This window comes from Mesoplodon bidens (genome assembly GCF_964165515.1).
Source record: "Mesoplodon bidens genome assembly, chromosome: 14".
NCBI classification, from domain to species: domain Eukaryota; kingdom Metazoa; phylum Chordata; class Mammalia; order Artiodactyla; family Ziphiidae; genus Mesoplodon; species Mesoplodon bidens.
In genome coordinates, this window is record NC_138170.1 from 12,954,653 (window position 1) to 13,026,410 (window position 71,758).

Genomic DNA, 71,758 nt, shown 5'->3' on the forward strand with positions numbered 1-71,758 from the left:
GCATTGGAAGCACAGAGTCTTAACCACTGGACCGCCAGGGAAGTCCCCGATGCTCATTTTTTTGCTGTGGCTGGTGCTGCGCTGAATCTCTCAGAGCCTGACCGCGGAGCTGGAGGAGGGTTATTCCTTAAGGCATCTCTGCCTCTCCTCCCGGACTCACCCACCTAACCAGGGTGGCCTCTCTGGGAACCCAAGGAAAGTGCTGGACCAGCTCCCATTGGAGAGGCAGTGCGTCTGCACAGCCGGCCTGACATCTTGGACCCATGGGTCTGGGTTAAGAGCTTGTGTCTCAGAGAAGTGCCTGCTCCTTGAGCAGTGAGATCTGCCCTCTGCCCTCCTTCACCCAGGCGTGTGGAGCCGGGAACCCCCAGCAAGAGAAAGCAGGCTGCTGATGCTCAGGGTGAAGGTGGGACGGTCCTGGGTCACCAAAGGTGGCTGGAGCTGCAGGATGGCTGCTGCTCGCAGGGCTCCAGGCAACTGCAGAGTCACAGGGTGCCAAGAGCACAGGTGGGGGCCCTGAATGCCCAGCCGAGCAGGCTGAGGGACGCAAGGCATTTCCTGCACACGCTAGTCGCTTCTGCTAAACCTTCCAACCTGCCGACGGCAACTCGTCAGCTTGCAGAGGGCACATTACGATTGGGTCCAGACTCTGGGAGACAGTGTCTGCCCATCCTCGCCTCCCTTTCTCCCTCTCCTCCATTCTCTCTCCAGCCTAAGTTGCTGTTGCATCACAGGAGTTGTAGACACCCTTGACTTTGTACTTAACAAAGTCTTGAGGGGCTCTGTTGATGTCTTGCCGCTGGTGATTGGAGCGACAGGACCCTCTGGTGAGCTGCCACTCCAGCTTGGACTTGGCTCTGTGTTGGTCCTGGGCATCTGGCCGGTTCCCGTGTTGACTTGACTAGGATGAGGCAGTCTGCTGGCACATTTCAGGGCGATGGGGTGGCCAACAGCCTAGGATTTGGAGTCAGCCTGGCCTGTGCTCGAATTCTAGCTCTGCCATTTACCTGCCGGGTGACCATGGGCACTCAGGCTCTTTGTCGGTAAAAGGGGGGAATAGTAGAAGCCACGGTACGACATCACTGAGCACGGAAGGAGATCACTGTTGCAGAGCTTAGCTCAGCGCCAGACACACAAGCACCCGGAGTCATCAGCTGTGATGAGGGTTTAGCGCGTTCAGGGGCGGGGTGGGTGTATTTCGGACTCACTCCTCTGGGGCAAAATTCCCTCTCAGTTTGCCGCCTTCCCTCCCACCCCTAGACATGGACTTTTCCTTGAAAACATTGAAGGGTGTTTTTTTTTTTACTGTTAGGGAATTGAGTCCGATGCACCAACAAACTTCTTTATTAAACCCAGCAAAGACAGAGGTCATGGTGGCTGCTCAGTCATTCTGGGGTCACTTCCCTGCCTCCGCAGGGGCGGGTGTGCAGGGGACCTGGAGTTAGAAGAGCCCTCTGGGGACTTCCCTGGCAGTCCAGCGGTTAGGACTCTGTGCTTCCACTGCAGGGGGCCCGGGTTCGATCCCTGCTTGGGGAACTAAGAGCCCTCGTGGTGTGGCAGGAGAGTCCTCAGGCCGCTCAGGCCACGAGGAGAGGTTCACTTGACCTTGTCAAGCCGGGCAGGAGGCAGGAGGACTGTTTTAGGACCCGTGTGACCTGAGCCGGCTGCCATCTCACTTGGTGGGGGTCGGGGGAGGCTTCCCTTTCCCTGGAAAGTTCTTTTCAAGTCTTAAGAGTGGAATGGTTCCCCTGTGTTGACTCACCTGTGGTTTTCATTCCCAAAACCTCCCCTGCGGTGTTTCGGTTCGTGGTGGGAGGGGGGGGTGTCGGGGAGCCGTGTGGGCTCTGCTTCTCCCACGGCTGAGCTGGGCCCGCCTTGCCCTTCACCTGACCTTGCAGGGTACCATTCTGGTGTGTGGTGTGCTGTTTCCTAGTGGCCGAGAAAAGAAATGGAGAGTGATGTGCTCTGTTTTGCATCATTTCGAGCATTTTTAGTTCAATAAAAACCACCACAGCAGAACCAACCTTCTGCGGAACACACCTTCTAGAAACACCTCGTGCTCCCCTGAACTCATCGTACCCAGATCCCGTCTCTGGGCAATGCTGTCACTCAGCTCTGGGACAGGCCTTCCCTGCCCCGTGAATCGTCCCCAAGCCACTGGCCACAGGGCTTCCTCCCCGACTGGTCAGGGCAGGTGTGTTACATCTCTTTTTTTGTCTTTTTGCCGTACGCGGGCCTCTCACTGTTGTGGCCTCTCCCGCTGCAGAGCACAGGCTCTGGACGCGCAGGCTCAGCGGCCATGGCTCACGGGCCCAGCAGCTCCGCGGCATGTGGGATCCTCCCGGACCGGGGCACGAACCCGTGTCCCCTGCATCGGCAGGCGGACTCTCAACCACTGCGCCACCAGGGAGGCCCTCAGTTGTGTTTTAAACAGTGCCTGGCACGTGGCAAATGTTTGGTGAGAATGATGCCAACTACCTATTAACGTGTAAGCCGTGGACATATGGGGAGCGGAGGTTCCGGCAGCTCTCACTCATGCAAACCCAGAGAGCAGGATTTCTAATCATGGGGATACTGAGGAAGGGCACTTAATCCAATCCCAGAGAGGCCGGAGAGCATCCTCTGCAAGGGTCCACATAGGGAATACATTTGTACCACACACACTGGGACACAGGGGGGATGAGACTGTCTGTGGCTGAAGGAGACCAGCTGGGTGGCCTCCTCCAGGCATCCTAGTCTCGGCCTTTGCGGCCCCCACTGGGGAGGCCTGGGGGTGGGCACATTGGGTGGGTAGCTCTGGCGGCATAGGCCGCACCCCAGCACCTTGGGCGGTGAGCTCTTTCAGGCCCTGACTTTCTTTCCTCTTCTCTTATTTTTGCATCCTTGACTTTGGTCCAGCAACCCCACCGAGCCTTTCCTCTCTCCTCCTGTGCTCTTCATCTTGGTGGCTGGTGATCCTGAGTCCGAGGGCCACCGTGAAAGCAACAGGGAGCTCAGCAGTTTATTTCTGTCCAACAAGGAAAGATCATGATTCCTTTTGTTTTCTGGTCCAGATACAAGAAAGGAGAGATGGGGAGAGGCCAGGCTATATGGTACTTTAATTATACCCAGACAAGGTTTTTTAAAAAAGCTCACACCATCCAGCCTTCCTGTGAGCCTGCTAAACAAATCACTCTCTTTCGGGGCTCGCCCTTGGTCCTTGACACGATGAGGGGGTGTCTCTTTGCTCTGTTCCTACTGTGAGCCATCGAGGGTGAGTGACGGAGGGCTTCCTGAGGAGGGAGTGAGCCGGGATTCCATCTGGTTTTAAAAGCCCACCGTTTTGGTTAGAGGCTCTTGTTCTATTGGCTCCTAATGGATGGAACCATCACATACATCCATGCTTAAGTGAGCTGCAGTGTCATTCCAAGCAATACATGATCAATGTGTATATTTAGCAGTGGGACATATGGTTTAAGGTTCTACAAAATTCGTCTTCATAGTATTGCTTCTGGGGTGATAGGGAGGGAGGTTGCATGAAGGGAAGATGGTGGAATTCAACATAAGCAGGTTACCTGAGCAGAGCGGGAGACCAGGGCCAGATACACCTGAGGGCGTAAACAACGGTAGGGGCAGCTTCTGAATCCACGGTGAACTGGTCCAATGGCCTCAGCCAAGTCCTTCAACCTCCTGAGCTTCTCCTTCTTCTTTTAAATGAGGAACAGTGAATGGTGTTCCAGATGCTTGTAGGTGTCTCTCCTTGGTCAACTTCATCTGGAAAACAATGACTTTTCCACCTTTTCTCTTTTTTTTTTTTTTAAGAAGATGTTGGGGATAGGAGTTTATTAATTAATTTATTTATTTTGGCTGTGTTGCGTCTTCGTTTCTGTGCGAGGGCTTTCTCTAGTTGCGGTGAGCGGGGGCCACTCTTCATCACAGTGCGCGGGACTCTCACTATCGCGGCCTCTCTTGTTGCGGAGCACAGGCTCCAGACGCGCAAGCTCAGTAGTTGTGGCGCATGGGCCCAGCCGCTCCACGGCATGTGGGATCCCCCCAGACCAGGGCTCGAACCCGTGTCCCCTGCATTGGCAGGCAGATTCTCAACCACTGTGCCACCAGGGAAGCCCCATCTTTTCTCTTACGAAACGTGTTAGCATATTACAGGCTGTGCAGATACCTGCAGGAAGAGGACTACTCAGGGTGTTCAGTGAGCATTTCCCTCGACTTTTGACCACAAAACCCTCTTTGTGTGGTGATGGTGGTGATGAGGAGAAATACTGGGACCTGCTGGTCCAGGGGTCCTTCCTGCTCTCAAACTCGATGTGAAAATCGTTGCCTGCACAGTGCACATTAGTGGTACGGCCGAGCGTGCCTCTGCTCACATCTGCTTTAGGAAGGAAAGCCTTGAGCAGCGTCTTGTAGCTCAGCGCTCCTACCAGCCTCCCGGAGCGTGGCATCCGGAGACGCTCCAGTCCCGAACCCAGCACCTGAAGTCCTTCCAGGTCCCTGGTGAGGGCCTAGTATCACCTCCTCCGTCCCCGAGCCTTGCACGCCCAGCGACCCTTGGGCCTCTCCCTCTGCTCCCCACACCCCAGGGTCCTCCCTGCCCAGCTCTCCAGAGCTGTCCTTGCAGGCCCCGCCCTCCTCTGCCCTCCCCCTGGAGCTGTCATTGGCTGACCCCAGTCTCTCCCTGCCCTCCGCCCCGCCCCCTGCTCCGCCCCCAGCCCTGCTCTGAGTGCCGGTCCTTCCTTCTTCTCCATCCCGCTTCCTCAGCTTGAAGCAGAAACTCTTACCTGAAATCATTAACGACGACATCTTTAGGCTTATTATTACTTTGCCTTAAAAAAAGTTTTTTAAAAAAAATCAATATAACTTGCATTTACATAGGATTTTCACCATTTTATCAGAGGGACCAAGCCTTCACCATGATCTCATGTAATTGTCTCAAATCCTCAAGTTAGGAAGGACAGTGATCAGAGAAGCAGCCCACAGAGCAGAAGGGCTCTAGGGCGTAAGTCACCTTGTCCTGGCGGCGGCAGAAGTCCCGAGGGCCCTTCCTTCAGGCCCCCTGCACCTCGGTGGCCTGGCCGACTCCGTAGACCTGAGCGCCGGGCCGACTGGAAGGCTACCCCTTCCCGTGGGCTCCCCTGTATATTGGGGGCTGATTCCCAGGCTGGCCACATGGAGCCACGTCCTCTGTTCCAGAGGCTGGGGAGTGCGGATGTGAAACATCCTTCTGGGGGGTGCTTGGCCACCTCATCGGGAGCACTGGTGTTGTCAGGATGTTTGGAGTGTGCAGCATTGTGAAACCAAGTTCTCTGGCCTATATTGGAGAAGGAATTTTTATTATCTCAACATGTGCAGGGGGAGTGGAGGAAGCCAGGTGGGGGATGCCCAGGGGCATGTGGGTGATTACGCAGGGTCAACGTGCAGAGCCACATCAGAGACTGGCCTTCAGTGCTGCTTCCGTCCTAACCAGGGAACTCGCACTGGCCGGTCCTGCTGGCTGCCTCCGGTGTGTGTGTGTGGGGGGCCATCCGCCTGGCCTCCTCTCTGTTGCAGCCGGTACAGCCTTGGAAAGCACCCCTCCCCGCCCACCGCACAGCGCTCCAGGTGGAACTGCCCCTTGGTCAGAGCTGTCGTGGGACAGGGAAGCTGTGGCCATGGTCACGCTCCACTCTGGGGTCCACGAGTGTCTTCAGCACCTTCATGTATCCTGTGGCTTATACCTGACACCCTTCTTAAAAAAAAAACAAAAAAGCCCCCGACGTAAACAATTATATAACCTTCTCCTGCATCTCATTACAGCATCAGAAACATACTGAAAGACACAGAAAACACTGGATGCTTTAAGTCAGACGTACTGAGACACTTTGTTGTGAATTTCAAGCGTTGCTGCCCACCCTTTGCTGCCCGGCCTGAGCCCCGTCTGCTTCCTTCTTGGGAACAGGGACAAGAGGCCAGCACCACAGGTCAAGCCCATCTCTGCAGGGCCAAGGCAGACCAGGGCAGTATTTAACTGAAGTGCCATGTAGAAAATTTTCCTCTTATTCCAAACTTGCACTGTTAATGATGGAAAATTTTTTTCTTGTCATTTTTGGTGGAAATTTCAATAGCTTTTTTATTTTTATTTTATTTTATTTTATTTATTTATTTATTTTGGCTGTGTTGGGTCTTCGTTTCTGTGCGAGGGCTTTCTCTAGTTGTGGCGAGCGGAGACCACTCTTCATCGCGGTGCGCGGGCCTCTCACTGTCGCGGCCTCTCTTGTTGCAGAGCACGGGCTCCAGACGCGCAGGCTCAGTAGTTGTGGTTCACGGGCATAGTTGCTCCGCGGCATGTGGGATCTTCCGGGGCCAGGGCTCGAACCCATGTCCCCTGCATCGGCAAGCAGACTCTCAACCACTGCGCCACCAGGGAAGCCCTCAATAGCTTTTTTAAATTCGAAAGACAACATATAGAAAATAATGAAGGGACACAGGAGAAAATAGAAATGATCTCCAATCTCACCATGCAGAGATAGCCACTCTTGACATTTTGTTATATTTCTTTCCAGTTATATGTTTATACACATATATGTATGATTTATTGTCGTTTTGGTATTCATTGTGTATATAATTGTGTGTAACTATAGCTTTCCACTTAACATTAGAGCATAACCAAGTTTCCACATTGTTAAATAGCCTTGAAAAATGCCATCTTGGACTTGCTGCTGTTTTTTCCATCTTATGGATGTGTCGTAATTTATTTAACCATTCCCATATTATGGGACAAATACACCAGTGCCAACTTTTTACAACTATGTATAAAAGTTCGGTGAACATCTTTGCAAATCAATCCAAGTTTGTAAAGAGACATCAAGATTTGACGGGTTACTTAAAGAGCCCTAGGCCAAAAAGGAGGAAGAAAATGCATGAATACTAAAAATTGACCTTGTGTCCCAACCCGTGGAAACAACAACAGTTAAGAATACAATGCTGGGGAAGGAGCTCTTTTCTAGAACATGCCACACACTTTCCTGGCTTCTTTGTCTTCACCAAAAGCTTTATTATTTTCACCTGTAGGGCAACCAGGTTTTAAAGATTTTGGATATCCAGGTAAAAGTCATAAAAGTCACCCAAGTTGTGACAAGCAGTCATGGCCAGTGGGCATGCAGACCCCCGGACAGCAGCTCTTGTTGCTCCTGACTTTTCCTTGTTTCTGGTCACCAGCCAGCTTGTCCTAGGAACTCTGGGGCCAGGCTGGATGCTCCCCTCTGAGGAGTGTCAAAGTTGTCATTTTACACATCATTCTAAGTCTGTAGACTCCAAAGGAGGCAGTCTTGAGGGTGTCTAGAGAAGGGGTCTTGGCCCTCTGAAGTGATTTGTGTCTGTCCTTGAGGTTCAGAGGGCTTTTTTTCCTGCTAACGGCTGGGTTCGGAGCCTCAGGGGTGACATAGATTCTGAGCGCTGCGGAAGCGGGACATTATGACTCTCAAGTTCAAGGTTGTTTCTTTTCAGTACCCATAAAAAAGATTTGTAGAAATGTCCTAGCTAAAACGATGAGGCGTGCAGCCAGCCGTACACCAGCCAGCGCTCGTGATGCTGATGTGAGGTGCCGGAGGGCGCCCGGAGAGGCTGTCCAAAGACGCCCCCCTGGACTACCCCAGCCCACCTTCTCCCCGAGATGCCCGGTGCTGAGGACCACTCTGTGGCAGAAGGTCAAGCATTAGACCCTCCAGATTCTTTTTCTCTAGGGCACTGGCCTCTGCCAGGTGCAGCTGGAAGGTGAGAAACTGTGCGTGTGTGACTGCAGAGCAGCGGGCTGCAGTGTCTGATGTTCACGGGTGGACCTGGGCCTCCAGCCGCCCACCCGGCCCTGCACACCTTACATAACCTCACTCTGCCTCAGCTTCTTCATCCGTAAAATGGGCCAAACCTCCCACCTCTGAAGCTGGGTGTGATTCTATGTTGAAATATAGGAAATGTAGTGAAAAAGCTTGGAAGGTCCTGGCTGAACGTCCCCTTTCTTGTGCCTCATCCCACAGAACAGTCAACGCAGGAGCAGAGGTAACAAGCTAGGACCAGCCGGGCATGGGGGAGGGTCAAATGGCTGGGGCGGGGGGCGGTTCCCAGTTCCCGGAGAGACGTCTGGGGGAGATATGTTTCCCTGAGCAGAGTCACATTTCCTCGTGCCCTGGGCTGATGCTCCCATGACAGACGTGAGCGGGGCAGCCCCTGCAGGTGCGGGTTTGGACACCCAGCCCCTCCTCACCCCGGGGCCCCCAGGCAGCCCGTTCATATTCCTGCCCTTTGTGTCTTCTCTGAGTTTCAGCTGCTGCCTTGTCCGCGAGGTCCTGAACACCGTGCTTATGGGTCAGCTTTCAGGGAGTGGAGGTGGTCCCCAGGGCCTGGGCAGGCTGGGGAATCGCAGGGGACCCAGGCAGACGCAGGCACAGCAGGGCAGGAGGGTGGGGGGTCTAGGGGCCCAAGGCTGTGGGCCGAGGGCAGGTGGAGGTGGGGCTGTCCCCTCCTCTGTCCCTGCTGTGACCTCCAGGCTCTTGCCAACCCCGAGAGGGAGACTCTGATGGGTCGGATGATCCCAGTCCCCCGCCTCCTCCCCGGGGAAGCGCTGGGGAACAGGCAACCTCACAGCCCACCGAGCTTACCGTCCAGCCCGAGGAAGGCAGCCTTGGGCTTGGGGCCCAGGCCCAGTTCCCTCCAGGTGCGACCACGTGCCCTGAGCTGTGTGACACAGAGCACGACAACTTCCACACTGGCCACCTCTTCCCGGAGGGCTCTGGGGCCTGGCTGGCCCACTGCTTTCACGGGCAGCTGGGCTCGTGGCACATACATAGCCCAGCTAGCCAGGAAAGGGCCTTGACTTGTGCCTGGCATGTGCCAGACCCTCTGCTTGTGGGAGCTCCGAGTCCCAGACTGAGTTAGAGCTTCCTGACCCGGGTTTCCAGAATGGGGTGCATGTTGTGCTGACTTATTTTTTTAAAGACCAAAAAAAAAAAAAAAAAGAAAAGCAAAAATCTTTCTCAGGGTATAAGTCAATCTTCACAGCTATTCCTGGTGCGTAGGAGAGTAAGCTTTCTTAACGTTTTCTTGAAGTTTCTTAAAGGAAATCTCTCACCAGTTCTCTCGGGTGTGGCACTTAGCTGCTGGGAACAGACACGGTTTATCTTGCAGAGAAACTGTTTTGCAAGAGGTTTCCCACAATTATGGTCTGAGGGAGGGTCCTTGCTAGCTTTTCTTAGTCACTTGGGCTTAAGGGAAAGGTGGGTGTTTTTTTTTTTGGGCCGTTCTTTTTTTCTTTTTCTTTTTTTTTTTTAAATCTGAAAGCAAGAGCGATCTGGGAGCAGGCCACATGGGTAATTACCCTGAGTTAGGGAGATAAAAGGACCGCTGATCGGCATTTCTGTGCCCCTGCAGGTGGGTGATGGCTTTGGGTGGAATGTCACAAACTACTCAGACTAGGGGGTGAGTCAGAAATCCTTGGGTCACTTGTGGTTTTCTTCATGGTTTTGGTGTGACTATTAACTTGTTTTTACTTAACAAGAAAAACAGGTGTTTGGGTGTCTGTTTGAAATACTGCTGCCCTGCTCTTAGCGGCTTACTGTAGTCCCATGGCTATGCCAGGTTGGTTGACACCGAATAGATATGTGAGAACCAGGGCCGGCGTCCCTGGGCACCAACACTGAACCTTAAACCCCAGATCCTGTGATGTTCGTGAAGAGGGGAGCTTGGAGCAACCAATCATTCTGAGGCAGGAGATAGATGGGCCTCAGGCTGAACTGCTCGAGTTTCTCCCCTGTGGACAGATTCTCCAAAATAGCAGGAGCAAGAGAGGAGCTGAGCCCTGCCCAGATGAGAGATAAAAGACCACATGTTCCTCATTCTTGAGATCAAGGAGACCTTCCCGACTACACATGCGCAGAAAGGCTCCTTGGAGGTCAAAAAGGGAGGGGCCGCCACCCCATAGTAGGTGAGGTCAACCTACCCATAGGCCTCTTCACTAGAATCCATCTTGGCTAAGAGATGTGTGCGCACACAGGGGAGGACCCTGAGATAAACCAAATACGGACTCAGAACCAGGCGACGCAAGATAATTGGCCAAAGGAAACCGGAAGAAATGCCCCATAATAGTGATTCAAACTACCACGGAGGCGAGACTCTCTCTCTGAGCCCGCCCGTGTGTCTATCCACACGTACCCTTTTTCCTCCTAATAAACACTTTGCTTGTTTCACTACTTTCTGTCTCTCTGTGGAAATTCATTTCTACACAGCTGACGGGCCAGGGCCTTGTCACTGGCCACTGGTCCCTGGTGGTCTAGAGGCTAGGATTCAGTGCTTTCACTGCCACAGCCTGACCTCAATCTCTGGTGGGAGCCAGGAGCTAAAGGTGGCCTCAATTGTCCTCTTACCCCAGCCTCATGCCCCTGTCTTATAGCTGTGTCTGTGACCCTTAGACGTGGAGTTCTGCAGGGTTGGGGTTTTAATCTGCAGCTTGGAGCAGGGGGGTTTGGCTGCCAAATTGTCACATCCCAGTGTGTACCTTCCCGAAAAGCCAGGCCCCAAGGTTTGGGGACCCCTGGAAATCATGGACTTTTCTGTCGATGGCTGGGAGCTCCAAAGATTTGCTGTCTCACCTCGTCCCTGCAGCTGGCAGGAAGAATCAAGGCAGCTGGTGAGTCAGAGACTTGGGGTGTTAGACATGAACGTCATTTCCGAGGGAGATGGCCGGTGCAGCATCGTGCCTGCTGCTGTCGGGGACGTGCCGGTGGTGCAGCGGGAGAAACAGCTGCGGCCAGTCGCCTTTGTGCTCTTTCCTGCTGTGTCCCCAGTCCTTGAACATGCCTGGTGTGGAGCAGTTGGATGACTCCATTCTCTTCTCTTGGGGAGGTAAGAGGTGGTACAGGGTGGGATGCTAAGTGCATCACCAGTTACTGTCAAGGCCACCTTTGACCTTCTCTTCCCATATGTCATTACTGGGGGGACATGGGGTGGTGTAAGCAGGAGGGCTCAGCAGGTAGGGGTTCCTGGGCCCTCTTCCTGCCCTTGCCGGGGGTGGAATTCCTGTGGGAAGCGGAGAGGGAGCTGGGAAATGGTGGGGGGAATCTGGCTTGTGGATAAAGTGATGTTCTCTCCAGCTCCTCCTTGCCAGAAGGTAGAACTCCATCAGGATGAAGCCCAGGACCAGCCGGAAGCAGCAAATGCGAGATTCCTTCCATCTCTGAAATTCCCACACTCAGGGAACAACTGTCCCCACAAAGCCTGTGGTCAAGAGGCCCGGGGGGTGGCTCATCCCCCCAGCCAAGGAAGCCAGAACGAGCTACTGTGCAAAAGGCTTTTGGAAAGATCTGAGATTTCCCAGGTGCCGGGAACCCCATAGACTTGAAGCTGTGTATGAGGCTGGTGGGTGAGACATCTGCCCCGCCGGCCACACTGATTTAGTGTAGAGATGGCTCTGCTAGCCTTCTGGCCACCCAGGGGCATTTGTTATGCCAGTGGGGACCATGAAAGCCCTGAAACCCAAAGTTGCAGTGTCAGAGGCGGACAAGGGTCTTAAAATGCACAGGAGCTACTCTTAAGTTTTTCCTTGATTTGATCAGCATTGATGGAGCATCAGTAATACAAAGGGAACTGTACCAGATTCCAAAGGATGTAGCTGTTGCTGGTAACAGATGAGATGAAATGTCCAGACAGTACTTGCTGTCACACTCCCCGGAACCCAAATGTGTTCTTAGGGAAATGAGGAGGAAGCAGTCCTTACAAACTGCCAGTGGTTTAAAAATCCAGGACTTCCTTGGTGGCGCAGTGGTTAAGAATCCGCCGGCCAGTGCAGGGGACACGGGTTTGAGCCCTGGTCTGGGAACATCCCACATGCCGCGGAGCAACTAGGCCCATGAGCCACAACTACTGCGCCTGTGCTCTAGAGTCCTCGAGCCACAACTACTGAGCCCGCGTGCCACAACTACTGAAGCCCACGCACCTAGAGCCCATGCTCTGCAACAAGAGAAGCCACCGCAATGAGAAGCCCACTCACTGCAACAAAGAGAAGCCCTCGCTCGCTGCAACTAGAGAAGCCTGCGTGCAGCAACGAAGACCCAGTGCAGCCAAAAATAAATAAATAAATGTATTAAAAAACCCAGATCCAATCATGGTTTTTGTTTTTCCATCTGGCAGCAGCTCTGGGAACACAATTACTGCAAGCTACTCTCTTGCCACTTACCTGCCCAGCCTGATCTTCCCATCTAAGACCAGGCTTGAACACAAAGTGTGGAGGGTTGGTGCCCAGAAGAGGGGCTGGGAGGAGGGGAGCCCCCGCAAAGCAGCCTGGTGCCCCCTCCTCCTCTGTCTTACTGGTTTCCAAGAAAATCAGGGTGTGTCTGGGCGAGCTTTGCTGTGTGTGTTCCATGAACCCTCTCCTCCTGGGGCTGGGCAGTGCTGTCCCTTTACTCTCCCACCATGACCAATGACCTCCATCTTCCTCCATAGTCAACGCTCTACCAAGATGAGTTCTCATTTTGTGCAAAGCAGTGTGGGCAGGGGAGAGATGAGCCAGGCCTGGCCTGTCCTCAGAGAGAAAGGAGTCCAGTGAGTCCCATGCAGGCTCTCCCCGTTCAAGCCAGCGCTCCCTTTCTGAGTGGCTGGGAGGCTTTGAGTTGTAGACACGTGTGAAGCATTCTTTATTATTTGGGCCTCTCTTAGGAGCATTGCTGAGGTCAGAGTGAGCTGTGAAAGCAACTTTAACACAAGTGCCTTGGAGAGAATCGTGGAGCAATTGCACCTAAAATCCTTTTATTTTTAAATTTTTGACCACACTGCCTGGCATGTGGGACCTTAGTTCCCTGACCAGGGATCGAACCCGGGCCCCCTGCAGTGGAAGCGTGGAGTCTGAACCACTGGACCACTGGGGAAGTCCCCTAAAATCCTTTAATATGCTCTCTAGGTGGGGAATTTTTTCCTCTGTTCTCAAGGTCACCTTGAGGGGAGGAAGCTTCCTCTCCCCTTCCCTGGAGGGTTGGGTTGAACACTTTGTTTTTCTCCACTCAACTTGCTGACCTGCCCCCAGAGAGGAGCTGTGTCACGTCTGACTGGGGAGATGGTGAGAGCCTGACACATGTTGGGCCACATTTGCAAGGAATGTGGCCACCATGCTGTTTTTGATAACGGTCTCTCTTTCTCGGCCCATCTGAGTCCCACCCACTGGGAAGAGCAGCCAGGGCAACTCTGTTTACTGTGTTTTCTTTCTGGAGGATATGCACAACTCGGGGAGAACTGGTCTCTCTTGACAGCCCATTTCTCTCCTGTCATCTGCGAGACTTAGTGGCCAATACTTAGCAGACCCAACTCTTCCCTGTGGCATTTCCAAGGGCTTCACTGGGCAGTGATAGTGGGAGTCTCCAGTTTGGTCTCTGGGACCAACCAGGTTCCCTAATCCAGCCTTTTCACGGAGCTATGAACTTTGTGAGTTTGGGGTCATCTAGTCTTTATTTTCATCGAGTTTCTTTCATGGAAATTCCGGGAAATTCAAGTTTTCTTGAGCACTGACTCTACCCACAAATATTCTTAGAAGTGACAACAGTCATTAATGAGTTTGCCCTCCATGTCCTTGTCGTAGTGACAGCTCATGAGCTACATTGGCCCCATTGTCCAGTCTTTGCTCCACGATGTCTGGGGCCTCAGCTGCGGAGACACAGAGGCTGAGACCAGGAATCATCCAGAGGCTTGCCTGTGTTTGTGGCGATCGATGCTGGCCATTAGCTGGGACTTAAGCTGGTCCTATCGGCCAGAACACCTACACATGGCCTGAGTTTTCTCTCAGCATGGTGGCCTCAGAGAGGTCATACTTCTTACAGTAAGTCCCCTACATAGGAACAAGTTCCATTCCAAGAGCATGTTTGTATGTCCAATTTGTTCGTAAGTCCAACAAAGTTAGCCTACCTATCCAATGAACACAATCAGCTATATAGTACTGTACTGTAATAGGTTTATAATACTTTTCACACAAATAATAAAATAAAAACCAAACAAACACAAAAAATAAAGAAGACATTTTAAATCTTACAGTACAGTCCCTTGAAAAGTCCAACAGCTGGCATACCGGGGCTGGCATCGAGTGAACAGGCAAGAAGAGTTACTGACTGGAGGAGGGAGAGGAGGTGGGAGATGGTAGAGCTGAAGGATCGCCAGCAACAGGAGATGGAGGGCAAGCTGCAGTTTCACTCACGCCTGATGTGATTGGGCATGCCACCTCACGTTTGCATCTTTGAAAGTTAGCAACTTGAAGGTTCGTTTGTACGGGACTTATCGTACATGAATCTCTGGATTCCAACTACTTGGTGGAAACTGTCTCAGCTTTGATTACCTAGCTTTGGAAACCAGGTGTGACACTTTTGCTACACTCTTGAATGTAAATAAGTTCCAAGCTTGTGTGGATCAGTTAGATCCCACCCCTTGGTGAAGAATGTCAGGTTCTGGGAGGGCAGGTGCGATCAGAGGTGTTCTTGTGACCACTTTGGAAACAGAGTCTACCACAGAACAATCAGGAGACGCAAATGACAGATGCCTCCTCCTTTGTCCTGTTCTATGGGGGGACACAAGGTAGAGAACAGCAAAAGCTGGGGGCAGTGTTCTCAGGAACCGTCAGTCATGGAAAGTGTCGTGGGTTTCTCATATATTTGACCAGGAAATACCCGTGGAAGGCAGGGGACTCAGGGACCCTCGCTTTGGAACACTGCTTGCTGGCTACACACCCTGATCTGGACTCTCGAATCTCAGCTCTTGCAACGTGCAGCTAACATTCGTCCCCTTGTCATTTTGGGCTAAAAATACTGCCATGAAGGGGTGGTGATATAGGTTTCCATCAAAGTGCTTTGTGCAGAGCCTGCAACTTAGTACGTGTTCAATAAACAAGACTGTGGTTACCATCGCCTGACTTTCTCATAATCTTTACTGAGGGTCCCACACAGGGGACTAATGTGTCCTTTCTCTTCTTCAGACCTATCTGAAGATGGTCTATGTACAGGAAGAAGGTTTCTACCTGACTCCCGCACTAAGGGTTTAAAAAGTCGACCCTCACCCTTTCCAACTCAAGTTCCTAAGAGGCAAGGAGGTTTGGGATAATAATTTGGATATTATAGTATTTGTTCAAATAGATAGGAAACTGCCTTATTATAGGATTGAAGCATAGTTGATTTACAATGCTGTAAATCACTGTACAGCAAAGTGATTCAGTTACAGATATACATTATATATATATATTTTTTCAGATCTTTTCCATTTTACTTTATTACAAGATATTGAGTATAGTTTCCTGTGCTGTACAGTAGGACCTTGTCGTTTATCTACTTTATATATAGTATTGTGTATCTGCTAATCCCAAACTCCTAATTTATCCTACCCCCCCCTTTCCCCTTTAGTAGCCATAAATTTGTTTTCTCTGTCTGCCAGCTTGAATGCCAAACATCAAATAAGCAGATGGTCCCGGCAATGTTTGCAGCCATTAAAAATCATGTTTTCCAAGAATATGTAATGACAGAGGGAAATATGATCTAACGTTAAGTGAATTGCTTCAATATTCAAAACTGTGTACCCAGGATGGTCTGGTGAGTCAGCTGTAATAACCACAGGCAGGAAGTGGGGTCAGCCAAACCCTGCTTATTCATTCTCATGGATGGGGAGGTGGGGAGGAGGTCCCAGCAGAAGGCACAGAGCCCTGGGTTGGCGGGGGGTCAGTGAACACCCGGTTGACAGGGTCAGAGGGGAAGGAGGACCTTGCTGAGCAAGAAGGAGTCAAGGCTGCTGGACAGGGATTGGGCAGCACCATAGACAAGCCTCCTCACTGTGGACCGTGTTCCCAGGAGCCAGTCCGGTTGTGTCATCCCAAACCTGTCCTACCCCTTGGACTGGAGGCCATCGGTTGCTGCCCTCTTTTGTGGCAGGTCCTTTAGGCTCCCCTAAGGTCCTGTCTACATGGTTCTTATTTTTATTTTATTTAAAAAATTTTATTATTATTATTTTTTTGGCCTCTCCCCGAGGCTTGCAGGATCTTAGTTTCCCAACCAGGGATTGAACCCAGGCCCACGGCAGTGAAAGTGCCGAGTCCTAACCATGGGACCTCCAGGGAATTCCCTTATTTTGATTTTAGAGTACTATTTGAAAGGCAATGTGTATGCAGTCTAGTCCCATAACTAGAGGATCAGCTTCAATGAATCTCTGTGGCTTCAAAAATAAATTGCACATGCATTTTTCAATTGTCACCACTAATGGTTATAAATAACTTGCTTTGGGAAAGGTTGATCATATCTGTGGGCTTATTATGGTCATATGAATGGAATTTATGAACACAGATTTGGGTGGTCTTTGCAGACAGTGGTGTTGCTTTATTTATAGCTGTTGGTTTAGACAGAAATGGAAAGAAAGGAAATTGTCTTAAAAAGGTGAGGAAATGGAAAAGAACAAATTCTGGTTCAGAGGGACTGCTTTTGATGGGCCATTGGCCTATCTCAGCAGCCCCTGCAAACCCAGGATCACTTAAGGAGAGAATAAGGAAGAGAGTGAGGGGTTCAGGCTCCAGGAGCCTGCCAGCTCGGGGTTTGGTCACCTCAGTGGCTTCTTGGAATTCAGGCAGAGGGCATCCTAACCTTTGCTTCCCTTTCCTGCTTCCTTCCTTAGGTATTATCAGGCATCACTGCATTCATTGGTGCCTGTCTAAATTCCTTCTGAGCGAAAAGTTTTGGACATTCTTGTAAAAAAAAAAAAAAAAAAACAGGAAAAAGATTAAAAAAAAAGTTTGTGTGATTTCAGAGGAATACTTGCTTACTTTTGAAAATATGCATGTTGACTCTTTGCTATAAATCCTTTTTTAAATAATTTTTTATTCTTAAAATGTTGTAGATTCATGGGAAGTTGCAAAGATGGTGCAGAGAAGCCCCGTGTGTTCTCCATCAGTTAACCCCACCGGTTACAACTTAAATAATTCTGGTACAATATCAAACGCAGGAAACTGGCCTTGGCACAATGTGTGTGTATAGTTTTATGCCGCATTGTTACACGTGTAGATTCCTGAAACCACCACAGCAATCAAGGTACAGAACTGCTCCATCACCATAGAAATCCCCCCCGTGTTTCCCGATAGTCACACCCTTCTCTCCCCACAAACACTAATCTGTTTTCCATGTCTGTATTTTGGTTATTTTGAAAATGCTATGTAAATTGAATCATACAGTATGTGACCTTTTGAGACTGCATTTTTTCATTCGGCAGAATTCCCCGGAGTTTCAACCTGCGATTCCTTTTTATCGCTGAGTAGTACTCCATTGTGATGTTAATTTTATGCGTTAACTTGGCTAGGTCATGGTTCCCAGATACTTGGTCAAACATTATTCTATTTGTTTCTGTGAAGATATTTTTAAAGATGAGATTAACATTTAAATCAGTAGGATTTGAATACAGCAGAGGCCCATAATGTGAGTGGGCCTCATCCAATTCATTGAAGGACTTAATGGAAAAAAGATTGACTTCTCCCAAGGAAGAAGGAAATTGCCTACAGACTGTCTTCAGATTTGAGCTACAACATCAACTCTTCTCTGCGTCTCCAGCCTGCCAGGTTATTCTGCAGATTCTAGGCTTGACAGTCTCCACAATTATACAAGCCAATTCCTTAAAATCTATCTATCATCTATGTATCTATCTATTATCTATCTATCTTCTATCTAGCTCTAGAGAATGCTTACTAATACATTCATAGTATGGTTGTACCAGTACATTTAACCATTCATCCGTTCATTGAAGGACATTTTGGTTATTTCCAGTTTCGGGCTATTATAAAAGAAATAAGGTAACAATATAAATTTGTGTAAAAGTTTTTGTGTGGACATAAGTTTTTACTTATCTGGGATAAACACCCAGGACTGCAGTGGCTGTACTATTTTACATTCCCGCCAACAATGGAGGAGAGATCCAGTTCCTCCAAATCCTCATCAGCATTTGGTTTTGTCACTATTTTCATTTTAGCAATTCTGATAGGTGTGTAGTGATATCTCATTGTAATCTTAATTTGCCTTTCTCTAATGACTAGTGTTGTTGACCATCTTTTTATGTGCTTATTTGCCATTCGTGTATCCTCTCCAGTGAAATGCTTTTCATCTCTTTGCCCATTTTCTAGATCTGAGTCAGATATATGGTTTTGCAAAGAATTTCTCCAAGTCTGTGGTAAGCAAAATCTCAAAGATTTCCCTCCAAGATTCCTGTTCCCTGATTATTCAGTCAAACATTAATCTAGGTACTGCTGTGAAGGGAGTTTTCAGATGCAATTAAAATTAGTAAGTGAGGGACTTCCCTGGTGGTCCAGTGGTCCACAGCTCCCAATGCAGGGGGCCCGGGTTTGATCCCTGGTTGGGGAACTAGATCCTGCATGAATGCTGCAACAAGAGTTCACATGCCACAGCTAAGACTTGGTGCGGCCTAACTAAATAAATATTTAAAAAAACATTAGTAAGTGAGTGATTTTGAAATAGGGAAATTATGAATTATCTGGCTCAATGTAAGTATGTGAGACCTTAAAGGTAGAAGAGGAAGCAAGCAGGGGACAGAGAGAGAGGGGGGAGGGAAAGAAGAAGAAGAAAAGAAGAAGAAGAAGAAGGAGGAGGAGGAGGAGGAGGAGGAGGGGGGGGGAGGGGGAAGGGGGAGGAGGTCAGAATGATTTGAAGTGTGAGAAGGATTCAACCCACCATTGCTGACTTTGAAGATGGAGGAAGTGGATCACTAGCAAAGGAATGCAGGAGATGTCTAGAAGCTAAGAATGACCCCAGCAAGGTAATGGCAACATTAATCCTACAAATGAGTGAAACTGAACTCTGCCACCAACCAGAATGAGTCTGGAAGATTAATCACCTGGGTCTGTAAAGGAGCACAGCCCTCCTGCTAAAGGAGACCTAGAGCAGAGAAACTAGCCTAGCCTACCAGACTTCTGACCTACATAACTGTAAGAGAATGAATGGGTGTTGTTTTAAGCTGTTAAATTTGTGGTAATTTGCTATGGAAGAAATAGAGAACTAATATCCAGTCTGTAGTTTTTCTTTTCATTCTCTTAACAGGTCTTTTGAAGAGCAATAGTTTTTAATTTTGATGAAGTCCACTTTATCTATTGTTTCCTTTCATGAGTTGTGCTTTTTGTGTCAAGTTTAACAGCTCTTTACCAAGCCCTAGATGCTGAAGATTTCCCCCTATGTATTCTTACAAACGTTTTATAGTTTACATTTGAAATTTAAATATATGACCTATTTACAGTTAATTTTGTACAAGATTTGAGATGTGGTTGAGGTTCTTTTTTTTTTTTTTTTGCCTTTGGATATCCAGTGACTCCAGCACGATTTGTTGAAAACTCTACCCTTCCTCCATAGAACTGCTTTTACACGTTTGTCAAAAGTCAGTTGGTTGTTCTTGTGTGGGGCCATGTTTTGGTTTTCCATTCTGTTCCATTGGTCTATGTGTCTATTCTTCTGACAATACCTCACAGTCTTGATTACCATAGTTACATAATGTCTTAAAATTGGGTTGAGTGACCTCTATTTTATTCTTCTTCCTTGAAATTATTTTACCTATTCTAATTCCTTTGTCTCTTCATACAAATTTTTGAATAATCTTGCTTATATTTACAAATATTTTGCTGAGATTTTGATAGGAATTACTTTAAACCTGTACATCAATTTAAGGAGAATTGATATCTTTACTATGTTGAGTATTACAGTCCATGAACATAGGGTGTCTCTCTATATGTTTATGTTTTTTAATTTCTTTCATCAGCAGTTTCTAGATCTTAGCATACAAGTCTTATACTTATTTCGTTAGATTTATACTTAAATATTTCATTTTTTAAAGGGATTGTAAATGGTATTTTACGTTTAGTTTTGGTTTCCATGTATTCATGTGAAGATATAGAAATACAATTAATTTTTGTATGTTTATTTTTTACCTTGAGACCTTGGTGAACTCCCTTGTTAGTTCTAGGAGGTTTTTTTTTTGGTAGATTCCATAGAATTTTCTATGGAGACCATCACGTCATTTGCAAAGAGCAACACTTTACTTCCCTTCTGATCTGTAAGCCTTTTATTTACTTTTCTTGCCTCATTGCCTTAGCTAGAACTTCCAATACTATGTTGTTAATAGTGGTGCGAGCAGACATCCTTCTCTTGTTCTTGATCTTAGGTGGAAAGCAGTCAGTCTTTCATCATTAAGTTTGATGGTAGCTACAGTAAGTCCCCTACATACAAACCTTCAAGTTGTGAACTTTTGAAGGTGCGAACGTGTGTTCACATGTCCAGTCACGTGAGTTAGTTCACTTGTCTGGTGTACATTGTCACATGCATGCATCCTCTACAAGTGGTTGTGCTTTTGTGTACTTTACTGTACAGTACTGTGTAGAGTACAGTAGTACACTATCTTTATTTCAAGCCCAGGATGTCTGGAAGCAAGCGTAAAAGCAGTGGTGATGTAGCTGGTACTGCTAAGAAGTGCCGAGCAATAAAGATGGAAACAAAAGTGAAAATAATTGAGAGAGTGGAGCAACAAGAGGAAGAAGAAGTAACTGAAGAACCAAAGAGATGAAGGAAATGACAAGGGAATTTTCTTTATTTGAGGAGGCACTGTTAGTTTTTGAGACACAGGACCCGAACCTAGAACGGTACACAAAGATTGCAGCAGCCGTTCAGAATGCAATCCAGTACTACCGTGTCATCTATGATGAGAAAAAAAGAGCTACTACCCAGACATCACTGGCTCATTTTTTTTCAAGTGGGTAGATAAAATTGAATGCAGCAAGGAACCAGAACCTGTGCCATTGAAGTCGGGCATGAGTGGAATTGCAGCTTGCCCTCTCTCTCCTATTGCTGACAATCCTTCAGCTCTACCATCTCCCACCTCCTCTCCCTCCTCCAGTCAGTAATTCTTCTTGCCTGTTCACTCGATGCCAGCCCCGGTATGCCAGCTGTTGGACTGTTCTACTGTACTTTTCAAGGGACTGTACTCTAAGATTAAGAATGTTTTCTTTATTTTTTGTGTTTGTTTTTCATATATGATTTGTGTGAAAAGTATTATAAACTGGTTACAGTACAGTACTATGTAGCCGATTGTATTAGTTGGGTACGTAGGCTAAATTTGTCGAACTTACGAACAAATTGGATTTACGAACACGTTCTTGGAGTGGGACTAGTTCGTATGTAAGGGACTTAAAGTATAGTTTTTGATAGATGTTGCTTGTCAAGTTGAGGAAATTCTCCTCTATTCCTAGTTTTCTGAGAGCTTTTGTCTCAAACAGGTACTGAATTTTGTCAAATGCTTTGTTCTGCATTAATTGATATGATCTTGTAATTTGTCTCCTTTCACCTGTTGATGGTGAACTACATTGATTGATTTTCAAGTATTGAACCAACCTTGCATCTCTGAAATAAACCCCACTTACCATGTGGTATTCTTTTTATATACTGCTAAATTTTATTTATTAATATTTTGTTAAGGATTTTAGCATCCATAGTCGTGAGATACATCTGTCTTGTCTGTAGTTTTCTTTTTTTATACTGTCTTTGTCTGGTTTGATATCAAGTAATACTAGGTTCATAAAATAAATTTCTATTTTCTGGAAGAAACTGTGTAAAATTTGTGTTAAAATAAAAAAACTTCCTTTCAGTGAAATCATCTGGGCCTGGGGATTTCTGTTTAGGAAGTTTTAAAATTATGAGTTTAATTTATTAGTTATAGGGCTGTTCATAGTATCTCTTTCATCTTGGATAAATTGTGGTGGTTACTAATTTTCAAGGAATTTGTTCATTTCATCTAAATTGTCAAATTTATGCATGTAGTGTAGTTTGTAATATGTCCTTATTATCCATGTGATATCTGTTATATCTCTTGTTTTATCCCATTTCATTGATGATACTGGTAATTTGTATTTTCTCTTTTTTGCCGGTCTTGCTAGAGGTTTGTCAGTTTTATGGATCTTTTCAAAGAATCAATTTTTTGTTTCATTGATTTTCTCTATTGACTTTCTGTTTTCAATTTTATTGACTTCCGCTTTTTCTGATTTCTGATGCACCCCCTCAACCCCCGCAGGAAAGGTCTGAACTGTGTCATGGAGATGAAAGTGAAGAAGTGGTTGGGGGTGAGGAAGATACTTCCATCCCTACATTTGGAGAGTTGCTGATGGGAGGAGGGGATAGGTGGTAGGGAACAGCCCATGGAATGGAGAAGGTGTTTCCAGAAGATCCTGTGCATTTGCTCTCCTTCTGTCTCCAGGCTGCATTGTAGAGTGAGTTGGAGGCTGTGAGGAGATCAGCCCACCCCAGACGCTTCCCGGACTCTCTTGTAGGGGATCCTGAATGTAGCAGGGCTCTGGGCACTGGAAGACACAATCCCTCTTAAACCTTTAAACCAGTCAGGAAGAAATGGAAGAGGAGGCTGAGACTCTTTTAGCCTCCTTGTCTTGGATATGTCCCTCCCGCTTTCAGCACCCATCTGGAGAATTCTGGAGACTCCTCATTTGTATTTAAAGGAATGTTTGCATAGGAGGATTCTTTCTGAAAATGTTTGCATTTGGGGACTCAAATTTCCTAACTGGGCCCAAGAGTTCTTTCTTGTTTGTGGAGGTAAGGTGGCCTGGACAGCGCCCAGCCTGACCTCCTTCCCTGAAGTGGGATTTGTCTGTTCTTAAGCCTGCCCAGGTTATCAAGGGGGTGGGGGATGGGGGTGAGCACTGCCCACAGCACAGCGGGGCACTCCATCTACTTAGGAAGACCCAGGCTGCCTTTCACAGATAACCACGCGAAGGGAAATCTTCCCAGACCTTTTGGAGTTCACACAGCCCTTATACAATGGCATGTTGATGAGCTGAGCATAAATGAATTGGAAACATTCAGATAATATTTCCCCAGGGTTTAAAAACCAAGGAGAAACGTGCTTGGCAAAGGGTCCAAGGGACTGGGCCAAGAGTTTGAAAAATGATTTGAGATTTGTGATGAACTCAAACTACCACCAGTTTCTCTCGTCTCTGCTTCTGCAGAGAGCCCTGCAGAGGGGGCCTCAGGCAGGAGGGGAGAGCTCCTTTCTCTCCCAGGGAGGAGAGAGAGCCATTTCGAAACAATTGTCATCTAATGTGGGGCTTCCTATCTGGGCTGAGTTTGCTATTAGATCTGTCCACCCACCCATCCATCCATCCATCTCTCTATCCATCCATCCAGTGAGCAGTTATGAAGCACTCACTGTGTCCATTGCTCTGGAAAGACAGAGGTAATGAGCCTCAGCACCTGACCTTTCAGATCTCAGCATCATGGTGGGAGAAGCTTGAAGACAGGCAGGGTCTCCAGGAGTCAGGGGAAGAATGGTACCCCTTTGAGACTGTCAGGATGATAAGCTTGCCAAAGTTTCCAGTGTCACCCAGGTGGGGAGTTAGGATGCCTCCAAGTTGGACTAAGGACCCACAAGATGAGATGCCATTTGGGATGGAAAGTTAAGGAAGGGGTTCACCCTACACTTGAGCCCAAAGCTGTACTAAACCTGCTCCAGGACAGTGAAATCTAGACATGGCAGCAGTGGGAGGGTCATCTTTGCTAGGGGAGAGCCCCTCCCTCTAAACACGGCCCTAGGACCATTGCTCGTTACCCCATGCAGCCTCCACCACAACCCTATGAGGAGATACTCTTGTCCTCCCTTAGAAAAAAGAGGCTTAGGGTGAGGAGTCAGCCCAGGGTCACCTGGCTGGAACGAGGGGAGCTGGGACCTCAATCTGGGCTCATTGGCGCCTGCACTAAGTGATGGGGCACCTCTCTAGCAGGTGAGAGCAGAACCGGGGCACCAGTTGCTACAAAACCCAGGCTCTGCCATCAGGCTGGGGATGTAGTGTTTGACCTTAGCCAGGAAGGGCAATGGCTGAGAACAGCATGTCTGTAAGCTGCAAGGATTTGCCGGCCCAGGGAGGTCTCTTGGTGCACCTAAATCCTTGTTGGTGCAGAAGACAGAATCCTGGAAGAGATTTGGAGGCCATGGGATCTGATTTCTAATTACACTGACCCATCCTGTCCCCAAAGGGAATTTTTCATACATGGACTTTTTTTTTTTCCTCTTAGACACGATTATGTTTTGGGTCTGTGGTATAAACTTAAATACTGGGGAACCTAAGACGAATATTTCAGCCTTTTTTTCCCCCTGCCTATCCCTTACTCTCGCCATCGTGCCCTGCTGGGCGAAAGGATTCTCTGAGTGACGTGTGCACACTGGCCTGCTTCTAAATATAGAATCACCACGAGTGCAACAGCTATAAATGCGGACCAGAGCAGGGGTGTGGTTCCGGCGATGGAAGCACCTGGAAAGCAATGGTGTTTGTGCCCTAATTGTCCAGACTGAAGAATGACTCTTGGAAAAATTCCAAACAAATCAAAGTACTGTATAGATTTCTCTTGATATGTGCAGTGGTGGCATTACTGGGAGAGTCAGTGTATTTTAAGCCATGTTAAAAAAAAAAACCACAACACAATGTTTACATGTAATACGGGGTTCAGTTCAGGCTCAGATAATAATGAATGGATTTTCACCTACACAGATGTCATGAATGACGTTCGAAAATCACAGGGGACGTGGCGTGATTCTTTGTTGTGAAGGACTGTCCCGGAATTCCTGATTTGTATCTGACAAATGCTGTCAGAGTCCCTCCCCCATCATGGTGACAACAGAAAAGGCCCCATCGACTTCCTAAATGTCCCCAAGGAGGCCTTGCCTCCCTTGATGAAACCCACTAGCATGAATGAGACATTTTGGAAAGTATTCTCAGGTGGGCTGCAGATACCACCGCCTCTGTTTGCTAAAGGGATGCTTCTCTCTTTCCACCTGAGAACACAAGACTGTTTTAGACGTCTAGAAACTTCTGAGACCCATCCAAAATTAGCCCCTTTGAAACACAACATGTTACAATGGTTTTCCTGGACAGGTGATGTTTTTCTTCGTGTACTGCTCGAAATGAGAAAATGACGGTCACATTCCCAAACAACAACCAACAAAAACACCTTGTAAAACAAACTGGTGCTTTAGAAGGCCAGCTGCTCTTAGCGCCCGAACTTATACAAGTGTTGCCAGTTGCTAAATATGGGGGTGTGAAAAATCATATGTTTCACCAGCCCCAATCACCATGGGGTTAAAGGCAAAATTCTGTCTTCAGAATCCTTGGCGTGTCCTCTGATGTCAGCAAGCCCCTCAGGCACAGCGTCTGGGTGAAGATGCAAACAGCATGAAAAAGTGCTTGGGCTCTTTTGGGGGCAGCACTTCTGGGGATTCTGAGGCACCTCCAGGTTTCAGAGTAGGCTGGGTTTTATGTTGGTCTCTGAAATTTGGCCACAGAATAGATTGTCAGCTCCAAAATAAGTTTCATTTTCTGGCGTATCGAAATAATTAGAAGTAAGAGATCTTTTCCTGCTCTTTTTGAATCAAGAAGACAATGAGGCCCAGTGAACCAAAGCCAAGGTGAGATCTGAGTGTGAAAGGATCAGGGGACCCTGTCCTTGGCCAGACTGCGACAACCACTCGTCCCTGGTGCCCCCAGCAGGGACTGGGGGCAAAGCTGGGACACAGTCAGTGTGCTCTGTTCTAGACTCGGTTCCATCCCAGTTAAGAATCCAAACCTCTTTGGGAGCTGGCCCTTCCTCATCAGGAAGGTTGTCTGCATAATACAAGGTTAGAGCTCCTGCTTCTGTACCTGGCCTGGTGATAGGGCCCAAGAGAACAGGAAAGAAAGGGAAGCTGGTTCCTCGCAGGAAGAACCCCTGAAAGTGACCCACCAGTTCTCCAAGCCTCTGTGCACCACAGGCTGTGCTTCTGAGGTGCCTTAATGGTCAGAGCTACACATGGTTGGAGCTGGCACGCTGGGCCTTGCATGGATGCAGGTAGCCCCGGATGCAAGGCCGCTCTCTTCCTGATTCGCAGAGCAGGTTGTGAAGTTTGGACCAAGAAGGACACCAGGTCTATGTTGGAACCACACCCAATCAACTCACTCTCAGAGGTGTGACAGCAAGGCTGGAGCCTGAGGGTTTGGGGGGTGCAGGTTGGACCTTTAGTCCCTACAATGCTCAACTCTCTTCCTCTTTTAATCCTTATCTCGCCACACAGTCCTAAGAGGGAGATGCTATGAAGCCCTTGTTACACACCAGGAAACAAGGCCCAGGAAGGTTAAGTGACTTGTTGGAAACCCGCCAAGCCCCAAGGAAAGGCACCAAGATGCAGCCTGCTTCCAAGCCTACAGCAGAGCTTCGCTTTCTGGAACCTGGCAGAATCAGCCTCTTCTGATGATGACAAACCTGGAGACCCAGGTTCTGGGACCTGCTGGCCGGTGGGGTGGGGGGGAAACTCTTCATGCAGCTGCGGGCCTTCCCTGAATGGTCGCAGCTCTCCACGTCCAGGTGTGGCCAGCTGGCGCTTCCTGCCTGGTGGCTGGGTGGGGCATGTGACCAGTGCTGGCCAATGAGCTGCGAGCCAGTGACGCTGTTCACTTAAGTGCTGTGTGACCCCCTCCAACATGGAGGTGGGCAACATGTGGGGTGGAGGTCTCTCTATCTGTGGGTCCCTGAGGTACCCCAGCGAGCACCTAGTGGCAGGGCTACAGTTGAAAAAAAATCAAGGCCCTCCCAGCTGTGGGTACCTGTGGGGTTATCTGGTGGAAAAAGCCACAGCCAGAGAATTGGGCATCCAGGGAAAGTGTTACTCAGGGAGATGGGAGCAATTCTAGGGAAACACTGCCTGAGTCGAGAGATTCCCCTCCCGTGGCTGGATGCAGCGTGGATCTAGGTCATTATCAAGGCTCTGCCGGTGCAGGGACCAATGTGGACTTGAGCAGTGGAGGGGTAACATGTTCGGTCTTCACCACGTCTTCAGTGCATTTTGCAGAATGAGTTAACGTATGGTCCTCGGCCGTGTGGTTTACACCAGGGTTCCTCAAACTCTGCTGTGCACATAAATTCTCCGGAATCTTGTCGAAAGCCTGATTCTGCTTCAGCAGATCTGGGGTGGGACCTGAGATTCCACATTTCCTCTGGTCTCTCAGGTTGTCCCGATGCTGTCGGTCAGGACTGCACTTTGAGGAGTGGGGGTTTAGACACCAGAGCGCCTTCTAAGAGCAGTGAGTGGGGGTGAGGTGATGGGGTCAGACCCACCTGTGCAGGCCCCGGTGGTCCCCGGAGCACCACCTGGTGGCTGGGGGTGCCTGGGGGTGTTCTGATGATGCTAATAGCTGGTGAGAGACTATACTGCTGGGCCTGCACAAACAGGTTTCAGGGTAGGCTGGGTTTTATGTTGGTCTCTGAAATTTGGCCACAGAATAGATTGTCAGCTCCGAAATAAGTTTCATTTTCTGGCATATCGAAATAATTAGAAGTAAGAGATCTTTTCCTGCTCTTTTTGAATCAAGAAGATAATGAGGCCCAGTGAACCAAAGCCAAGGCACTGAGGTAGGTGGAATCCTAAGATGGCTCCCAAGATCCCTGCCCCTGTGCACACACACCTTCTCCCAGCTATTCAGTCAAACACTAACCTAGGTGCTGCTGTGAAGGGATTCTTCAGATGTAATTAAGGTCCCCAGTCAGTTGAGTTTAGGGAAAGGAGATTACTCTGGGTGAGCCTGGCCTAATCAGGCGAGGTCTTCGAAGACAGATGTGAAGTGTGAGAGGGATTTGAGAAGGAGATTTCCTTTGCTGGTTTTGAAGGTGGAGGAGGGTGTGTGTCAGGGAATTCACTTGGCCTCTTGGAGCTGAAAGTGGCCCCTGGCTGACAGCCAGCAAAGAAACAGAGATGTCAGTCCTACAACTCAGTCATCCAACCACCTGAATGAGCTTGCAGGTTGAATCTTCCCTAGAACATCCAGAAAAGAACGCACCCATCTGATGCTTTGATTTCAGTCTTGTAAGATCCTAGGCAGAGAACCCCTCCATGCCAGCCATGGACGTCTCACCTAAGGAGCTGTAAGCTGACAAATGAGTGTTGTTTTAAGCTGTTAGGTTTGGGATGATTTGATATCCCAAATGACCTGAAATAGGAAACCAATACAACCACAAGAGGAGATCTTCATGACCTCAAGGACTTTATGGTGGCCCCGTGCACATAGAAAAGCTGTGTTCATCTTTTTATATGGACCTTATGGGTCAGAATTGTCACAGATCAAGTGACTGGAATTTGAAAGGCATCGTTTTTCTACCTTAAAGCTAATTTTGTATGTAAAATTTGGTTTCTTCTTTTTTTCTTGTAGGAAAAAACGTAAGACCATACATAAAGGGAAGAACTGTTATTTCCTTAAAGTGATTTACCTGGTAAAGACAATTGCAGTATTTTAAGTACGGTATTTATGTTTTTCTGTTCAGTAAGGAAAATATGGTTTGAAAAGATTTGGTAACCACGCTCACAAAGGGAGATGGGGGCGGGGAGTGGAGGCGGGGGGCCGAACCTAGGTCAGAATGTTGTCATACATTCTGTTGACTTTTTCTGGTTAAATGTTATTCAGGTTTCTAAAGATCTCAGTTGCTTTCTTAGTCAGTCAGGGCTGCCATAACAAAATACCATAGATGGGTGGCTTAGACAACACACATGTATTTCTCATGCTTCTGGAGACTGAGAAGTCAAGATCAAGGTACCAGCAGATTCCGTGCCTAGGGGGGACTCTCTTCCTTGCTTGCAGATGGCTGCCTTCCTGTTATGTCTTCCCCTGGCCTTTCCTTGGTAGGTGCTAGTGGGGAGGGGAGGGTTGATGGGGAAGGGAGGGGGAGAGAGAGAGAGAGAGAGAAAGAGGAGAAGAAGAAGGAGGAGGAGAAGAAGAAGGAGAAGAATGGGATGAAGGAGAAGGGGAAAGGGAAGAAGATGAAGAAAGAGGAGGAGAAAAAGGAGGAGGAGGGGGAGGGGAAGAGTGAGAGGAAAATGGAGCAAGAGGAGAAGAGAGGTCAGCAGAGGGGGAGAGGGGTAGGGGGACAGAGAGATAGAGCTCTCCTGTGTCTTCCTCTTCTTATAAGGGATCGTCACGAGAGCACCGCCTGATGACCTGAGCTCAACGTAATCACCCCCCAAAGACCCCCACCTCCAAAAACCATCACATTGGGGGTTGGCACTTCAACATCTTAAATTTGGGGGGCGGGTCACAAACATTCAGCCTATAACAGTTGTTTGGATAAGAGGTATACAATAGTCAGTTTGATTACCCAGATGTGTTGGGGTAGCATTTTGCATGAGAGCTACCAAGAAAGACTCCTTGGAGGCACATCTTATTCCTCTGGGCCCCTAACTGCAGTCAACAGGGAACTCTGACTTGGCTGGTATCAGACTTTAAAGATTCTGAAGAGATTTCAAAGATGGGACTTTCCATGGATGATCTTACAGACTCTGCAGACTCAACCCAGTTTCCAAATAGCGCAACATTATTTATCATTATTACTATTTCATAATTGCCACGGTGATTTGTGTTTTAATGAGGGCACAGGTGGCTGATTTGGGAGAGAGTCCATGTTTTTTTTGTTTAATTCTAAGTTCAAGTTTTTCAACAGAACCGCCTTACTTTGGCGGAGCACTGCAGCCCCCTCTGCTATCTTTCCTCCATCTCCGCTCCCTTGACTATCAGAGGAGGTAATGGCTGGACCTAAGTTTGGGTGTTGTGAGGGGTCATTTAGGTAAAACCCATGTTGAGCGCTTGACTCGGGTGTCATTGAGGGATCTATCTAGACCCATGTCATCAGCAGAAGGTTGGGGGAAGTTGGGGAAGGGGTGATGTGGCCCGATTTGATTTGAGGTGTAGCAAGCTCTGTCTGTGGTGGAGTGCAGGAGCATTACCCATAGAAAGGACCACAGAGGCTGGGGAGCACCAGGCTGCCTTCAGGGAAGGGGACCTGGGAGGCAGAGGTGAGGGACCAGCTGGTAGACTCGACGTGGGTGGTGCAGAGGACAGAGGAGGCAAGGCTCGCAGCCAGGACACGTGGGCAGATGGAGGGAGGAGCAGGGGGAGGGCACAGCAGAGAGGGGGCGTGGCTTAGGCTCCAGACTTGATGTATTGGATGCTCCTAAGAACCGTTAGCCGCAGAGATTTAGATTCTGTTGGGAGAATTGTCTAGAGCTAAGGAGAGAAGCAGGGATGGGCTATGGAGAGCCACTGATAATTACACTTTTTTTTTTTTTTTTTTTGCGGTATGTGGGCCTCTCACCGTTGTGGCCTCTCCCGTTGCGGAGCACAGGCTCCGGACGCGCAGGCTCAGCGGCCATGGCTCACGGGCCCAGCCGCTCTGCGGCATGTGGGATCTTCCCGGACCGGGGCACGAACCCGTGTCCGCTGCATTGGCAGGCGGACTCTCCACCACTGCACCACCAGGGAAGCCCTACAGCTTGCATTTCAATATCCACATGGGTAAAGTGTGGATACTAATTTCAGGAACACTATTGCAAATTACACGGTAGTATGAAAATTTTCATATGTAGCACCAGACTAGCGCAAAGCTGGGATTGCCTGTTTACATGATGTAAGAGTAATGAAGCTGGCTCCGGTACTCTTATTTTTCTCCACCCAAGACCAGATCCAGGACTCAGTGTCTTTCCAGCTCCCCGCAAAGAAGCCAGTCCTCTGAAAATATCATGCATCACTAAGCTCTACTGAAAGTTTCCAGGGAAGGTGCAACTCACAGTCACCAACTGGCGCATCGGGGCTGGTCCCTGCATGGTTATTTTTCTGACTCCTTCCTGCCCAGCCTGGCTCAGTGGCTTCTCCCCTCCTCCAGGAGATCCTTGCTCTCCTTCCAGTGTGTGGAGTTGTGGCGGGAAGCAGCTGCCCAGCCAGGGGCCAAGTCCCCAGCACCCCTGGCATCTAGATGGGTCCCCTTGACCAGTCCTTGCCAGTGAAACCAGAGAGGACATGATGTGCATCACTTCTTGATCCAAGGGGTTGTCCACTGGGTGGAAGCCACCACAAAGTGAAGGATCCTGGATCCCTGAATTGCCATATGGAAGGCTGCCTGCTGACCATTCATGGCCTGTGAGCAAGAAAGAAGCTTCCAGGGGAAATCTCTGAGCTCAGAGGCTTATCAGCCACAGCACTAGATTCCCCCCTCACGCCATCCCCGATGCAGCTGCCAAGTCTTCATCCCTCATTGCCAGGAGGGGCTTGGTTCTGCCCCAGCTCCAATCCCAACAACATATCCCAGCCCTGCACAGTGCTCAGTGGAACACGTGGTGGCCCAGGGAGCGGGACCCTCTCCTTAGAGGGTGGCCGGGATTATAAACAACCCAGAATTGTTCTGGAGAAAGTTAAACTTAGGCAAATATGATGTTTCAGGATTAACTGGGGATGGCACGGGGCAGGGGGACAGCCTCAAGGTGCTGAAGGATGCTCTGCATCACCCAGCACACGCCTAAGTCCTGCTCCTTTCTATAGCTTCCACACTGCATCCCCTTCTGCCACTTAGAAAATGCCAGCATCACTTTTATCCCTGACGTGACTTAATGTGACTCATTCCATTCTATGAGAGAGCGTGTGCTGAGGGGTCTTGTTTTCTGGGGAACTTAATTTTTTTTTCACCTGCTCACCTGAAAAATTCGGTCCTAAGTACAAGGCCATGGTACCAGTGATGTGACCAAGATTTCTACCCCATCGCATCTCAGTAAAGGACACGCCTCTCTTTGGCACTGCAGCATCACTAACGCACGTGGGGGTACTTGTTTCCCCACTTAGCTGTGAGTTTTAAAGCTCTCTCTTAAAAAAAAAATTAATTAATTAATTTTTGGCTGCATTGGGTCTTCGTTGCTGCGTGCGGGCTTTCCCTAGTTGCGGTGAGCGGGGGCTACTCTTTGTTGCCGTGAACGGGCTTCTCATTGCGGTGGCTTCTCTTGTTGTGGAGCACGGGCTCTAGGCGTGCGGGCTTCAGTAGTTGCAGCACATGGGCTCAGTAGTTGTGGCTTGCGGGCTCTAGAGCGCAAGCTCAGTAGTTGTGGTGCATGGGCTTAGTTGCTCCGCGGCATGTGGGATCTTCCCGGACCAGAGCTCGAACCCGTGTCTCCTGCATTGGCAGGTGGATTCTTAACCAGTGTACCACCAGGGAAGCCCAAGCTGTGATTTTTAAAATGACGATGTAAGCCTGTGGTTTTTGATCCTCATGTTCATTTAACTTGATGTCCTCTTAGCTGTGGCCACTTTTGAACGGAATAGTGCTTTAGTATATTTTATAAGGCATCAGTTATTTTGCCAATTTCATTCACTGATTCATTTATTCAAGTATTTAATGAGCAGATATTTTATACCAGGAACTGTTAGAGGCCCAAGGATCTAACAGGAAACAACCCCCAAGTTTTTTTTTTCACTTTGTAATTAAGTTGTAATAAAGTTTACACTATTTCTTCTTACCTTCAGGTTTGCATTCTGCAGCTGTGTTTGATGCTGGGAGAAGGTGACTTCTTCAGAACCTGGCAGACGGGGCCTGGAATTGTCCATCTGCCCCTGAGTTTTCCCTGAGTGGTGAGGGCCATGGGACTGCTGCCTGCTGGTCTGTGTACGCAGGACGCTTAACCAGAGACAACCAGTCAGTGAATTACTTATTTTGCATGAATCATGCATCACTGTTTTGCATTTTATAAATCAACTCATGTTAGTGCAAATTTATCACACTCTTTTTGGTTTATCAAATACCTAAAAAAAAAAAAAAAAATCGCTCCATTTCCCAAGGCAACAGCATCCTGGTCCCTCCACCCCTGAGCTTGCTTCCTTCTTCTTTGGCTCACCAACCCACTTCCCCAACTCAGCACCATCACATAACAGAAAAGCACAAGCTTGGGGCACTTTTAAAGGAGTCCTGACTGCCTAGGAGAAGGCAAGCAGAGGACAAGATTCGGGGGGAAGGTGGGCCGTGCAGGGCCAGCAGTTAAGCCTCCCACGAAGGCCAAAGGCAAAGCTCTATTTGTCTCCATTTAAGCACAGAACCACTTTCATGGATTTTGTTGAGGCCCGTCCTTACTCTTATAGGGCTGAGATGTGGACATGTTCACATTTGCATTTGCTGATTTAAAATTGGAAAAGCGGGGTGGGGGGTGTGATGAACTGGGAGATTGGGATTGACATATATACACTAATATGTATAAAACAGATAACTAATGAGAACCTGCTGTATAGCACAGGGAACTCCACTTCGCTGAACAGTAGAAACTAACACAACATTGTACAACAACTATATCCCGATTAAAAAACAAAAATCGGAAAAGATGGCTATTTTTAAAGCAATCAGAACATGGTTATTCTATCTGTGATTCTCCGCACAGATGAAAATATTTCTTCCCATCTGTCTGGGGCTCCATCACTGGATGCCCCCAGTGGGTGGGAAATACTAGCATAAACTTGAACTGGCTTGGCTTAATTTGTTGCATGGGGTGATATCCATCCCCCAAATGCAATTTTGCAAGCATCTGATTCTATGTGCGTAACCAGGGTTACAATCCCTGTTTTATGTCAAAATGTTATGAATGAAAAATAGGGGAAAGTCTTATTGCCACCAGAGTTACGATGCTAACTTTGAATAGGTAGGTCTTTAAAAATTCTTTTAGACTTACGTTTTCTGATGATAAAAGTGATATATACCCACCTTCCAAATGTGGAAATCAACAAAGCACTAAAAAAGAGGTCAACACCTCATATGATCCCAGGAAGGATTTGCGTTCTCACCAGTTTTATTTTGGGCATCCTTAATTCACGAAGACATTTCCCACCTTCTCCCTCTATGTCTTTAGAGCAATAATTCTCCCCTGTTTCTTTCTTGGAATCTCCTGGATGCATTTGTCCTCTCTCTGAGGATGCTCTTGCTGAGAGAAGGGTGTTTCCCAGATAGGTGAGCTTTGGGACAAAGCTATGTGGAGCCCACCCCAGACCCCCAGGGAAGGCAGACCTTCTTAAAAAAGGACATTCAAGGCAGTTCCCAAGGATGAAGAAGGGGACGGACAAGGACCCTGGAAGGCACACCTGTAATAAAATTAAGACCTCCACCTGGCAAGCATGGGTCCAAGTGCTTGATGAGAATGAACTGGGTCCCCCACTGGTGCGGTGATGTCCCATTGCCGATACCACAGGAGGGGTGAGGATGGCTGAGCACCCAAGGGGGTTTCCTGTGTCAGGTTTGGCCAGCCGGGGTGTTGCCCAACCTGTGTACCCTGGCATCAATCACTCTTGTATGGTACCTGAGTGCCTGGCAGACAGTAGGGACCTGATCGTTTTTTATAGCCTAAATATAAGGTACATTAAAATGCCAACCAATAATTAATAGTATTGTAGGAAATGATGTTGTTTCTGAAGAGGAAAGCCCCATGCTCCCCCAGCTCCAGAGGTCTGACTGCAAAATCCCTTCTCTGGGTTCCTCCATTCATGTCCAGGCAGGATGGCTAACTGTCTGAGTTTCTCGGGGTTTGTCACACCCATATGTGAATCACATACCTATGTGAGATTTGCCACCCCCGGTGTGCTCCCAGGGCCGTGGTGCTCTGGTGGTCAGTGCAGCCAAAGCCCACGTCACCTGCAAGGCCAGGTACCAGGCAGGCTCCTGCACGTGGCTCCAGGAGCTGGGCTGGGCCCCTGTCCTCAGCTTGCTTCTCAGGTCTCTGAGGGATATTTCTTTCCATGAGTTCCACAAGCTCTTGTTTTGTCTTCCTTTGACTTATATTTTAAAACCATCTGAGAGCTAAAATACTGCCTGCCACATCAGTAAACAAAGGATGTTGCAGCCATCAAGCCATCACATTACAGCCTCCTGGACTTTGAGCCCTGAGGGAACTCAGAATGAGAAAGCACAGGCTGCTGGCCCCAGGTAGCTGAGGTGCAGATCAAAGGAACGATTCCAGTGAGCCCAGACTCTTGCATTTTCCCGTACATAGAAAAGCGCTTAATTCCTTGACATGAGATATCTGGTTTTCTTTTATTAACAGTAATCTTTCGATGTTCCAACTACCTGGTCTTTTGTTGCAAAAACTCCTACATACCCTGGCTTTCCCACCTCCACCATAGACATGGCACACACAGCCTCCACCACCATCACCACCATCACCACTAATGCTGTTATCATAACACCCACTACTACTGAGGCAGGAACTAGATGGGCTCCAGGTTAGACATTTACAGCCAGCCTCCTGTTTACACCTCCAGACAGAAATAACAACGGGAACAGGGTAAATAGCTGGACTCTGTCTCCAGTTGACACTTTAAGATAACAGTAATGGCAGGGGCACAGAGGAGCTGAGTCCTGCCCAGATAAAAGATAAAGAGACCACGTGTATCTCATTCTCTCAACTACACATGCACAGAAGGGCTCCTTGGGGGTCAGTAAGGGAGGGGGCGTCATCCCATAATAGGTGGTATCAACCTTCTCATGGGTGTCTTTGCTGGAATCCATCTCGGAAAAAAGTTGCACGCGCATGTCGGGGAGGGCCCTCGGGCAGGAAAAAGAAACCAGATAAGTGGCCAAAGGTAAACAAAGACCCGGAAGAACTGCCCTACATAAATGACTTAACCGATTGGTTACTGCGCTGTGTCTCTGCCTTGCTTCTTCTTCTTTTTTTTTTTTGCGGTACGCGGGCCTCTCACTGTTGTGGCCTTTCCCGTTGCGGAGCACAGGCTCTGGACGCGCAGGCTCAGCGGCCATGGCTCACGGGTCCAGCCTCTCCGCGGCATGTGGGATCTTCCCGGACCGGGGCACGAACCCGTGTCCCCTGCATCGGCAGGCGGACTCTCAACCACTGCGCCACCAGGGAAGCGCCTTGCTTCTGTCTTAAATAAGCAAACTGTTTCTCTGTGCGCTCTCCCACTTGCTGTGCTGGGTCTCTGATATTAAGCTTTGTACCTGTGTTTATAGTTTTTGCCTCCTTGAAACCTTCTTGATTCCAAAAGGCGCAAGAGCCAGGGAAACTTTTCTTCTAGCCTCTAGTCTCTAGTGGTCTAGTGGCTAGGATTCCTGGTTTTCACCCAGGCTACCCAGGTTCAGTTCCTGGGCAGGGAACTAAGATCCTGCTTCAAGCCACTGCTCACTGCTGTCTCCTTGAGCTCACTTCCACCATCACTACAGTTGCCACCGCTGACACTAATACCACCACCATGACCACATCGCTACCACCATCGCCCAACCCACTTCCCCCACCACCATTACAACGACACCATCATTCCAATGAACACCACCGCTGATGCCATCACCACCACCAATTACATCACCTTCACACAATTACACCACCGCAACCATCATGAGCACCTCTATTGCCGCTGCTACCATTACCATCACCACCACTGGTCACCACCCTCACTCCACATACGGGCAAGACTTCATAGCAGAGGTTTACAAATCGCACTCGAGAAACCCCCAGGCTCTGATGAGCCTCTGAGGGGTGGAGTGGAAGTGGGGACGTGGAGGTCACGAAGCAGATGGGGGTCCAGGCTCGCCCTCTTCCGCTTATGGTTCAATCCGAGAAACCCTCATTATTTGCTTGTCCTATTGGAGCTCCTAATCAAATTGCATCAGGGTTCTCAGGTCCTAAAAACCGTTTAAGCCACAGCACGCACAGTGCTTCAGTATATACTTTGGCACATTAATGAGTTTCTTCCAAGAAGCGTTTATGAAAAGGCACATGTAAATGCCCAAGGAGGGCGCACAATCAAAGGAGAAATATAGTGGGTCTGTTTGTCACTGGGGAGTGGGGTGGCTGTGGGAGGTGATGGGGAGAGGCCTGGACCCTACACTCCTGGGCTGGTACCCCGGAAGGCGGCTGGAAGGAAGGTAGAGGGGAGAAGAAAACTTGAAGGCAGCAAAGTCAAAAACTGTTTTTGTTTCTGATGTGTATTCAGGATACGATAGGTTAATCTAAGCTTGGAACAGCTGGGAGGCTGTGCGGTTTCCTGCAGGACTCGGCGTGATGACAGGCTTTCCCTTCCAGCCCTGCCGCCCACCGCCTGGCCACTCTGCCCCCATGCCAGGATAGGCGGGATTTTCTGGGAGGGTTTCTCCCTCTGCATTCATTCTGAACATCTTATCCTTGGAGTTGAGGGCGTCTTAACTCTTTGGGATGATAAGTGCTGGACAGCTTTACTGGATAATTCTCTCCCTTGAAATTTTACTCTCTGGGGAAAAATACATACTCTCCTTAGATATGAAACACATCATGTTTTATTAAAATCCAGGCTGGAAACAGATCTGAGACTTCCAAGCAGGTCCAGCACTGATGACAAACCCTTCATTAATCTACTCAACAATTGTCTCCTTGCCCTGCTGTGTCAGACACGGTCACACCATGAGGCCAGTGTGAAATCGCCCACGTTCCAGATGCTAGCCTAAGTTTTCTTTCTTTTTCTGCTCCGAGGAGCAACTAGATGGGCATAGGGGTGAGGATGGGGGTGTTGAGGCCGGAGAGGGATGTGTAATGAGGGAACCAGACCCCAAGGTCTACTTCTGGGGTGCGAGCTCACATGCCTACAGGCGGCAGGTGGTGGGTGCAGAGGACAGCTGTCGGGCGGGGGTGGGGAGCTCTGGGGGACATAGAGCTCGTGACCCCTCTCAAAGGAACGAAGCCACTCCGCTCCGGCCAGTCCTCGCCATGGGAAAATGAGAGCCACTGTTACTCTCATCTCAGACGGTCTGCTTTTGCCCGCCCCCGCCCCTGCCTGAAAGAAACTACAATCTGAATTTTTTAAAATGCAAAAATGCCTGATTTTGAAGCGTTGACAACGTATTACTTTTTAAAAATGATAATACTGTGCAGGTCAAATGTACACATTTGGGAACGATATCTGGCCTCCAGATAGCTGGTGTGCTTTCTCTCCGTGTTTTAACCAATAAAGGACTTCTGGTCTCCAAGTGAATGTACAGGGAAAATGTCAGACTATCTATGTCTAAAGAGGACTTGGGTGGTGAAAATCCATGTTCCCCGACGCTGACAAACCTTTAAGAATCTGTTGGGGAGCAGCCCTGATCCAAGATGCTTTTGGTAGGTCAGGACGCTCTAGGTCCTTTCTCAGTGCAGCAAAGCGTTGTGCTCAGAGCACTGGTCATGGGGTTGGGGGCTGGTATTTTAACTGTCACCAGTGCTAATTGCCCCTGCCCCAGTCACCTGTTTATTACCTGTAAAATGAGAGAACCGGGTGGGGTGCAGGGATTTTAAAATGTGTATGTGTGTGTGTTTAACACTCTTATTTAAAACTCGGGGATGCCCTGGTGGTCCAGTCGTTAGGACTTGGTGCTTTCACTGCCAGGGAACTAAGATCCTGCAAGCTGAGAGGCATGGCTGAAACAAGCAAACAAACAAACAAGCTCAAAACCCAGCAAATGATGCAGATGCATTAAGAGCTTCTGCAGAGAAGGCAGGGGGAGGGGCTGCAGACTCAAACTCCCCTCCCGCACCCCAGGCCATATCTCTTCCAGAATCTTCACTCTGAGTCTATGTTCCCTCATGCTCCTCTAAGAGCCAAGCTTTGGGGGACACACATTTGGACGGATGCCTTTAAAGAGGAGGGCTTGGCCAGAGCCACTTCTCACTTCGAGAGGAGAATGGAAAGTCCAGAACTCAAGGCAAGTCACCTTCAGAGGTAAAACCTATTTTCCTGGTGAGTTAGAACTCCCACTTCCACTAAGCAAAGAAATACAGCCTAAAGAAACTTCAGGAACAGGAGACGTGGTCTTGGGGGAGGCATGGGTCCAGGTACTGTTTGGCTATCATTCATTAGTGAAAAGTCACAAATTCAGTCCTTAGGACTTTGATGGAAAAAATTATATGGATTATGTCGTGCTGGCAAACCGGGCCCTGGCAGTGCCAGTTTTGTGCCAGTCCAGCTCCTCCTGTTGTGCATTTGGCCTTCAGAAAAGCAGGGACCACAAATGTTGATGTGAAATGTTGAGGATAAGCTTCGGTAGAGCCAGCAGAGGGAGACAGCCTTTGGAGTGAACTCTGTTCTCAGACGACATTTGTCACAGGTGCCCGGGTTGTTACCAATGAACCTGCACATTTGTGGAATTAAAACTGAGGCTAAGAGCTTCTGATCAGCTGTCATGGCAATGATGGTAACAGCTATTTTGAACACTGTAAGTGGATTTCCTCATCGGATCTGCACAACGACGCTCTGAGCAAATACTCTGACAAATTTCACGGAGGAAGACCCCTGGGATGACAAAGCAACAGAGGTGGGAGGAGGGGGTCGGAGTCCCCACCTTGACCTGTTGCCAGGCCCACGCTCAAAGCTGTTGATGCTCCTATGAAGCCAATTCCTGCTTATCCTACTGGCCTATAGTATTTGCAAGGGGCTCTTGGCATCCTTGTCCGTAGTATCACTGACAGAATCTCTGCTTCCTGGGGGATGAACAGAGTGATAAAATGTGACACAGGTGGCCTCCCAGGTGGCTGCCAGCCCGCAGTTCCTTGAGGCCTTTCTGCTGGCCCAGCCATTTCCAGGAGGGTCTGCAGTTCACTTCCATCAGGGCTAGATCTGCAGAGACTTCTGGTTTGTCCTGTCTGTTCCGCTTTCCCTGGCAGATTCTGGGTTGACTCAGAAGCTGAGTGCCAAGGTGGCGACTAACAGTGCCTGGTTGCCCTGAGTTACGGACGGAATGTCTCCCCTCCAAATGCATGCTTCCAAGTCTAAACCCCCTATGCCATGGTATTAGGAGGTGGAGCCTTTGGGAAGTGATTAGGTCATGAGGGTGGAACCCTCATGAACGGGATTAGTGTCCTTGAATGAAGAGACACGAGAGAGATGGTCTTTCTCTCTCTCCACCATGTGAGGCGGTGATGCTCCAGCAAGACAGCAAACCAGGGAGGGACTCTCACCAGATCCTGGGTCTGCTGTACCTTGATCTTAGATTTCCAGCCTCCAGAAATGTGAGAAATAACTTTTTGTTGTTTAAGCCGCCCAGTTTATGGGATTCTTGTAGAGCAGCCCAAACAGGCTAAGACAACTGGCCTCCATTCTGCAGGAGAGAAATGCAAAGCTGGGTCCATCTTTTGCCTTCCACTGGCTCTCTGGGACCTTGTCACATCTTGTAACTGTAGGAGGCGGTCACGTGGGCAGTGTGGCTTCTCCAGGTGCTGAGTAAGAGGGCCTGGGTCCTCCTGGGGGCTCCCAGGAACGGCAGGCTGGCTGGGAACTCAGGGAAGGAAGAAGCTCCAGACAGAGCAAGAAAGGGCAGGTGTTACCTGAGAAAGAAAGCAAGGGCCCAGCAGGGCTGGCGGTTTGAGGCCTCGGCCCAGCCTGGAGTTGGGGCCAGATGGGACACTGCGAGAGGCTGCCAGCAGCTGGTGTCTGCAGTTCAAAGCTGGTCCCAGAGTAAACATCGGAAGTTGTCCTTGGGCCAGAAACACATGTTTTCACAAATGAAACAAAGCGAGGCTTAGAAATGATTATCCCCAAGAAAAGAGGGTTGTCCTTCTCTCTCCCACCCTGTTAGTCCCCCTCCCCAAATTACAGTGAAAATGGCTGTGGGGCTTCCCTGGTGGTGCAGTGGTTGAGAGTCCGCCTGCCGATGCAGGGGACACGGGTTCGTGCCCCGGTCCGGAAAGATCCCACGTGCTGCGGAGCAACTAAGCCCGTGAGCCGTGGCCGCTGAGCCTGTGCTTCCGGAGCCTGTGCTCCGCAACGGGAGAGGTCACAACAGTGAGAGGCCTGCATACCGAGAAAAAAAAAAAAAAAAAAAAAAAAAGGCTGTGGTCAGGGCTGTGCGTGGATGCTTCTTGTACTGGCAGGAGGTACAGTGTGAGTCACACGCACTGACACGATCTAAGTCCCCTGCTCTGTGATTTCCTTTGGCAGAACCGACGTCACAAATGGGAGAGCTCTGGAGAGACCCTCGGCATTTTCGTGTTGAGATGGGCTTTGGAAAGCACCTGCTTCATGCCCTTCATTTCAGAGACAAGGCCTGGAGGACCAGGAGAGCCGGGGGCCCTGACCAGGGCCACACAGTGAGCTACGGGGCAGAGGCGCCAAGGAGTTGGAGCCAGAGGCCCAACTGAGGTCACGGCTGTGCCGTCTACTAGTTATGTCATCTTGTGAACACCTGCACTCTCAGAACCTCATTTTCTCGGCTGCAAAATGGGAATAATAACGGCACCTATTCTAGCGTTTTGGTGTAGCCTGAATAGGTAAGAGCACGTTCAATGCTCAGCACACTGCCTGGGATATTAATCAATTTTATTCTGCTATTATGAGTGGTTTCAATGCCTTATTCATTGAAATGATTAGTTACTCCTCCTTAAGGGCTTATGATTCAATTTAACAAAGATTTACTGGATCCACACCGTGTAGCCAGTAATGAGGCCAAACGTATGGCAACTCGAAGGCTTTAGCCTGGTCCCCTGGAAACCTGCAGTTTCCACCTGGAGGCAGGAGTTGAAGAGATGGCAGTGGGTGTGGCTTTGAGTGTGGACTGGAGGGGAAGGGGCGGGACCTCTGAGCACAGGAGGAGCCAGGGGAGGAGGCCAGGAAGGGTGATGCTTGCAGAAGGAAAGCCAGGAAAGGGAGCCAAGGAAGGAGAGAGATCTGAGGGAGAATATTAGTAGGAAGAGGGCTGAGGCAGGGAAGAAGCTGACAGAGAGAGAGTTGGTGTCTCTTTATGCCATTGAGTCGAGACCTGTTGTGTTCTCCCGAGGGAAGAAGGAAGGGTGGGACTTGCCTTCAAAGCTTCCATCCTAGAAGGGCACCCAAGGATAAGAAGTCTTGGGCAGGGAGCCCATGGAGACGGCTTTGTGCTCTTGGGGGTGAGATTATAGCCATTCCCTCACTATAATCTCTTTGGATTCTTTAAGCCTCAGTGTCCTCATCTGTAAAGTGGGTCACTAATAGCACTGGCTTTATAGGCTGTTGAAAGGACCAAATGGGGAAATACACAGCAATGACTTAGGCCCAGGCCGAAAACATGTTTAATACACGCTTGCCCTTCTGTGTAGGCTTCGGTTTTCTCATATTTAAAAAGGAAGATTACAACAGCCTTTCTGCTCTGGAAAGAAGACGAAAAGGGCCATGTGTGGGAAAGTCATCTGGGAATGTAAACTTGCAATGTACTACTTATTGTTGGAGGAGACCTCAGTTCAGTTTTGTTGGGGGGATGGGAGGGGGGCACATCAGGGACACGGGGAACTTTATGCGTTGAGTTAGGAGAACAAGATACAGACTCACACGCTGGGTTTTGAAAGGAAAAAAAAGGTCTGAAAGAAAGCTGCATGTTTTCCCAACAGATTTGTGGAAGGAACGTAAAATCCCCCATCACTGGCCTCTGGTTTAATAAAAGAAAGGGAAACTTGATTTATGGGCCTGCCGACTGTATCAGCCACATGCAGTAACATCAGTGAGGTGGGAGACGTCATTCTGGGCAAACCAACCTTTCAAAGTGGGAGTGGGCTGCTTGTTAATTACCAATGCCTGCTAATCTTGAAGGTAAGCCAGGAAACTTTTGTGAAACTACTTTCCTAGCAGTGATAGTCGGGTGCACATACTGCTAACAGAGCTTCACGTGTGTTCTGCGCATCACGTTATTGATGGTGAGTCTTTCGAAATTGTGTTTCCAAATGTCCCAGTTTGAGCATGATGCTTTATGCCGGCTGAGAACTCTTTTTATTTGGGGAGAGGGTAGATAAGTCCTTTCTGAGTTTCCCATTGTGAATTTCAGCCCGCAATGGGCTAGGCTGTTTGCCCCTCAGTGATGAAATTACCCGTGAACCTGCCCCTTGGGGCTCCCTCAACAATCTGGTACCATGTTGAATAAGATGAGGACGTCCCGGAGCTGGAGAAGGTATGTGGTGGTTGTGACCCCATCAAAAGGCAGACGTTCCATCGGAGAGAAGCTGGTGAGAAAGAGGCTAGGGAGGGAATTCCCTGGTGGTCCAGTGGTTAGGACTTGGCGCTTTCACTGCTGGCGATCACTCCTCGGGGAACTAAGATCCCACAAGCCGGGCAGCGTGGCCAAAAACAAAACAAAGCATAACAAAACAACAACAACCAAAAAACCCTTAAAAGAAAAAAAGAGGCTAGGGAATGGGATGGCAGCCCTTCATCCAGGGGCTGGGAGGGATGGAGGGTGCATCCATTCCAATGCAAATTCTCTGCCACCAACTGCGTATCCTACAATTCTCATCAATTCTGCATTACCCAGATTTAGTGCAGACCCCACAGGTTCGGGGGCTCAGTTCCACAAGCCCACCCACCACTTCAGACACCAGTTGCAAGTCCTGGGTCCCCAGGCTACTCCCACTTCAGTCTGACAACAATTTGGGGGTCCCATGACCCTCTCTTCAGGTTCCAAAATTTGCTAGAATAACTCACGTTGTTCAGGAAAGGGCTATACTTAAACAATCACCACTTTCTCTTTTTTTTTTTTTTTTTTTTTAACGAAGATGTTGGGGGTAGGAGTTTATTAATTTATTTTATTTATTTTTGCTGTGTTGGGTCTTTGTTTCTGTGCGAGGGCTTTCTCTAGTTGCGGCAAGCAGGGGCCACTCTTCATCGTGGTGCGCGGGCCTCTCACTGTCGCGGCCTCTCTTTTTGCGGAGCACAGGCTCCAGACGCGCAGGCTCAGTAGTTGTGGCTCATGGGCCTAGTTGCTCCGCAGCATGTGGGATCCTCTCAGACTAGGGCTCGAACCCGTGTCCCCTGCATTAGCAGGCGGACTCTCAATCACTGCGCCACCAGGGAAGCCCAATCACCACTTTCTTATAAAGGATACAAAGGAGCAGCCAGATGAAGAGATTCATAGGGCAGCAAGGTCTGGGTTGGGGGCGGGGTGGGAGGGTAGGGTGGCAGGTGCAGAAGTTTCTGTCCTGGTGGAATCAGGGCGTGCCACCCTCCTGGGACATCAACATGCTCACCAACTAGGAAGCTCCTCAGCCTCATTGTTTCAGGTTTCGTCTGGGGTTACATCACGTAGGCGGGCTTGAGTTAACCATTGGCCACGTGATTGAACTCCATCTCCAGCCCCTCCCTGGAGATTGGGGGTGGGGCTGAGAGTTCCAACTCCAATCAGGTGCTGGGCAAGGCTCTGCCCTCTCAGAACCTGGTGGTCTTTCTTGGTGAAATGAGGATGGTGACAGGACCTGTCCTTGATGGTTGTCATCCAGATTCGATAGAAAAGGCCAGTGAAGGCTGGGTGGCCGGGCACCGCGGGAGCTCTGAAAGGGCAGGATTCAGGGTGATGCTGAGAGCTCGAAGGGTATGGACAGCAGAAACACCATACTGTTAACACATCCCCCCAGAGCCCTTAAAGCTCTAAAAAGGTAAAGTTAGGACACATAACTTTGTCAATATTTGGAACTTGTTGTCTTGAGAGAAGGTCTTGGTTGAAAATCTAAATAGCTTGGAGACCGATGAGAATGATGATCATTAGTACCCAGTCTGAGCCTTGATGGGCCGTTAGGGGAACAAGGCATTTTGGGGGCCATTTCCCTAATGGACTGGTCCTGGGAGGAAAGGCCAGGTCCTTCTACAAACATCTTGTGTCCAGGACTATGAGGGACATGTCCCAATCTAGATAGCCCTTAGACTTGACCTTGATGGCCTTTCTTAAGTTATTATGATTCTCTTTATCACCCTCATTGATTCTTAGAAGGAGAAATGAGCTCTGCAAACACTTTGCCATATACTTAGGAAGTTGAGTTGATAAATGTGACCAGAAGTATCTTTTGGATATAAAATATGCGGCAAGTGAAACCCAGTTTTTCCCTCACTTCATCTTCACCTGGGCAACTTCACTGCTAAGGCGTTTGGCATGGGAGCTCCGGGGCTGTGCAAAGGAAGCAGAGCTCCAGGCCTTTGAGCAGCTTAGTCGACAGAGACAGGATTTAGGAGATGGGACTCCTAAATCCAGCTGTGCCCGTACACGCCTGAGCACCCTCGGAAAATGAAGCTCCAATTTCTGGACGTTGGTTCCTCAATGCAAATCAAGAGGATTCGACCAGATGGCATTTATTCGTTAGTTTTCCGGTTCTCAGCGCCTGTGACACGGATGAGCCCACCATCGTGAATGATGCTGCTTCCTGAGCATTTAGCACATGCCAGGCCTGGAGTCATCACTTCCCACCCCCAGCCTCATTCTCCCTGCTGGTGACTTCAGGAAGCCACACCTTAACCTCCTTTGCTGATGAGGAAATTGAGGCTCAGAGGCTGAGTCCACTGGGCAAGAGAGAAGAAGCTAAGAAAGAGACAAGGGGAAAATTGGCTTCATTAAAAACTGAAGACCAGTGAGAGAAGCTGCAACAGAAAGATGGGTGTGGTGGAAGACAGCTGGAAAGCTCTACAAAAAAAGGGAGAGAGAGAGAGAGACCCCCAACCACCTGCGTAAGAGACTCTGCCTGGCTCAGGGCTGGCCCTGGCATCCTCATCACTTTCTGCCCAGGAGTAAGGGATGGTCTCCGGGTAACTCGGGAGCCTTGGTGATGGCCCTCCGTAAAGAAACAGTTGGACCTTTGCCCCGTGGCTGATAACAAAACAAAGAAACATTCAAATAAGGTGACACGGAACAGAAGTGAGGGCCATGGCAAGGTTATCTGAAGAAAAACAGAGCAGGTTTGTCTGTGGGCTGTGGGAGGATCGAACACTGAAGCTTTCTAACCTGCTCTCTGCACAGCTCGTTCCCCCCAGGATTATCTTGAAGGCAGGAGCGGGGAGAGGGAGCAGGGAATTGAAACCATTTGGTCTCAGGGCTGAGAGTGTGTTTTGCAGGTTTGGCAAAGAAACGTTCAGTCATTACTTGTATTAACCCTTGCTTGGAAAACAGAGGGCACACGCTTTGGATAGGCAGTAAGGCAAGGTGGACAGCAAGGCACCAGGCCCGGGAGGCTTGCAGCCTGGTTGAAGAGAGCCACGCGTCTCCTTGCCTTTTTAGTAGATGACAATATTGTGTCACTTCCGCTGGGGGGTGATGGATTAAACGTACAGGTGGTTGCCAAAGTAACAGATGGTTCCTTTCCATTTTGCCTCTTGAGGGGCTTACTTTCCTGTCTCATGTTTCCCCAGCACAGCGCCCCTCACCTCTGTCCCCTGCCTTACCCACCACCTCGCCAAACAACAAGCACGATCCAGGCAGAAACCGTGGTACTTTCGGGCTCCGTAGGAAGGTTTGGGTCAGAACTGGCCCACGCCATGCAGAAGGCTGAGTGCCTTCTTGCGGGTGGCAGGTCTCTACACTGTGGAGGGTCCCAGCCCATTGCTGGAGAGCTGGTAACCCCAGCAGCACCCGCCGTGGTGCTTAAGAAACTAATACAGAGAATAATAAGTTTCCAGAGCAAGACTCTTGGGGGAGTGATTTACCCATAGCATTACAAATAAGCCTTAAAGGAAGAGGGGGAGAAGCTCAGGCATTTTTTTTTTTTTTTTTTTTTTTAAGAAATCTGGTCTTTAATAACATTTGTAAACCTCTTCACCAACGGAAGACCCTTGTGGGGAGAGAGGCTTGAAAAACTCTTTTATGAGTCTTGCCAGTTGCATTCTTAGAAGTCCTTTTTTCTCTTCTGGTAGAAAGGCTTAACGATCTTTATGTTTTGCAGCATCTATTGATCGGATTTGGGTAAAAAAAAACCTCAAACCTGTTCCCTGAGGTTAGCTGACTTCTCTTTTCTTTCTAAAAAAAAAGGAACTTTTGCTTATCTAAAGTTGGGGCAAAACAGAATCTAAGACGGACGATGGTGGTTCAGAGAGAAACCCAGCGACCAAGGCAAAGTCCAAGATTGACAGAACCAATGTCTGCTTAGGAAGAAACAGAGCGAAACACTGTGAAGTGACACTTCAGGACGACGGCTGCTCTAGAAATCCAGCAGAGTCTGAGGTTATGACCAAGTGTCAGCAGAGAGCACACTGGTGTGAGATCTGAGCATTATGTTTTTTTTAACATGTTTATTGGAGTATAATTGCTTTACAATGGTGTGTTAGTTTCTGCTTTATAACAAATTGAATCAGCTACACATGTACATATATCCCCATATCTCCTCCCTCTTGCGTTATTATTACTATTATTATTATTATTCACGAAGGTTAAGAATTAGCTGTGCCTGTATTGACAAAGAATCACTGAAACATCATTTTTTGAACAAAAATAAATACCAGAGCTCTGGTTTCCCTTTTGAAAGACTGTGGGCGTGGTGCGTGGGAGGGGGGAAGGGGCGAGTTGGTGACGGGTTGTCAACGGTTAGAAGCATCCCTGGGCAAGTTCCCCCCTCCCAGGGCAGAACCCTCAGATGCCGTTTCTGGCTGTAACCGCCTAACACGAAAGCGTGGTGTCTGTGCTGGTCACTGAGCTGGGCGCAGTATGCTAATTTATTTAAATCTCACAGCAAGCCAGTCAGTAGGTTTAACTGGCTGGGTTTACGGATGAGGAAAGTGAGGTTCAGAAAGGCTGAGCCACTTCTGTGACGTCACCCAGCTGTGAGCAGTGGAGCTGGGAATAGGTTCAAGGCCATCTCGGCTCCCTGTGCTGCTGGGTAATCTGCACAGAGTCCCCTAACCCCCGCTTCCCTGCTTTTTTTTTTTTTTTGCGGTACGCGGGCCTCTCACTGCTGTGGCCTCTCCCGTTGCGGTGCACAGGCTCCGGACGCGCAGGCTCAGCGGCCATGGCTCACAGGCCCAGCCGCTCCGTGGCACGTGGGATCTTCCCGGACCGGGGCACGAACCCGTGTCCCCTGCATCGTCAGGCGGACTCTCAACCACTGCGCCACCAGGGAAGCCCCCTTCCTTGCTTTTAAGGCAGGGCCTTCGATGCCAAGCTGTCCGTGTTTGGGCAGCTATGCAGATGTTGGGGCCGTGTTTCCACATCTGACCCAAGAACTTGATGCTTGATTCACGTCTGGGTCATCAGTACGAGAGCAGGGAGTTTGGGGAGGAAAGACCAAAGAGGGGAATATGATTTGCCTTCCTTGTCATGGTTCAGGACTCAGTGTGGCTAGAGTTTTCCCCATATGAGAGGCAGGCGTCTGGTTTTAACTAGATGATGAGCATGGAACCTCCAGTAGAGTGTGTGTCCATCAGGAGGAAATACTGCGATTGATGGAATTGTTGGAAATCAGAACCATCATTTTATGTCTTGCGCTGCTTGGGGCAACATTTTCCATTTACGCAGGACTTTGTATTGTACCGGTTTGAGACGTGATATTTTGTAGATGCCATCTGGAAAAGAATATGGATGTCCACCAACAGTGGAGACCCATGTTCCCTTCCCTGGGAAGGTGATCCTTGAGGCAACAGTGTCCTTCCACTTAAGGCACAATGTCACAGAGAGAGAAACCCAGCGACAAAGGAAAAGTTCAAGATTGACAGAACCAATGTCTGCTTAGGAAGAAACAGAGCAAAAAACTATGAAGTGACACTTCAGGATGACAGCTGCTCTAGAAATCCAGCAGAGTCTGAGGTTATGACCAAGTGTCAGCAGAGAGCACATTGGTGTGAGATCTGAGCATTTTTTTAAACATCTTTATTGGAGTATAATTGCTTTACAATGGTGTGTTAGTTTCTGTGTTAGCTATAATATTATCCCCTTTTATTCCCTTTTTGTCCCTCTGGAATCAAGGACTTCAAGCTTTATCGTAAAAAGGAGCAATTCCCTCTGTGGCCATGCTTCTTTGAAGGAGTTGATTCCATCAGCTGGAAACAGAAAAGGCTGACATGAGTGACTTCAGTGGCTTTCACAGCCTGCACACTAGAAAACAACGGGCTTATTAACCTCGGCACAGTTGATCTGTAACACATTCCAAATTGTGCATTGACTTCTTTACCACGATGGAAAGCTGATATCTTAGAAATCCCCATAAGTGATAAAGACAAGGTCCCTTTAGGAAAAGAAGCTGGTATACCTCAAGGCAGACCTTCGCAGTTTGGAATAGTTCAGGCTCCATTGATTTAGGCCAAGTTACATCCCTGGGCTAGTTTACATCTGTGTTACATCCCACCTTCTAGCCCTTAGAAGGTGCAAGGAATACTCATGTGACGCCCCCCCCCCCAACCCGCCCTATCTATATGCTTTGGAATGCTCCAGAAAGAGAGGAGGGAGGAAGAGGTCTCAACTGTATCAGCTAGGCGGCCAGTTCTGCCAGGACACTGATGAACAGCTTCTGAGGCCCATGTAGAGCTGCTTCAAGTGGTGTGGCATCAAAGCTTACGGAGCCACCGTCCCATAGAGCAGTGGTTAGAAACACAAAAGCAAGCTATTCTCATTAACTACTGAGCATAGTCTGCCCTTGAAAAAGTTGTCCCTGGGGGAAGACCTTTTTCTAGAGGTGGTAGTAATTCAGTTCTTTTTTTTTAAAGTTATTTATTTATTTATTTTTGTCTGTGTTGGGTCTTTATTGCTGTGCGCTGGCTTTCTCTAGTTGCGGCAAACAGGGGCTACTCTTTGTTGCAGTGTGAGGGCTTCTCATTGCGGTGGCTTCTCTTGTTGTGGAGCACGGGCTCTAGGCGCATGGGCTTCAGTAGTTGTGGCACGTGGGCTTCAGTAGTTGTGGCATGTGGGCTCAGTAGTTGTGGCTCACGGGCTTAGGTGCTCCGCAGCACGTGGGATCTTCCCGGACCAGGGCTCAAACCTGTGTCCCCTGCATTGGCAGGTGGATTCTTAACCACTGAGCCACCAGGGAAGCCCAGTAATTCACTTTTATAGAACAAAGAGCAGGATTTGGTGCTGAGATTGAATACAACTTTTACAGTACATGTGAACCTCTTGAAAAGAGCATCATTTATAGGTGATGAACTTTTGTTGTTTGTAGTCATTTCCATAAGGAGTTTGAGATTAGTCTTTCTGTTAGCAATGTGATGTCTTTAGGGGGAATCAGACTTAGAACTGCAGCCTCTTTCTCTGGAACATACATTTCACCCTCTCTGCGTGTATTCCGTGATTTGGATTTGAAGTTCTTAAGAGTATTTCTCCAGAAATGAACCCAGTCTTGCAGAAGCTGACTTTGGGAATGCGCAGGGGTGACTTGGACTTGGATCATCAGGAGGTGGTAGAGTGGAGAGGTGAAGCAAGTGGGGCAAATCCCAGCTTCACTATTAACTAGGAATGGCAACTTGGCAAGATGCCCACTTTTTCGTACCTCAGTGTTCTCATCTGTGAATTGGGGATGATGCTGGTAAGATATGCTTCATAAGTTTATTGGGAGGATTAGACAAGCTCATAATACATATAAAGTGTGATGAACACTGCTTGACACAGGGTGTACGCTCAACTGGGCTAGTTAGTGATGTCATCGCAGTGGTTGTGACAGTTCCAAGTAGCAGTAGAATTGTGTGCTGGAGTTTCGGTGTCACACGGTCACCTTCCAAAAGCTGCCTAACATTTCCCCCGGTCGTCTTCGCATGTATGCACGTTCCTTCCTTTTGTGCTGTCAGAAAGAAAGGAGTTGGATATAGTTCAAAGCTATGGGGAGGAGGCCAATGAGATAAAGTTTTCTACGTGGATTGAGTCGGCTCTTCTAAATTGTCTGTCTCTGATACACAGAGAAGCAGCTGCTCCATCTCAGCAGGACCAGCCCTTGATCCTGCCTGGCACAGTTGACAAGAGGGGGGATCCTGGTTGTGCTTTTCGCCTTTGCTCGCAGGTTCTGCTCAGCCTCACTCTCACCTGCCCTCCTGGTGCACTCTGGACGGCCTTTCCAATGCTTTTTTTTTTTTTTGGTGAACCATTTAATTTAAGTGTCACATACATGGGGAACAATGTGTGCATCGTGCTGAATTATTACAGAGTCAGCACACGCCACCTAGACGAAGACTTTGAGCCTTAACAGCACCCAATATGCTCCCTTCCTGTCTCCTTCCAAGCCTCAACTCCTCCAAAGGTAACTAGTCTCACTTCCTTCACAATAGATTGATTTTGCTGGTTTTATTACACTTTGGATAAGTGGAACCATACAGTATGTGGTCTTTTGAGCTTGGCTTCTTTTGCTTAATATTCCACCTGTGAGGACCCTCTGGGTTGTAGTTCTTTCTTTTCCACTGCTGTATAGAGCTCTATTGTATAAATGTATTCATGAATTCTTTTTATTCATCTCTTCTCCCTTTATGGACATTTGAGTTGTTTTCAGTTTGGGACCATTATGAATAATGGTGCCATGAACATGTCTTTTGACAAATATATGTTGGCATACCTGTTGAGTCTGCATCTAGGAACAGGATGATGGGTCATAGATGTGTTTATGTTCAGCTTCAGTGAACATTGCCTAACAATTGCCCAAAATGGTTGAACCAATTGATAGCCCCACTAGCAGTGTATGTGTGTTCCTTTGCTGAATATCTTTACAGATACTTGATACTATTAATTTATTTTCTGGAGTGTGTGTAGTAGTGTCTCATTGTGGCTTTGATTTGCATTTCCCTGACGATTAGTGAAGCTGAGCATCTTTGCATGGGCTTGTGTCCCTCTGTATGTCTCTTTTGGAAAAATGTCTGTTCCAGTCCTCTGCCCATTTTTAAACCTTTTTTTAAAATGTTGATTTGTATGAGTTCTTTGTATATTTTTGATATTAACCCCTTATCAGCTATACCATTTGCAAATATCTTCTCCCATTCAGTAGGCAGCCTTTTTGTTTTGTTGGTAGTTTCCTTTGCTGTGCAGAAGCTTTTTAGTTTGGTGTAGTCCCATTTGTTTATTTTTGCTTTTGTTTCCCTTGCCTGACATATCCAAAAAATATTGCTAAAAGTGATGTCAAAGACTGTACTGTCTATGTTTTCTTCTAGGAAGTTTATGGTTTCAGGTCTTACATTTAAGTCTTTAATCCATTTTGAGTTTATTTTTGTATATGGTGTGAGAAAGTGGTCCAGTTTGGTTCTTTTGCATGTAGCTGTCCAGTTTTCCCAAAACAACTTATTGAAGAGACTGTATTTTTCCATTGTATATTCTTGTCTTCTTTTTCAAAGATTAATTGACCATGTAAGTGTGGATTCATTTCTTGGCTCTCTATTCTGTTCCATTGATCTGTATGTCTGTTTTGGGACCAGTACCATACTGTTTTGATTACTGTAGCTTTGTAGTATAGTTTGAAATCAGGATGTGTGATGCCTCTAGCTTTGTTCTTCCTTCTCAAATTGTTTTGGCTATTTGGGGTCTTTTATGTTTCCATACAAATTTTAGAATTATTTGTTATAGTTCTGTGAAAAATGCCATTGGTGTTTTGATAGGGGGTATGTTCCCTCTATACCCGTGTCGTGAGAGTTTTTATCATAAGTCAATGTTGAGGTTTGTCAAAAGCTTTTTCTGCATCTATTGAGATGATCATATAATTTTTATTCTTCAGTTTGTTAATGTGGTGTATCACGTTGATTAATTTGCAGATATCGAATCATCCTTACATCCTTGGGATAAGTCCCACTTCATCATGATGTATGATACTTTTAATGTATTGTTGAATTCAATTTGCTAATATTTTGTTGAGGATTTTTGCATCTTTGTTCATCAGTTATATTAGCCTGTAATTTTCTTTTTCTGTGGTGTCTTTGTCTGCTTTTGGTATCAGAATGATGCTGGCCTTGTAGAATGAATTTGGAAGTGTTCCTTCCTCTAAAATTTTTTGGAATAGTTTGAGAATAATAGGCATTAACTCTTTAAATGTTTAGTAGAATTCACCTGTGAAGGTGAATTACTATTACTTCAAATAAGTTCTCTACCCTTTTCTCTTTCTCTTCTCTTTCTGGGATCCCTAAGGTTAGTATGCTTGATGTGGTCCCAGAGGTCTCTTAAACTGTCACCATTTTTTAAAATTCTTTTTTTCTTTTTTCCTTTTTTCTGTTCAGCTTGGCTGATTTCCACTACTCTGTCTTCCAGTTCACTGATCTGTTCCTCTGTGTCATCTAATCCAGTGTTGAGTCCTACCAGTGTATTTTTATTTAGTTACTGTATTCTTCAGTTCTATTTTGTTTTTTTTTTACATTTTCTAACTCTTTTTTAAACTTCTCATTGTGTTCATCATTCTCCCAAATTCATTGAGCATATTTATAATCATTACCTTTTTATTAGATAGATTGCTTATCTCCACCTTGATTAGTTCTTCTTCCGGGGTTTTATCTTGTTCCTTTGTTTGGAACATATTCCTTTGTTGCCTCATTTTTCCTAATTCTCTGTGTTTATTTGTATGTATTAGGTTGGTCAGTTATGTTTCCTGATCTTGGAGAAGAAGTCATAAGAGATGTCCTATGGGGCTCAGCAGCACACTCCCCTCTGTTCATCAGAGCTATATAATCTAGGTGTGCCCTATATGTGGGCTGAGTGGGCACTTCTGTTGATGCATGTCTGACTACTGTGGGTGTGCTGGTACGTGGGGCTGGCCCCTGGCCTAACTGCCTCCCAGGAGCTGCCTCGTATGAAGGCTGCCAGCCACTGGTGGGTCCCAGTGCAGCTGGCTGCAGGTCCTGGGGGTCCCAGAGCTGGTGCTGACCAGTTTGTGGGTGGGGCTGGTCCTGCGGTGGCTGGCTGCAGATGCTGGGGTGTCTGGGGCTGGTATCATCCCACTTGTGGGTGGGTATCAACTCACTCGTGTGGCTGCTGTGGGGCTCATGGCCCTGGAGATGGTGCCAGCCTGTTGGTGGGGGGGGCCAGATCCCAGGGCTACTGGACGTGGGGCCAGGGGTTCTGGGGCTGGTACTGGGCTGCTGGTAGGTAGGGCCGGGGCCTGTGGGATCTCGGGGCTTGTGTCAGTCCACTGGTGGGTGGGCTGCGTCCTGGGTCTGCTTGTGGGAGGGGCTGGGTCCCTGTTCAGCTGGCTGCTTGGCCTGAGGGTTCTGGGACTTGTGCCAACTGGCTGGCGGGCAGGTAAGCCCATGACCTTAATAGACTAGAGGAAGGAATCCAAAGTGGCACATGCCAGCACCAGTGTCTTTGTGGTAGAACGAGTTCCCCAAATGGCTGCCACCAGCATCTAGGTCCCCAAGGTGAGTCCCAGTTGCCTTCTGGGTCTCTGGGAGGCTCTCCAAGATCAGCAAGTAGGTTTGACCCAGGCTCCTTTCAAATGACTGCCTCTGCGCTGGGTCTTGGAATGTGTGAATTTTTTGTGTGCCCTTTATGAGCAGAGGCTCTGTCTCCTACAGCCCTCAGGCTCTCCATATGCAAGCCTCACTGGCTTTCAAACCAGATGATCTGGGGGCTCATCTTCTTGGTGCAGGACCCTGAGGCTGATGAGACTGATGTGGGGCTCAGACCCCTTGTTCTTTGGTAAGAAACTCTGCAATTATGATATCCTCTCATTTGTGGGTCACTTACCCAAGGGTGTGCTGTCCAAGTGTTTGAGTCTTGACTATACTGTGTGTTCACTCCTCCTACCCATCTCATTGTGCTTCCTTCCTTATACCTTTAGTTGTGGAAAATATTTTCTGCTATTCTTCAAGTCATTCTCATCAATAGTTGCTCTGTAAATAGTTGTAATTTTGGTGTACCCATGGGAGGAGGTGAGCTCAGGGTCTTCCTACTCTACCATCTTGGCCACTCCCCTGAAATACCACTGATTTTTGAATATGGATTGTGTATCCTGTAACCTTGCTGAGCTTGTTTATTAGTTTTACTAGATTTTGTTGTTGTGGATTCTTTAGGATTATATATATAATCGTATATATCTATATACATATATGTATATATATATATATATATATGTATATATATATATATATATATACACGACTATGTCACCTGCAAATAGATATAGTTTTACTTCTTTTCCAATTAGATACATTTTATTTCTTTTCTTCTTGAGATTTAGTTGATTTTTCTTTCCCTGGACTGCTGCAAGCCTTTGATTAATTTCCAGAGTTCTGAAAAAGTTGATTTTGAGAAATTTTGCCAGTTTTATATTGCTTTTCTGGAGAGGCAAACTTTTGGAGGTCTTTACTCCTCCACTTTTGCTGATGTCACATCAGTCTTTTAATTGGAACATTTGTTTTATTTCCATTTTATATAATTATGTTCATCTTATAATTTGTTTTCTATTTGTAATTTGTTTTATGTTTCTTTTTCTCTCCCTTATCGCTTACTTTTGTATTAATAAAATATTTTTATTGTCCAATTTCCCCTTTTCCATTAGATAGTTATTTTTATATTCTTGGCCTTTTATACTTGAATATAAATAAATATTTTTTTCATCATTTCGCAGACAATATTATTACTTTGAAACAGTTTAACTTTGTTTACTCCTCTCATGCCTTTTGTGCCATTATAGTAATCATAAATTTTAATCCTACATATATTTTAGTTTCCGTAAGACATCATTATTGTTTTGTACAATTAGTATTTGTTTACATTTACCCACATGTATGCCTTTTTCCTTGCTTTTCTTTGGTTTTGTGGTTTTCTTTTCTTTTCTGGTGGCGGGGAACATTTTCCTTTTGCTAAAGAGTATTTCTTTCAGTGTGGGTTTTCTTCTGATGAATACTCTCAGGTTATTGTTGGAGGGACTTGAGGTCCGAAAGTGCATTTATTGTGCCTTCAATTTTGAAAGATATTTCACTGGGTATAGAATTCTTGGTTGTAATTTTTTTTTTCTTTCAGCATTGTTGTTGATCAACTGTAAGCTGTTTTTGTTAACCGTAAATTTTTTGTTTTTGATTAACTGTAAGCTGTTTTTGTTAACTGTAAGTCTCACTGTTGCTCCTTTGAAGGTCATATGTCTTCCCCACTCTGGCTGCTTTCAGGATTCTTCTTTTTTTGAGTTTTTGGTTTTCTGTAGTTTTACTATAATATACCATAGAAGATGCTGTCAATGCTCCACATGTTTTCCCTGGAAGTCTTTCACCAGTAGGTGGTTAGATTGAGATTGAAGCAGGGACATACTGAATGACACAACAATCACAATACTTGTAATATTGATAAATTTGAAATAGACATAATGAAGTTTATTTTCGTGTGAATCTTAGATTCTTTTGTTCTAGAGAGATGATGAGCCAAGGCCAGTTCTTGGCATATAATTAGCACTCTGTAAATATTTCAATGAAATGTTTTAGTCAATCTTTGAATGAATGGGCAGATGGTGGATGGATGGATGAATCAGAGCAAATTGATGATCAGGACAAATTGAAGAAAAGTGGGCTTCAGCTTTTGATCAGACAGTTATCTAGTTTTCTTGAACACGTCCCTGAAACTCTCTTGGGGCCACTTTCTTCAGGTCACTTTCTTCACTTGTAACAGGAGGACATTGACGTGGAACATCTTAGGATCCTCTTCTAACTCTACTGGTCTGTGAAATGCCTGGCAACAAAGTATCTCTGTGCACAGAGCTCTGAAGTCAACTGTCTTGGTGGCTTCTCGGCTCACCTCAGGAATTCCAGACAGAACAGACTTGACTAATTTGTAAGTTTTTCTGCACAATTTCCTCACATCTGGGAGTAAGGCATTGACACTGGTTGTCCTGCTCCACCACAGATCAGACGTTTCCTGTGCTCCCACAGCTCCGGGTCAACATCTTTGCCTTCCTGCCCAGCTGTCCAGTCATGCAGCTTCCTGTGTGCTGCCTTCTTCACCTGTGCTCAACTCCCAAGTGCCTGGTATAACATCTGACACATGGTGGGAACTCAGTGAGTCATGAATAAAAGAATTATGTTCCTATATTTTTTTCCTGGGACAGAAGGAGCTCCGTGGCATAATCTTCTTATCAGGTGGAAACTTCTTTTTCTCCTCAAGATGTGGTTTATATGTAGTGGTGGGAAAGAGACCATTTTTTAAAAATTAATTATTTATTTTTTTGCTGCATTGGGTCTTCGTTGCTGTGCATGGGCTTTCTTTAGTTGCAGTGAGTGGGGGCTGCTCTTTGTTGTAGTGCATGGGCTCTAGGCATGCGGGCTTCAGTAATTGTGGCACATGGGCTCAGTAGTTGTGGCTTGCAGGCTCTAGAGTGCAAGCTCAGCAGCTGTGGTGCACAGGATTAGTTGCTCCACAGCATGTGGGATCTTCCTGGACCAGGGCTCAAACTTGTGTCCCCTGCATTGGCAGGCAGATTCTTAACCTCTGCACCACCAGGGAATCCCAAGAGATTGTTTTTTAGAAGGAAGGGAACCAGACTCCTTCAAATCTCTTCCTTGCATGTTAGCTATTAACTTATGGGGAAAGGGAGGAAGGACCTTGGCTCAGCTTCCTCCTTCAATTACACCCCTCCCCATGTCCCTGTGCTCTGCATTCCTGGTCTGGATACCACATCTCTCAGACTCGGAAGGCAAATAAGTTCCCATGCAAGAGGAAGATCTGTTTGTTCGGGAGAGTGTTGTGTGCAGGTGTGAATTGGTGCTTGCTTGAGTTCTTGAAATCTCATCCAGCAGAGCTCACTCAGCCCCTTATCCATAGCTCTCAGCAGCAGCAGTTCTACTTTTGGCTTCTTGTATTTTCTTTGTTCCAGTCCACTGAAAGCCTGTGAGACCCTGACTGCCTCATATGTTCAGCCTACTGAGAGGGGAACCTGTCACTGTCCATTGCTTACTTTTCCTGTATAGGTTATTACAGAATATTGAGTAGAGTTCCCTATGCTATATAGTAGGTCCTTGTTGTTTATTTGATATATAATAGTGTGTCTGTATTAATCCCACCCTCCCAATTTATCCCTCCCCCCACCTTTCCCCTTTGGTAACCATAAGTTTGTTTTCTAAGTCTGTGGGTCTCTTTCTGTTTTGTAAATAAGTTCATTTGTATCTTTTTTTTAGATTCCATGTATAAATGATATCATATGATATTTGTCTTTCTCTGCCTGGCTTACTTAACTTAGTATGATAATTTCTAGGTCCATCCATGTTGCTGCAAATGGCATTATTTTACCCCTTTTATGGCTGAGTAATATTCCATTGTGTATATATATACCACATCTTCTTTATCCATTCATCTGTTGATGGACACTTAGGTTGATTCCATGTCTTGGGTATCATAAATAGTGCTGCAATGAACAATGGGGTGCCTGTATCTTTTCAAAGTATGATTTTCTACAGATATATGCCCAGGAGTGGGATTGCTGGATCATATGGTAGCTCTATTTTTAGTTTTTTAAAGAACCCCCATACTGTTCTCCATAGTAGCTGCACCAACTTACATTCCCACCAGCAGTGTAGGATGGTTCCCTTTTCTCTACACCCTCTCCAGCATTTATTATTTGTAGACTTTTTAATGATGGCCATTCTGACCAAAGTGAGGTGATACCTCATTGTAGCTTTGATTTGCATTTCTCTAATTAACGATGGTGAGCATCTTTTCATGTGCTTTTGGGACATCTGTATGTCTTCTTTGGAGAAATGTCTATTTAGATCTTCATTTACTTACTTTTCAAGTAGAAAGTCCTTTCTGTGGCAGCCTTTACCTACACTGTGGGAACTTAACCTTCCTTAAACCTGTTTTATTTGAGGAAAAGATGTTGTGGTTTTCAACCTTGTCTCCATCTGCTCCAGATAGGCGACCTCTGATGGACTCCTCAGAAAGTCAATGACAAAGATTCCTCACCTGTACCAATGACAGCAGTGGATGTGAATGAAAGCTCTGGCCCCCGGCTTCAAATCTGGACCTCATGGTCCACTAACTGAGGCATCTTGGGACAGAATCCTGTCTCAGGCTCTGTTTCTCCATCTACATATTGGGGACTTATTGCTGCGAATAATAAATGAGATGGTACACGTAACAGGCACAGCAGAGTGCCCAACTCGGTACATGTTAATGGTTGGCATTGCTGCAGCCACTGAGACTTGGTAAATATTTAATACCCATTTCTTCCTCTCTTCTTGGCCTAGAGGAGTTTGGATAACAAGTCAGATTGTGATTTCTCTCTTTACTTCAGCAATCACAGGAAGAATCTAAGCCCAAAAGTCAACTCTTCTGACGCCCCCGTGGTTCCCAGCAGAAGTTGCCAGCATGGGCCTCATGGAAAAACCGTTACAAGCATCCCCTACTTTTCAAAAGTTCAACTTATGCCATTCCACTTTTACAAAAGACCTACATTACTACCTGTTTTTGCTCATCGAAAGAAATCCCAAGAGGATTTTTACTTTTTTGGAAAAAGGCAGAAAGTTAAAGTAGCGATCAGCCTGTGTTTTGCTTTGAGCCGTTAGAGGCAGCGCGCACCCCAGCTGCTAAAGTAGCACCACCAAGTGCCTTCACCTGGAACTACGCTCAGCATCTCAGCATCAAGCCGCCATAGCTTTGAACTGTGTCTGCCAGCCTCTGTGCTTGATCTCGATTTATTTTAAGCGTCTATTAGCAAGATGGGTCCTAAGGTAATTGATTATTTGCTTTATGCTACTTCTGCTTAAGAAAGATTTCCTAGGGACGCTCCGTTTTTGGATAGCGGGGAGGGGGGCGGTTTGGGAGGGGAAGTACCCTTTTAGGAACTCTTTACTTATTTGTTATTTGCTGAACTGAAAGTTCTTCATTCTAAAGACTGCCTACATTTCACGAAATTGCAGATTACCTTCTTTAAAATAAGATGAGGAATTTCCTTTGGAGACTTTAGCAAAGTCCTGTGGGAAGACAGTGATCTGGTGGAGCTAACACTCCGTCTTCATAGAAAATCAAGGTTCCTCCGTGGGTCACAGTTGCTGTGTCACGACCGCTCTTTGCAAAAGGAGGAAATAACATCGGTTATGAAAAACGAAAAGTCATTGAGGGATTAACGTTGGGTGAAACCCCTTTTGCAATTCAGTAGATCGCAGTCTGCAAAACCATGGTGTATTATGATGATTGTTATTTCATTTTAGAATTCTGAGAATTAGTGACAGAAAAGTCAGAGACTGTGACTCCTTCGTGTCAATTTGTGATGTTTGTCATCTTGATCTTCCTCAGATAGTAAAAGAAACCACACCACACATGAGGGATTCTTTTTTACCCCCTCTGTTAACCAAAGACTTTTTATTGTAGTTTTATATATGGTATGCTTGACTTTCTTTTTTAAAAAAGTCTTTCTAAGATGTTTAGTTTTGTTGAAGCCAATGGGTTTGATCTCCCATGGCAGGGAGTGCCTGGGGGTGTGGACTTTGGTTCTAACCCTTTCTTAAGTGGCAACCTTTTCCTATTGGAGGAGCAGCTGCTGACTTTGGAGACCCTTTTTCCCAGGGATGAGAGTCTAGAACCTAGCTCCCAGGGGGCTTAAGTGATCCCCAGACCGGGTCTCATAGCACGGCCCTGATTCTCAGCCCTGAGCCATTCTGCAGAAGGACGTGTGGATATCTCTGTACAGAGTGGGCATCTCTGTATGTGTGAGCTGACTAAGTGGACACAAGGGGACTTGATTAGGAAACATGAGTCATCTCAAGGAGTTAAAAAAAAAAAAGGAGAAAAGTGACAATTCTTAAATCTACAAAGCATGCTTATTTCGGAGTGATACCAGCATTGCACTCTTACCATGTGTCAGGCTCAGGGCCCACTGCTCTCTGTGCATTAGCTCCTTTAGTATTCCCCAAAGTCCTGCAAAGATTTCCCCCTTTACCAATGTGAAAATGAGGTGTAGAAAGGTGAAGGGTGAAGGGCATTGCTAAAAGTCCTAAAACTTGTAAGTGGTGGAGCAGAGGCAGAGTCTTCAGTGAGCACGAGGGAGAGACGACCTTAAGATATAGCACAAAGGATTTAGGTTAGACACGAGACTCATTTGGGGAAAGTAAAGCTCACTGCAAGGCTTTGCAGTGAGTTACTGTGCAGTCTTCTGGATGCCTTTAAAAAGGCATAGGGTGAATTTTGCAAAAGCCAAAAGATGAAGCAACCCAAGGGTCCATGGACGGATGAATGGATAAACAAAATGTGGTCTATACATAGAATGGAATATTATTCAGTCTTGAAAAGCAAGGAAATTCTGACACTTGCTGTAACATGGATGAAACTTCAGGGCATTATGTTAAGTGAAACAAGCCAGTCACGAAAGGACAAACACTGTATGATTCTGCTTATATAAGAGATACTTAGAGCAGTCAATTTCATAGAGACAGAAAGTAGAATGGTGGCTGATGGGGGCTGGGAAGAGGGGATATGGGGGTTATTGTTTAATGGGTATGGAGTTTCAGTTGTGATGATGACAAGAGCTCCATGGAGGGGTGGTGAGCTGGTCGCACAACACGGCGAATGTACTGAATGCTACTGAACAATACACGTGAAATGGTTAAGACGGTAAATGTTACGTGATGTGATGACCACAATTAAAAACAAATAGGATGGTTAAACACAGTACTTCCTGAGGGTGAGGGCTGGTCTCTAGGACAGGTTGTCGTGCCCTCAGGTGCCGTGTCACATGTGCTGGGAGAACTGATGTAACTGTCCTGTCTTCCCCGGGCCTGGCCCATGTCCCCCGATGTTCTCTTAATTGTTAACTATTAATTCTGCCTCATATGCTTAGCTCTTAATGTCTCACATGGCTGAGCATCCTCCACCAGGGCTCATCAAGCTTGTGCCCCTGGGAGTGGTGTTTTTGTGGGCAAGCCTGGCTCTGTGGTTTCTAAGACGTTGACTAGGTTTCGTGTTGCAACCCTGGGAAGAAGGATTAGGTGCTTTCTGCATGAAAAAAACGTTGTGGCCTGATTTACATGTGGGTAAGTTTTCAAGAATAATTACACACTAGACTCACTGTGGAATGTGTGCTCCAAAAAGGAAAACAAAGTGTGATGGTAGTTATGAGGCAGATGGAGACATCAAAGAGCTTGTACTTCTGTCAAAGTTCCAGAAATTTTGAGGCACAACTTGTGATGAATCAAAGAGACCCTTTAGGTCAGGATTCAAGTTTTGGTGGGAGACATCCTCCGTGAATGCCTCCTGCTGGCACACTGAACTTTTCCTCCATTGCTACTTTGCAAATCTGCAAGGGTTCAAGTGCAAGGGTTTGTGCTTTTCTCTGCCTTCTCTCTTCTCCACGGCCCTTAGTGCAGACACTAGTGAGGCTGGTGTCTTTTTATATACGTAGTGCCTGTTTGTATTTCTCTTTGTGTAAATGGCCTATCCACACTGTCCTGTTAAAAAAAAAAAGGTTTGTAATATATATCTGCTGTAATATAGATCTGAAAGTTGTTAAGAGAGTAGTAGATCCAGAGCATTCTCATCACATTTTTCTTTCTTTTTAAATTTTTTTAATTAAAAAATTTTTTTAACATTTTTATTGGAGTATAATTGCTTTACAATGGTGTGTTCATTTCTGCTTTATAACAAAGTGAATCAGCTATACATATACATATGGAATCTAAAATAATTTTTATTAATTAAAAAAAATTTTTATTGGAGTATAATTGCTTTACAATGTTGTGTTAGTTTCTGCTGTACAATGAAGTGAATCAGCTATATGTATACCTATATCCCCTCCCTCTTGGACCTCCCTCCCACCCCCCATCCCACCCATCTAGGTCGCCACAGAGCACGGAGCCGAGCTCCCTGTGAGCTGAGCTTCCTGCGCTATATAGCAGGTTCCCACTTCTATCTATTTTACATACGGTAATGTATTTATGTCAAACCTAATCTCCCAATTCGTCCCACCCTCCCCTTCGCCCCTGTGTCCACACGTCTGTTGTCTATGTCTACATCTCTATTCCTGCCCTACAAATATGTTCATCTGTACCATTTTTCTTTTTTTAAAAAAAAAAATTTTTTTTTTAAATTTTTTTTTAAAAATAAATTTATTTATTTATTTATTTTATTTTTGGCTGTGTTGGGTCTTCGTTTCTGTGCGAGGGCTTTCTCTAGTTGTGGCAAGTGGGGGCCACTCTTCATCGCAGTGCGCGGGCCTCTCACTGTCACGGCCTCTCTTGTTGCGGAGCACAGGCTCCAGATGCGCAGGCTCAGTAGTTGTGGCTCACGGGCCCAGTTGCTCTGCGGCATGTGGGATCTTCCCAGACCAGGGCTTGAACCCGTGTCCCCTGCATTGGCAGGCAGATTCTCAACCACTGCGCCACCAGGGAAGCCCTGTACCATTTTTCTAGATTCCACATATATGTGTTAATATACGATATTTGTTTTTATAGTTGATTTACAATGCTGTGTTAGTTTTAGGTGTACAATAAAGTGATTCAGTTATGGATATGTGTGTGTGTGTGTATTCTTTTTCAGATTCTTTTCCATTACAGGTTCTTTTGTTCTTTTTGTATCTATATGAGAAGCTAGATGTTAATTAAACTCACTGTGGTAATCATTTCACAGTATGTGTGGGTCAAACCACTATGCTGTACATCTTAAACTTATACAGTGCTATCTGTCAATTATATCTCAATAAAACTGGGAAAAAAAGAAAAGAGAAAAAATTTTTAAAGAGTTTGTTAAAATAAAATGATTATTATGCTTTACTAAGAGTGATAGAAAGCAATTTAGAACAGATTTTCTTTTTACAGTAGTAATAGCAAAACAGCAATAAAATGTTCTGGCTAAACTTTACCTGCTCTGCTTGAATATGGATGATCAATTTTATGTAGAAACTGTTTCTATAAGTAAAAACAGAGCACTATAACATTTCTGGATCTATGTCATATGGACAGGAGGCTGTGTTAATATATATATATACACACACACACATATATATTCTTTAACGGATTCTTTTCCCTTATAGGTTATTACAAAATATTGAGTATAGTTCCCTGTGCTATACAGTAGGTCCTTGTTGATTATCTATTTTATATACAACAGTGTGTTATCTGTTAATCCCAAACTCCTAATTTATCCCTCTTCCCCACTTTCCCCTTTGGTGATGGTAAATTTGTTTTCTATGTCTGTGGATCTGTTTCTGTTTTGTAATAAGTTCATTTGTATCAATTTTTAAATAATTTATTTATTTTCTTTTTATTTATTTTTGGCTGTATTGGGTCTTCATTGCTGCGCACAGACTTCCTCTAGTTGTGGTGATCAGGGGCTACTCATCATTGCGGTGTGCAGGCTTCTCACTGCAGTGTCTTCTCTTGTTGCAGAGCACCGGCTCTAGGTGCTCGGGCTTCAGCAGTTGTGGCATGCGGGTTCAGTAGTTGTGGCTCGCAGGCTCTAGAGCGCAGGCTCAGTAGTTGTGGCGCACGGGCTTAGTTGCTCTGTGGCATGTGGGATCTTCCCGGACCAGGGCTCAAACCCGTGTCCCCTACATTGGCAGGTGGATTCTTAACCACTGTGCCACTAGGGAAGTCCCTTGTATCAATTTTTTTTTAATTCCACATATAAGCGGTATGTAATATTTGTCTTTGTCTGGCTTATTTAGTATGATAATCTCTAGGTCCATCCGTGTTGCTGCAAATGTCTTTATTTCATTCTTTTTGATGGCTGAGTAGTATTCTGTTGAATATATGTACCACATCTTCTTTATCCATTCCTCTGTCAATGGACATTTAGGTTGCTTCCATGTCTTGGCCATTGTAAATAATGTTGCTATGAACACAGAGGTGCATATATCTTTTCAAATTATGGTTTTCTCCAGATATATGCCCAGGAGTGGGATTGCATGTTCCTATGGTAACTTTATTTTTAGTTTTTTAAGGAATCTCCATACTGTTCTCCATAGTGACTGCACCAATTTACATTCCCACCCACAGTCTAGAGAGGTTCCCTTTTCTCCATACCCTCTCCAGCATTTATTATTTGTAGACTTTTTGATGGTAACCATTCTGACCCGTGTGAGGTGATACCTCATTGTAGTTTTGACTTTCATTTCTCTAATAATTAGTGATGTTGAGCATCCAGTATGGTTTCTTATATGGGATGTTAATTTCATGTAGCTGCAGACTATAAACAGTCTGCAGAGGCTGTGCTCTGATCAAGCAGTCGGCACCTGGAACACCATGACAACATCATTTTAGAAGAGGTTATGCATGGTGAGTTCCACATCTCTATCTAGACAGCTACTCATGTGGCTTTCTATCAACATAATACAGTCAGGTTACTTATGCTGTGGGTTTTGGAAGGTTGTATTTCACTGGTGTATACCAAGTCTGGGCAGAAAACTAAGGAGAATGAATGCTGAAATCACGGACCTCTTTATTGACTTTCTTAGGGTAGAAAGAAAAGGGGAGGGGTTCTTACTTTTTTCTGATTAAATTATTTATAATCCTGGATGCTAATTCTTTATCTGTAATGCAGGTTGCAAATATTTTGATCCATTCTGTGCTTTTAAACCTTATTTTTGTTCTTGTTGTACACAATAGAAAAATGTATGTAGTTCTTTTCTTTATAGTCTTTGCAATTTATTTCTACTCTACCTTAAATTTACAAAAACGTTTATCTTATATTTTTCATAACGCTTTTATAGTGTTTTATGTTTGTTCTTTGATTCATTTGGAGGTCAACTTTGTGTGTATGGTGTGAGGTAGGGATCTACCTTAATTCTGTTGCAGTAAACTTTATTGATTGTTCCAATTGAATTTATTTAATCTCCAGTAACTTGAGATCCTATCACTTTTGTATTCACTTGCTTACACACACACACACACACACAAAACTAAATTCTAAATTCTTGACTCCTTTTAAAGGAGTCAGTTATTTAGCTATTGATCTAGTTTTCAAGGAACGAATCTTTAGTTTCATTTAGCAACTCATTTATTTATGCTTTTATATTTATTAGTTCTGCACTTTTTTGATATTTTGTGGTTTTTGCTTCTTGAGTTGAATGCTTAGTGCATCATTTTCATTACATTTTTTCTAATATTTGCATTAAAGACTGTAAATCTTTTTCAGAATATCTCTCTGGCTGCAATTTATAGGTTTTGATATTCAATGACCTGTATTTGTTTTAAAATACATCACAGTTCTGTCTGTTTTTGTTTTTTATGTTAATTTATTAATTTTTATCAGGTAAGTGCATGTGTTTGAACTAATACTTTGCTATCAGCTTACATCACTTTTAAGAGTTAGACTAATATTGTGATCTTGAACACTCTAGCAAACAGCTTGACAAAGCAAGACTAAATTAAGTCTTACATATATACATATATATTTTATATTTCAGTGACCACATCTCCTTGTTTTAGATGTAAAATTAGAAAATTTATTGTACACTTGGCTTACTTGGCCTATTGTATCCTAAGTTCTGGGCACACTCTCTCCTCAAAAGTACCATATTCAATAGCATTTTAAATCTAAAGAGAGTTTGATGATACAGGCTTTAAAACAAATAAGCTTAACTCGAACCAAGTGTTTTAGGACAAAATATGTCAATTGTTTACAGATTAGGTGTGAGAGAGGAGATGCAAATTCAAGGGACATTTTTTTGTCTATCTAAAATGTACATCTTTTACTCACTTGAAGACCCCTTTATACAAGTAGCAAAATCAGCAGTCTTCTTTGATGTAATCAAAATATTCTAAAGGTACAAAAAAGGATCATGTAGAAAGAATAATGTAAAAGATACTTATTTTAAGAATAAAAGACTATGAAAATCTTTTATTATGTTCTGTACAGCCAGTGACTTCCACACATTTTCAGCGATATAAAGAAGAAAAGCAAAGGGTATTTATATCTAAATACCCTCTAACTACAGTTCTTGATTAAGAGGTGGGTATTCTAGGAGGGAAAAAGATACACTGAAAAAAATAACATACAGCAGTGGAGAATGTCAAGAGCAACAATCTGGGAGGCATGAGTAAATGACTTGGCTACGTCTGTTTTTTTAGAAGGTTATTTTAAGGTTCTCAGATGAATTGGGTTTTTGGGGGTCTTTTTTGCTATTAATTTATAATTTATGGAATTGAGTTCAGTGAAGGCACCCCGTGAGATTTCTGCTTTGAAAAACCTGTTGAAGTTTTCTTTGAAGTCTGATAGTGGCCAATTTTTGTGAGGGTTTTGTGTGTTTGAAATTAATGTGTATTTTCTGCTTGTTGGGTATGCATTTCTCTATTCAGTTATTCCTGTTAATTATATTAGTGAAATCTTCTAGATCCTCACTTTTTGGGGATCTATTGTTGAGTTTTGGAAGAGGTGCATTAAAGCATCTGTTGTGAGGTAGGTTGACCACTTCTTGCCTTTCTATCAGTTTTTTAATGAAATATTTCAAAATTGGTTGTCAGGAGCATCAAGGTTGCTGACTTATATAAAATTTACTTTTGTATTAGATATATGTTTCTTTGTCCTTTTTGATGCTTTTGTATTTAAATTCTATTGTCTGGAAGTAATATAGTTCCAGTGTCTATTGTTAGTATTTCCTGCTATGTTGTTCTCTTTTTAATCTTTTCTTTGTATCCTTTTTGCATCATTTTGTTTCAGGAATGTCCCCTAATCCCAGAATTTCTGCCTTTATAGAAGAATTTAACCTTGACTTTTTACTGATGTGTTTGAATTCATTCCTGCAATGTTGGTCTATGTTGCGTCTCTAAAAAGCTGCCTGTTTGTCTCTTTTTTAATTTAAAAAAAAACCTTTCTTGCTTTCTGCGGATTGATTGCTTTCTTCATTTTAATCTGTTCTTTTTTATTCTAATAGATTGAAAGTAATACCTCTCAATTCTATATTTTTCTGGTGATTACCATTAAAACTTTGATTTAGGGACTTCTCTGGTGATACAGTGGTTGAGACTCCATGCTCCCAATGCAGGGGGCCCAGGTTCGATCCCTGGTCCAGGAACTATATCCCACAGGTATGCCGCAACTATAAGGAGCCTGCCTGCCACAACTAAGGAGCCCACATGCCACAACTAAGAAGCTGGCAAGCCACAACTAAGGAGCCTGCCTTCCACAACTAAGACCCAATGCAACCAAGTAAATAAATAAATAATAAAAACTTTGATTTACACATTGACAGTTATTTTCCCCTATTGATGTTGACTTAATTACATCCATATTCCTCATTCCCTCCTGTCCCATCTGAACAAGACATGAACCTTTTTACTTCCCCTGCTATCACCACTTCTCAGTTTGAGACCATCTGGGATAAACTTCAAGATTATTGTTAATTTTTTCCTACAGTCAATACTTATTTAGATATAACTCTATATTTTATTCTTTTCCTATCACTTTTTTTGTTCCCTGACCATCTCTTAGATTATACTGCATTTTGCTGAAGGATATTTTCTAGTAATTCTTTCACAGAAGGGACCTGAATAGTAAGCTTTCTGTGTCTGTCTATTAATCAGGTGTTGCTGCATTAATGCTATATAGCAATTAGCCCATGGTCCTGTGACTTATAATGACAAACATGTATTTGCTTACTTGTGGGTCAGCTGGAGTTTGGCTGCTTCTGGATAGGCTTGGCTGGGCTTGGTTCCAACTGTAAGTCAGATTTGGATCTGTTCCATGTATCTCATTATGGGAGAGCAGTTCCTGGAGGCATACTCTTCTCATGGCAAATGAAAGGAGTCCGAGAGGCTAAGCCAAACCACATTCCAAGGTTTTGCTCACACACGATTGGCCAAAGCAAGTCATATGGTCAAATCCAAAGCCAATAGTGTGGGGGTATAAATCTTACCTTCTCTGCTGAGATGTACTTCAAGGTACCATAGCCAAGGGAGGGAGTAAAGAACTGAGAACAACAATCCAACTTACCATGACATAACTGGAATTTTTCCCCCTGATACTTGAATGATAGTTTGGTTGGGTATAGAATTTTCTGTTCCCCTCTCCTCCTCCCATTCCTCCTCCTTCTTCTTCTCCTCATTTTCCCCCTTCTCCTCCCTCTGTTCTCTTTTTCTTCTTCATAAAACCTATCCTCTCTTATACCTAGACGATTTTACTTGTAAGTGCACAGCAGGCTCTTGCACTGCACACTTTCCTGATGTGGGAAGTCCCCTCGGGCTCACTTTTCTTTTTAATGTATCCTTTATCCCAGGAAGGGCCTGGAATTCTTTGTCAGCTGAAAGATGCATTCGTGTACTTGTTGAACATTGGTTGAGTGCTATGTGCCAGGTGCTCAGGTGAGAAGCTGGGCATCTGAAGATCATTTTCAGAGGTCCTGCCTGGCAGGAACTTTTCATCCAGTAGAGTGAGACCTTTGTGTAGGGTTATGGTACTTACAAAATATACAATATGATGTCATTTCTGCTTACTGAGGTGTGGAGATGGATGGACTGCTTGGGAGAGAGTTTATAGTGGCTATGAGTCTTAACTGAATCTTGAAAAGTGAGTAGGCTTTTTCTGAGCAGTGGAAAGGGAGGCTGTGAAGGAGACAGTGGCTCTAGACCCCATTCCAGACAGTGGGGCAGTGAGTCTCCAGAAAGTGCTGAACAGGGGAGATATGCAGCTCCATGTGGTTTGGGGTTTCAGAAAGACCCATCTGGTAGCTGTGAGGAGGAGGGATTGGATGGGGCAGATCAGATGAGGAGCAGTGTCAAGAGGATGTTTAGAGTCTTGGAAGTTGGTCAAGAAACTAGTGCCCATGAGGGTCTTCCTGAGTTGGAACCTCTGTACGCACTCATGCACATGCATACACACAGACACTCGCGCACACTCACGTACACTCACACACTGCCAGATGCAGAAGCTGCTGGACCAAAGTCACTGCTCAAGCTGGTGCCAGGTCGCATTTACCATGGAAGGAGAGTCCACGGAAACAACAGCTCCTGAGAGCCAGTTTCCTTAAAAAAACATCTTTTCTCGTAGCCCTTGAGGAAAGGAACAGGGCTGAGCCTGAGAAGGGAAGTAGACCCTCAAGGGGATATAATTGCCTATGTCTCGGCTGCAAAATGGGCAAAGTAGGCTTCAGCACAGTTAAATAATCATCTGACAGTTCAAGATGAAGCGATCAGTGTGTTTGGGGGAGGGTGGGGGGAAATATACATCCAAATAACACTTTCTATTGTGCATCAGAGGAAGCGAGAAAGAGAAGGAGTGTGTTTTGTCTAGTCCTAACCTGTGTGCTATTAGTAAAGTTTTTATAGTCTTGGCAAAAGTTTACTAGGAAATCAGGGCGTGTGATTATTTCAGGGACCCATTTGAATCCAAATAAGTGAGTTTAGGAGTATTTGGCAGTCTGTTATTTTTGTTCAGTGAAGTCACACATGTCCATTTACCAGTGAGACCTAATTCCAGGGCCTGGTTTTGGGCGTCCAGGTTTCCTTCTCAGTGACTGGAGGTCCCTGGCATGGAGCCTCATCGTTAAAATCTGGATCTAGGATAGGAGTGTTCTACATTCTGGAAATGGTTTTATCCAGTATCTAGTTAATGCTAACTATAACTGGACTTAATTTCCAACAAAACTCAACTGAAACCCCCTTTCACTTTCATACTAGTTTCTTGCAGAAGAGTTACAATTAAGTTACCCACAGCACTGTCAGATTTTATTTTCGGTTGAAATGTCTCATGTTTGACTTTGGCACAGAAACAATTTCTTGTGGAGAGGGTCATAAAATATCCTTCCAGCTCTTCTCTTGTAATAGAAAAGTAGAAAAAAAGTATCTTCACTTTTGTCTATTTTACCCAACAAGGACTTATTGAGTCCATGTCACAGAGCTTAAAACTGCTAGGTGTCGTGTGGGATGAAGTCTGTTTACAAAACACATGCCAAAATGCTTCGTTTTTCTAGAGGCCACTTTTCTAGCAGCCTTGATTATCTGGAACACAGCCAATAACAAAAATGTAGTAAGAAACAGCCACCGAACTGCCAAAATATTATCAAAACACCAAGTACCCAAGCTCTGGCTCATAACACACACATATGTTAGGTGCCCCTGACCAGTTAGTTTTACTCTTCATTTAGAAACAATGGAAACAATCCTGGCTAGATGATTTCCCTGACCTTCAGCAAATTAGAACTAAGGACTGAAATGAGGAGCCTTCCAAAAGTAGGTACCCTGAAGTCAGAGTGACAACTGACAGGCTGACAGTAAGGCAGGAGAGAGGGGAGCTACGAAAGCAGGTAGAAGCAGATGGCAGGTAGGTCCACTTACTGAGCTGGACCACAGGCAGGAGACATAGTACAGTAAAGGGTGGAGGGCACCAGGAAGAATTCCGATTTTGATCCATTTCGGGACTGTACAACACATTGAGAAAACCGTTCATCCCATATGATTAAAATAAAAGCAACTTTGGGACTTCCCTGGTAGTCTAGTGGTTAAGACCCCACGCTTTCACAGCAGGGGGCACGGGTTCGATCCCTGGTGGGGGAACTAAGATCCTGCATGCGGCACGGTGTGGCCTAAATAAATAAATAATAAAAATAAAATAAAAGCAACTTTGAAACTTTGGATTAAAGGAAGATTCGCTCTTGTGAGACTTTATCTCAGGCTACCACTGAGAAACCTGTAGCCTTTTAGCAGAGGTACCCCATCATCATGGTCCAGGCAGTCAGCAAGTCCCTGAGGGTTTGCTTCTGTCTGGGTAGCTGTGGAAGCTGAGTGCAGGGCCCTGCACAGAGTGGACGGCAAGCATACCTGTTAGCTCTTCTGGTTCCAAAACAAGATGGAGTATACTCACTCTCCTCCTCTCCCCCAAAGTATAACCAGATACCCTGGAAATTATTGAAAAGACAATTATAAAAGGACTCAGAGCTGAAAAGGAGGAGGAGGACGGGATAGGGACCTCAGGACTTGAGAAACAACTATGCGGTGAGTTCCTTGGGTGTTCATTTTATCTCCTAGACTGCGTGCAGGAGAGGTCTGCAACCTGGAACTGCCAACACGAATAGGCAACAAACAGACAAACAAGAAAAGCCTGCTGTCTGTGGCCAAAGGTCTAAGGAAGGAAGTCCAACAGAGACCTAGTGGGGACCCCCAGCCTCAAGTCTACAACCACAGCCCCTGCAGGAGGTCTGATCTGTTTACAGCAGAAGCAGCAAAGCCTTGGCCATTCCAACCCCTGATCACGAGCTGACCAAGTGGGTGATCGCATGCACTCACAGCTGCAGCAATGAAGCCCCGTGTCTGCCTGTGCTCTACCCAGAAACGTAAGGAGACCCAGGCCCGATGGCATCTGCCCTTTCCTCCCTGGATGGTCACCCACAGACAGTAAACAACCCAGAGAGGCACCTTCTGCCCCTGAAG

The 71,758-nt window shown here is 46.3% G+C and overlaps 2 long non-coding RNA genes across 2 annotated transcripts; both read left to right on the plus strand.

Annotated features, from left to right (window-relative positions):
• Window positions 1–10,698: 10,698 nt before the first annotated feature.
• LOC308627999 lies at window positions 10,699–11,983 on the plus strand. Its single transcript, XR_014017487.1, has 3 exons — window positions 10,699–10,863; window positions 11,112–11,335; window positions 11,761–11,983. It is a non-coding gene; the product is annotated as an uncharacterized lncRNA (long non-coding RNA).
• A 6,697-nt stretch (window positions 11,984–18,680) lies between these two features.
• LOC308627807 lies at window positions 18,681–21,521 on the plus strand. Its single transcript, XR_014017446.1, has 3 exons — window positions 18,681–18,783; window positions 20,176–20,295; window positions 20,422–21,521. It is a non-coding gene; the product is annotated as an uncharacterized lncRNA (long non-coding RNA).
• The last annotated feature ends 50,237 nt before the right edge of the window (window positions 21,522–71,758 follow it).